The sequence below is a fragment of the Schistocerca gregaria genome, unplaced genomic scaffold, assembly GCF_023897955.1.
Source record: "Schistocerca gregaria isolate iqSchGreg1 unplaced genomic scaffold, iqSchGreg1.2 ptg000553l, whole genome shotgun sequence".
Lineage (NCBI taxonomy): Eukaryota > Metazoa > Arthropoda > Insecta > Orthoptera > Acrididae > Schistocerca > Schistocerca gregaria.
The window spans coordinates 1,157,932-1,230,020 of NW_026061947.1; positions in this window are offsets into that span (position 1 = coordinate 1,157,932).

Below are 72,089 nucleotides of genomic sequence, written 5' to 3' on the forward strand. Positions count from 1 at the left end.
TTTTGCATGACAGGAAGACTAGCAGGCGCGTTGCGTGGGAGAATGTTAAAGTGTTCATATGTAGTAAAAACCTGTGAAATCCGTCCGTTTTCGTAATTTGTTATCGAATTGACTGAAAGCCACATCGTCACATTGGCCGCTCTTCTCTCTGAAACGGTTGTACTTACCGTCTGCAAATTTATGTAGCGTGCTGCGGTATGCGGAGACACGAAAAGCACCATAGTAGAACACAGATGAAGCTTCTAAGTTGTTGTAATAGCCAGTAAGAAGTAGTACAATTCAAGTTTTAGGTATCGATTATTGACTTTTTTACCCTTCTTCGGTGCCTTGGAAATGAGCTAGGAACTTAAGATTTTGCATGAAAGGAGGACTAACAGCCGAGTTGCACGGGAGAATGTGAAAAGTGTTCATATGTAGTAAAAACCTGTGAAATCCGTCCGTTTTCGTCATTTGTTATCGAATCGACTTAAAGCCAACTCGTCACATTGGCCGCTTTTCTCTCTGAAACGGTTGTACTTATCGTCTGCAAAACTATGTAGAGTTCTGCGGTATGCGGAAACACTGAAAGCACCATAGTAGAACGCAGACGAAGCTTCTAAGTTGATGTAATAGCCAGTAAATAGTAGTACAGTTCAAGTTTTAGGTATCGATTATTGACTTTTTACCCTTCTTTGGTGCCTTGGACATGAGCGAGGACCTTAAGATTTTCCATGAAAGGAGGACTCGCAGCCGCGTTGCATGGCAGAATGTGAAAAGGGTTCATATGTAGTAAAAACCTGAGAAATCCGTTCCTTATCGTCATTTGTTATCGAATCGACTTTAAAACAGATCGTCACATTGGCCGCTCTTCTCTCTGAAACAGTTGTACTTATCGTCTGCAAAGCTATGTCGCGTGTTGCGGAATGAGGAGACACTAAAAGCACCATAGTAAAACACGGATGAAGCTTCTAAGTTGATGTAATAGCCAGTAAGAAGTAGTACAATTCAAGTTTTAGTTATCGATTATTGACTTTTTAGCTGGCTTTGGTGCTTTTGACATGAGCTAGGAAATTAAGATTTTGCATGAAAGGAGGACTAGCAGCCGCGTTGCACGGGAGAATGTGAAAAGTGTTCATATGTAGTAAAAACCTGAGAAGTCCGTCCTTTTTCGTCATTTGTTATCGAATCGACTTAAAGCCAGATCTTCACAATGGCCGCTCTTCTCCCTGAAACGGTTGTACTTATAGTCTGCAAAGCTATGTCGCGTTCTGCGGTTTGCGGAGACACTAAAAGCACCATAGTAGAATACAGATAAAGCTTCTAAGTTGATGTAATAGACGGTAAGAAGTAGTACAATTCAAGTTCTAGGTATCGATTATTGACTTTTTACCCTTCTTTGGTGAATTGGACATGAGCTAGGAACTTAAGATTTTGCATGAAAGGAGGACTAGCAGCCGCGTTGCAAGGGAGAATGTGAAAAGTGTTCATATGTACTAAAAACCTGAGAAATCCGTCCGTTTTCGTCATTTGTTATCGAATCGACTTAAAGCCAGATCTTCACATTGGCCGCTCTTCTCTCTGAAACGGTTGTACTTATCGTCTGCAAAGCTATGTCGCGTTCTGCGGTTTGTGGAGACACTAAAAGCACCATAGTAGAATACAGATAAAGCTTGCAAGTTGATGTAATAGCCAGTAAGAAGTAGTACAATTAAAGTTTTAGGTATCGATTATTGACTTTTTACCCTTCATTGGTGCCTTGCACATGAACTAGGAATTTAAGATTTTCCATGAAAGGAGGACTCGCAGCCGCGTTGCATGGCAGAATGTGAAAAGTGTTCATATGTAGTAAAAACCTGAGAAATCCGTTCGTTATCGTCATTTGTTATCGAATCGACTTTAAAACAGATCGTCACATTGGCCGCTCTTCTCTCTGAAACGGTTGTACTTATCGTCTGCAAAACTTCGTCGCGTGCTGTGGTATAGGGAGACACTATAAGCACCATAGTAGAACACAGATGAAGCTTCTAAGTTGATGTAATAGACAGTAAGAAGTAGTACAATTCAAGTTCTAGGTATCGATTATTGACTTTTTACCCTTCTTTGGTGAATTGGACATGAGCTAGGAACTTAAGATTTTGCATGAAAGGAGGACTAGCAGCCGCGTTGCATGGGAGAATGTGAAAAGTGTTCATATGCAGTAAAAACCTGAGAAATCCATCCGTTTTCGTCATTTGTTATCAAATCGACTTAAAGCCAGATCGTCACATTGGCCGCTCTTCTGTCTGAAACAGTTACATTTATCGTGTGCAAAGCTATGTCGCGTGCTGTGGTATGCGGACACACTAAAAGCACAATTGTAGAACACAAACGAAGCTTTTAAGTGGATGTAATAGCCAGTAAGAAATAGTACAAATCAAGTTTTAGGTATGGATTACTGACTTTTTACCCTTCTCTTGTGCCTTGGACATGAGCTAGGAACTTAATATTTTGCATGAAAAAAGGACTAGCAGCCGCGTTGCGCGGGAGAAATTGAAAAGTGTTCATATGTAGTAAACACCTGAGAAGTCCGTCCTTTTTCGTCATTTGTTATCGAATCGACTTAAAGCCAGATCTACACATTGGCCGCTCTTCTCTCTGAAACGGTTGTACTTATAGTCTGCAAAGCTATGTCGCGTTCTGCGGTTTGCGGAGACACTAAAAGCACCATAGTAGAATACAGATAAAGCTTCTATGTTGATGTAATAGACGGTAAGAAGTAGTACAATTCAAGTTCTAGGTATCGATTATTGACTTGTTACCCTTCTTTGGTGAATTGGACATGAGCTAGGAACTTAAGATTTTGCATGAAAGGAGGACTAGCAGCCGCGTTGCATGGGAGAATGTGAAAAGTTTTCATATGTGTTAAAAACATGAGAAATCCGCCCCTTTTCATCGTTTGTTATCGAATCGACTTAAAGCCAGATCGTCACATTAGAATCACTTCTGACTGAAACGGTTACATTTATTGTCTGCAAAGCTATGTCGCGTGCTGCAGTATGCGGAGTCAGCAAATACACCATTGTAATACACAGATGAAGCTTCTAAGTTGATGTAATAGCCAGTAAGAAGTAGTACAATTCAAGTTTTAGTTATCGATTATTGACTTTTTAGCTGGCTTTGGTGCCTTGGACATGAGCTAGGACCTTAAGATTCTGCATGAAAGGAGGACTAGCAGCCGCGTTGCAAGGGAGAATGTGAAAAGTGTTCATATGTACTAAAAACCTGAGAAATCCGTCAGTTTTCGTCATTTGTTATCGAATCGACTTAAAGCCAGATCTTCACATTGGCCGCTCTTCTCTCTGAAACGGTTGTACTTATCGTCTGCAAAGCTATGTCGCGTGTTGCGGAATGCGGAGACACTAAAAGCACCATAGCAAAACACGGATGAAGCTTCTAAGTTGATGTAATAGCCAGTAAGAAGTAGTACAATTCAAGTTTTAGTTATCGATTATTGAATTTTTAGCTGGCTTTGGTGCCTTTGACATGAGCTAGGAACTTAAGATTTTGCATGAAAGGAGGACTAGCCGCCGCGTTGCACGGGAGGATGTGAAAAGTTTCCATATGTAGTAAAATCCAGAGAAATCCGTCCTTTTTCGTCATATGTTATCGAATCGGCTTAAAGCCAGATCGTCACATTGGCCGCTCTTCTCTCTGAAACGGTTACATTTATCGTCTGCAGAGCTATGTCGCGTGCTGCGCTATACGGGACACTAAAAGCACAATAGTAGAATACAGATGAAGCTTGTAAGTTGGTGTATTAGCCAGGTATCGATTATTGACTTTTTACCCTTCTTTGGTGCCTTGGACATGAGCTAGGAACTAAAGATTTTGCATGACAGGAAGACTAGCAGCCGCGTTGCATGGCAGAATGTGAAAAGTGTTCATATGTAGTAAAAACCTGAGAAATCCGTTCGTTATCGTCATTTGTTATCGAATCGACTTTAAAACAGATCGTCACATTGGCCGCTCTTCTCTCTGAAACGGTTGTACTTATCGTCTGCAAAACTTCGTCGCGTGCTGTGGTATAGGGAGACACTATAAGCACCATAGTAGAACACAGATGAAGCTTCTAAGTTGATGTAATAGACAGTAAGAAGTAGTACAATTCAAGTTCTAGGTATCGATTATTGACTTTTTACCCTTCTTTGGTGAATTGGACATGAGCTAGGAACTTAAGATTTTGCATGAAAGGAGGACTAGCAGCCGCGTTGCATGGGAGAATGTGAAAAGTGTTCATATGCAGTAAAAACCTGAGAAATCCATCCGTTTTCGTCATTTGTTATCAAATCGACTTAAAGCCAGATCGTCACATTGGCCGCTCTTCTGTCTGAAACAGTTACATTTATCGTGTGCAAAGCTATGTCGCGTGCTGTGGTATGCGGACACACTAAAAGCACAATTGTAGAACACAAACGAAGCTTTTAAGTGGATGTAATAGCCAGTAAGAAATAGTACAAATCAAGTTTTAGGTATGGATTACTGACTTTTTACCCTTCTCTTGTGCCTTGGACATGAGCTAGGAACTTAATATTTTGCATGAAAAAAGGACTAGCAGCCGCGTTGCGCGGGAGAAATTGAAAAGTGTTCATATGTAGTAAACACCTGAGAAGTCCGTCCTTTTTCGTCATTTGTTATCGAATCGACTTAAAGCCAGATCTACACATTGGCCGCTCTTCTCTCTGAAACGGTTGTACTTATAGTCTGCAAAGCTATGTCGCGTTCTGCGGTTTGCGGAGACACTAAAAGCACCATAGTAGAATACAGATAAAGCTTCTAAGTTGATGTAATAGACGGTAAGAAGTAGTACAATTCAAGTTCTAGGTATCGATTATTGACTTTTTACCCTTCTTTGGTGAATTGGACATGAGCTAGGAACTTAAGATTTTGCATGAAAGGAGGACTAGCAGCCGCGTTGCAAGGGAGAATGTGAAAAGTGTTCATATGTACTAAAAACCTGAGAAATCCGTCCGTTTTCGTCATTTGTTATCGAATCGACTTAAAGCCTGATCTTCACATTGGCCGCTCTTCTCTCTGAAACGGTTGTACTTATCGTCTGCAAAGCTATGTCGCGTTCTGCGGTTTGTGGAGACACTAAAAGCACCATAGTAGAATACAGATAAAGCTTGCAAGTTGATGTAATAGCCAGTAAGAAGTAGTACAATTAAAGTTTTAGGTATCGATTATTGACTTTTTACCCTTCATTGGTGCCTTGCACATGAACTAGGAATTTAAGATTTTCCATGAAAGGAGGACTCGCAGCCGCGTTGCATGGCAGAATGTGAAAAGTGTTCATATGTAGTAAAAACCTGAGAAATCCGTTCGTTATCGTCATTTGTTATCGAATCGACTTTAAAACAGATCGTCACATTGGCCGCTCTTCTCTCTGAAACGGTTGTACTTATCGTCTGCAAAACTTCGTCGCGTGCTGTGGTATAGGGAGACACTATAAGCACCATAGTAGAACACAGATGAAGCTTCTAAGTTGATGTAATAGACAGTAAGAAGTAGTACAATTCAAGTTCTAGGTATCGATTATTGACTTTTTACCCTTCTTTGGTGAATTGGACATGAGCTAGGAACTTAAGATTTTGCATGAAAGGAGGACTAGCAGCCGCGTTGCATGGGAGAATGTGAAAAGTGTTCATATGCAGTAAAAACCTGAGAAATCCATCCGTTTTCGTCATTTGTTATCAAATCGACTTAAAGCCAGATCGTCACATTGGCCGCTCTTCTGTCTGAAACAGTTACATTTATCGTGTGCAAAGCTATGTCGCGTGCTGTGGTATGCAGACACACTAAAAGCACAATTGTAGAACACAAACGAAGCTTTTAAGTGGATGTAATAGCCAGTAAGAAATAGTACAAATCAAGTTTTAGGTATGGATTACTGACTTTTTACCCTTCTCTTGTGCCTTGGACATGAGCTAGGAACTTAATATTTTGCATGAAAAAAGGACTAGCAGCCGCGTTGCGCGGGAGAAATTGAAAAGTGTTCATATGTAGTAAACACCTGAGAAGTCCGTCCTTTTTCGTCATTTGTTATCGAATCGACTTAAAGCCAGATCTACACATTGGCCGCTCTTCTCTCTGAAACGGTTGTACTTATAGTCTGCAAAGCTATGTCGCGTTCTGCGGTTTGCGGAGACACTAAAAGCACCATAGTAGAATACAGATAAAGCTTCTATGTTGATGTAATAGACGGTAAGAAGTAGTACAATTCAAGTTCTAGGTATCGATTATTGACTTGTTACCATTCTTTGGTGAATTGGACATGAGCTAGGAACTTAAGATTTTGCATGAAAGGAGGACTAGCAGCCGCGTTGCATGGGAGAATGTGAAAAGTTTTCATATGTGTTAAAAACATGAGAAATCCGCCCCTTTTCATCGTTTGTTATCGAATCGACTTAAAGCCAGATCGTCACATTAGAATCACTTCTGACTGAAACGGTTACATTAATTGTCTGCAAAGCTATGTCGCGTGCTGCAGTATGCGGAGTCAGCAAATGCACCATTGTAATACACAGATGAAGCTTCTAAGTTGATGTAATAGCCAGTAAGAAGTAGTACAATTCAAGTTTTAGTTATCGATTATTGACTTTTTAGCTGGCTTTGGTGCCTTGGACATGAGCTAGGACCTTAAGATTCTGCATGAAAGGAGGACTAGCAGCCGCGTTGCAAGGGAGAATGTGAAAAGTGTTCATATGTACTAAAAACCTGAGAAATCCGTCAGTTTTCGTCATTTGTTATCGAATCGACTTAAAGCCAGATCTTCACATTGGCCGATCTTCTCTCTGAAACGGTTGTACTTATCGTCTGCAAAGCTATGTCGCGTGTTGCGGAATGCGGAGACACTAAAAGCACCATAGCAAAACACGGATGAAGCTTCTAAGTTGATGTAATAGCCAGTAAGAAGTAGTACAATTCAAGTTTTAGTTATCGATTATTGAATTTTTAGCTGGCTTTGGTGCCTTTGACATGAGCTAGGAACTTAAGATTTTGCATGAAAGGAGGACTAGCCGCCGCGTTGCACGGGAGGATGTGAAAAGTTTCCATATGTAGTAAAATCCAGAGAAATCCGTCCGTTTTCGTCATATGTTATCGAATCGGCTTAAAGCCAGATCGTCACATTGGCCGCTCTTCTCTCTGAAACGGTTACATTTATCGTCTGCAGAGCTATGTCGCGTGCTGCGCTATACGGGACACTAAAAGCACAATAGTAGAATACAGATGAAGCTTGTAAGTTGGTGTATTAGCCAGGTATCGATTATTGACTTTTTACCCTTCTTTGGTGCCTTGGACATGAGCTAGGAACTAAAGATTTTGCATGACAGGAAGACTAGCAGCCGCGTTGCATGGCAGAATGTGAAAAGTGTTCATATGTAGTAAAAACCTGAGAAATCCGTTCGTTATCGTCATTTGTTATCGAATCGACTTTAAAACAGATCGTCACATTGGCCGCTCTTCTCTCTGAAACGGTTGTACTTATCGTCTGCAAAACTTCGTCGCGTGCTGTGGTATAGGGAGACACTATAAGCACCATAGTAGAACACAGATGAAGCTTCTAAGTTGATGTAATAGACAGTAAGAAGTAGTACAATTCAAGTTCTAGGTATCGATTATTGACTTTTTACCCTTCTTTGGTGAATTGGACATGAGCTAGGAACTTAAGATTTTGCATGAAAGGAGGACTAGCAGCCGCGTTGCATGGGAGAATGTGAAAAGTGTTCATATGCAGTAAAAACCTGAGAAATCCATCCGTTTTCGTCATTTGTTATCAAATCGACTTAAAGCCAGATCGTCACATTGGCCGCTCTTCTGTCTGAAACAGTTACATTTATCGTGTGCAAAGCTATGTCGCGTGCTGTGGTATGCGGACACACTAAAAGCACAATTGTAGAACACAAACGAAGCTTTTAAGTGGATGTAATAGCCAGTAAGAAATAGTACAAATCAAGTTTTAGGTATGGATTACTGACTTTTTACCCTTCTCTTGTGCCTTGGACATGAGCTAGGAACTTAATATTTTGCATGAAAAAAGGACTAGCAGCCGCGTTGCGCGGGAGAAATTGAAAAGTGTTCATATGTAGTAAACACCTGAGAAGTCCGTCCTTTTTCGTCATTTGTTATCGAATCGACTTAAAGCCAGATCTACACATTGGCCGCTCTTCTCTCTGAAACGGTTGTACTTATAGTCTGCAAAGCTATGTCGCGTTCTGCGGTTTGCGGAGACACTAAAAGCACCATAGTAGAATACAGATAAAGCTTCTAAGTTGATGTAATAGACGGTAAGAAGTAGTACAATTCAAGTTCTAGGTATCGATTATTGACTTTTTACCCTTCTTTGGTGAATTGGACATGAGCTAGGAACTTAAGATTTTGCATGAAAGGAGGACTAGCAGCCGCGTTGCAAGGGAGAATGTGAAAAGTGTTCATATGTACTAAAAACCTGAGAAATCCGTCCGTTTTCGTCATTTGTTATCGAATCGACTTAAAGCCTGATCTTCACATTGGCCGCTCTTCTCTCTGAAACGGTTGTACTTATCGTCTGCAAAGCTATGTCGCGTTCTGCGGTTTGTGGAGACACTAAAAGCACCATAGTAGAATACAGATAAAGCTTGCAAGTTGATGTAATAGCCAGTAAGAAGTAGTACAATTAAAGTTTTAGGTATCGATTATTGACTTTTTACCCTTCATTGGTGCCTTGCACATGAACTAGGAATTTAAGATTTTCCATGAAAGGAGGACTCGCAGCCGCGTTGCATGGCAGAATGTGAAAAGTGTTCATATGTAGTAAAAACCTGAGAAATCCGTTCGTTATCGTCATTTGTTATCGAATCGACTTTAAAACAGATCGTCACATTGGCCGCTCTTCTCTCTGAAACGGTTGTACTTATCGTCTGCAAAACTTCGTCGCGTGCTGTGGTATAGGGAGACACTATAAGCACCATAGTAGAACACAGATGAAGCTTCTAAGTTGATGTAATAGACAGTAAGAAGTAGTACAATTCAAGTTCTAGGTATCGATTATTGACTTTTTACCCTTCTTTGGTGAATTGGACATGAGCTAGGAACTTAAGATTTTGCATGAAAGGAGGACTAGCAGCCGCGTTGCATGGGAGAATGTGAAAAGTGTTCATATGCAGTAAAAACCTGAGAAATCCATCCGTTTTCGTCATTTGTTATCAAATCGACTTAAAGCCAGATCGTCACATTGGCCGCTCTTCTGTCTGAAACAGTTACATTTATCGTGTGCAAAGCTATGTCGCGTGCTGTGGTATGCAGACACACTAAAAGCACAATTGTAGAACACAAACGAAGCTTTTAAGTGGATGTAATAGCCAGTAAGAAATAGTACAAATCAAGTTTTAGGTATGGATTACTGACTTTTTACCCTTCTCTTGTGCCTTGGACATGAGCTAGGAACTTAATATTTTGCATGAAAAAAGGACTAGCAGCCGCGTTGCGCGGGAGAAATTGAAAAGTGTTCATATGTAGTAAACACCTGAGAAGTCCGTCCTTTTTCGTCATTTGTTATCGAATCGACTTAAAGCCAGATCTACACATTGGCCGCTCTTCTCTCTGAAACGGTTGTACTTATAGTCTGCAAAGCTATGTCGCGTTCTGCGGTTTGCGGAGACACTAAAAGCACCATAGTAGAATACAGATAAAGCTTCTATGTTGATGTAATAGACGGTAAGAAGTAGTACAATTCAAGTTCTAGGTATCGATTATTGACTTGTTACCATTCTTTGGTGAATTGGACATGAGCTAGGAACTTAAGATTTTGCATGAAAGGAGGACTAGCAGCCGCGTTGCATGGGAGAATGTGAAAAGTTTTCATATGTGTTAAAAACATGAGAAATCCGCCCCTTTTCATCGTTTGTTATCGAATCGACTTAAAGCCAGATCGTCACATTAGAATCACTTCTGACTGAAACGGTTACATTAATTGTCTGCAAAGCTATGTCGCGTGCTGCAGTATGCGGAGTCAGCAAATGCACCATTGTAATACACAGATGAAGCTTCTAAGTTGATGTAATAGCCAGTAAGAAGTAGTACAATTCAAGTTTTAGTTATCGATTATTGACTTTTTAGCTGGCTTTGGTGCCTTGGACATGAGCTAGGACCTTAAGATTCTGCATGAAAGGAGGACTAGCAGCCGCGTTGCAAGGGAGAATGTGAAAAGTGTTCATATGTACTAAAAACCTGAGAAATCCGTCAGTTTTCGTCATTTGTTATCGAATCGACTTAAAGCCAGATCTTCACATTGGCCGATCTTCTCTCTGAAACGGTTGTACTTATCGTCTGCAAAGCTATGTCGCGTGTTGCGGAATGCGGAGACACTAAAAGCACCATAGCAAAACACGGATGAAGCTTCTAAGTTGATGTAATAGCCAGTAAGAAGTAGTACAATTCAAGTTTTAGTTATCGATTATTGAATTTTTAGCTGGCTTTGGTGCCTTTGACATGAGCTAGGAACTTAAGATTTTGCATGAAAGGAGGACTAGCCGCCGCGTTGCACGGGAGGATGTGAAAAGTTTCCATATGTAGTAAAATCCAGAGAAATCCGTCCGTTTTCGTCATATGTTATCGAATCGGCTTAAAGCCAGATCGTCACATTGGCCGCTCTTCTCTCTGAAACGGTTACATTTATCGTCTGCAGAGCTATGTCGCGTGCTGCGCTATACGGGACACTAAAAGCACAATAGTAGAATACAGATGAAGCTTGTAAGTTGGTGTATTAGCCAGGTATCGATTATTGACTTTTTACCCTTCTTTGGTGCCTTGGACATGAGCTAGGAACTAAAGATTTTGCATGACAGGAAGACTAGCAGCCGCGTTGCATGGCAGAATGTGAAAAGTGTTCATATGTAGTAAAAACCTGAGAAATCCGTTCGTTATCGTCATTTGTTATCGAATCGACTTTAAAACAGATCGTCACATTGGCCGCTCTTCTCTCTGAAACGGTTGTACTTATCGTCTGCAAAACTTCGTCGCGTGCTGTGGTATAGGGAGACACTATAAGCACCATAGTAGAACACAGATGAAGCTTCTAAGTTGATGTAATAGACAGTAAGAAGTAGTACAATTCAAGTTCTAGGTATCGATTATTGACTTTTTACCCTTCTTTGGTGAATTGGACATGAGCTAGGAACTTAAGATTTTGCATGAAAGGAGGACTAGCAGCCGCGTTGCATGGGAGAATGTGAAAAGTGTTCATATGCAGTAAAAACCTGAGAAATCCATCCGTTTTCGTCATTTGTTATCAAATCGACTTAAAGCCAGATCGTCACATTGGCCGCTCTTCTGTCTGAAACAGTTACATTTATCGTGTGCAAAGCTATGTCGCGTGCTGTGGTATGCGGACACACTAAAAGCACAATTGTAGAACACAAACGAAGCTTTTAAGTGGATGTAATAGCCAGTAAGAAATAGTACAAATCAAGTTTTAGGTATGGATTACTGACTTTTTACCCTTCTCTTGTGCCTTGGACATGAGCTAGGAACTTAATATTTTGCATGAAAAAAGGACTAGCAGCCGCGTTGCGCGGGAGAAATTGAAAAGTGTTCATATGTAGTAAACACCTGAGAAGTCCGTCCTTTTTCGTCATTTGTTATCGAATCGACTTAAAGCCAGATCTACACATTGGCCGCTCTTCTCTCTGAAACGGTTGTACTTATAGTCTGCAAAGCTATGTCGCGTTCTGCGGTTTGCGGAGACACTAAAAGCACCATAGTAGAATACAGATAAAGCTTCTATGTTGATGTAATAGACGGTAAGAAGTAGTACAATTCAAGTTCTAGGTATCGATTATTGACTTGTTACCCTTCTTTGGTAAATTGGACATGAGCTAGGAACTTAAGATTTTGCATGAAAGGAGGACTAGCAGCCGCGTTGCATGGGAGAATGTGAAAAGTTTTCATATGTGTTAAAAACATGAGAAATCCGCCCCTTTTCATCGTTTGTTATCGAATCGACTTAAAGCCAGATCGTCACATTAGAATCACTTCTGACTGAAACGGTTACATTTATTGTCTGCAAAGCTATGTCGCGTGCTGCAGTATGCGGAGTCAGCAAATGCACCATTGTAATACACAGATGAAGCTTCTAAGTTGATGTAATAGCCAGTAAGAAGTAGTACAATTCAAGTTTTAGTTATCGATTATTGACTTTTTAGCTGGCTTTGGTGCCTTGGACATGAGCTAGGACCTTAAGATTCTGCATGAAAGGAGGACTAGCAGCCGCGTTGCAAGGGAGAATGTGAAAAGTGTTCATATGTACTAAAAACCTGAGAAATCCGTCAGTTTTCGTCATTTGTTATCGAATCGACTTAAAGCCAGATCTTCACATTGGCCGCTCTTCTCTCTGAAACGGTTGTACTTATCGTCTGCAAAGCTATGTCGCGTGTTGCGGAATGCGGAGACACTAAAAGCACCATAGCAAAACACGGATGAAGCTTCTAAGTTGATGTAATAGCCAGTAAGAAGTAGTACAATTCAAGTTTTAGTTATCGATTATTGAATTTTTAGCTGGCTTTGGTGCCTTTGACATGAGCTAGGAACTTAAGATTTTGCATGAAAGGAGGACTAGCCGCCGCGTTGCACGGGAGGATGTGAAAAGTTTCCATATGTAGTAAAATCCAGAGAAATCCGTCCGTTTTCGTCATATGTTATCGAATCGGCTTAAAGCCAGATCGTCACATTGGCCGCTCTTCTCTCTGAAACGGTTACATTTATCGTCTGCAGAGCTATGTCGCGTGCTGCGCTATACGGGACACTAAAAGCACAATAGTAGAATACAGATGAAGCTTGTAAGTTGGTGTATTAGCCAGGTATCGATTATTGACTTTTTACCCTTCTTTGGTGCCTTGGACATGAGCTAGGAACTAAAGATTTTGCATGACAGGAAGACTAGCAGGCGCGTTGCGTGGGAGAATGTTAAAGTGTTCATATGTAGTAAAAACCTGTGAAATCCGTCCGTTTTCGTAATTTGTTATCGAATTGACTGAAAGCCACATCGTCACATTGGCCGCTCTTCTCTCTGAAACGGTTGTACTTACCGTCTGCAAATTTATGTAGCGTGCTGCGGTATGCGGAGACACGAATAGCACCATAGTAGAACACAGATGAAGCTTCTAAGTTGTTGTAATAGCCAGTAAGAAGTAGTACAATTCAAGTTTTAGGTATCGATTATTGACTTTTTTACCCTTCTTCGGTGCCTTGGAAATGAGCTAGGAACTTAAGATTTTGCATGAAAGGAGGACTAACAGCCGAGTTGCACGGGAGAATGTGAAAAGTGTTCATATGTAGTAAAAACCTGTGAAATTCGTCCGTTTTCGTCATTTGTTATCGAATCGACTTAAAGCCAACTCGTCACATTGGCCGCTTTTCTCTCTGAAACGGTTGTACTTATCGTCTGCAAAACTATGTAGAGTTCTGCGGTATGCGGAAACACTGAAAGCACCATAGTAGAACGCAGACGAAGCTTCTAAGTTGATGTAATAGCCAGTATATAGTAGTACAGTTCAAGTTTTAGGTATCGATTATTGACTTTTTACCCTTCTTTGGTGCCTTGGACATGAGCGAGGACCTTAAGATTTTCCATGAAAGGAGGACTCGCAGCCGCGTTGCATGGCAGAATGTGAAAAGGGTTCATATGTAGTAAAAACCTGAGAAATCCGTTCCTTATCGTCATTTGTTATCGAATCGACTTTAAAACAGATCGTCACATTGGCCGCTCTTCTCTCTGAAACCGTTGTACTTATCGTCTGCAAAGCTATGTCGCGTGTTGCGGAATGAGGAGACACTAAAAGCACCATAGTAAAACACGGATGAAGCTTCTAAGTTGATGTAATAGCCAGTAAGAAGTAGTACAATTCAAGTTTTAGTTATCGATTATTGACTTTTTAGCTGGCTTTGGTGCTTTTGACATGAGCTAGGAAATTAAGATTTTGCATGAAAGGAGGACTAGCAGCCGCGTTGCACGGGAGAATGTGAAAAGTGTTCATATGTAGTAAAAACCTGAGAAGTCCGTCCTTTTTCGTCATTTGTTATCGAATCGACTTAAAGCCAGATCTTCACAATGGCCGCTCTTCTCCCTGAAACGGTTGTACTTATAGTCTGCAAAGCTATGTCGCGTTCTGCGGTTTGCGGAGACACTAAAAGCACCATCGTAGAACACAGATGAAGCTTCTAAGTTTATGTAATAGCCAGTTAGAGGTAGTAGAATTCAAGTTTTAGGTATCGATTATTGACTTTTTAGCTGGCTTTGGTGCCTTGGACATGAGCTAGGACCTTAAGATTCTCCGTGAAAGGAGGACTAGAAGCCGAGTTGCAAGGGAGAATGTGAAAAGTGTTCATTTGTAGTAAAAACCTGAGATATCCGTCCGTTTTCGTCATTTGTTATCGAATCGACTTAGCCAGATCGTCACATTGGACGCTCTTCTGTCTGAAACAGTTACATATATCGTGTGCAAAGCTATTTTTCGCGCTGTGGTATGCGGAGACACGAAAAGCACCATAGTAGAACACAGATGAAGCTTCTAAGTTGGTGTAATAGCAGTAAGAAGTAGTACAATTAAAATTTTAGGTATCGATTATTGCCTTTTTACCCTTCATTGGTGCCTTGAACATGAGCTAGGAACTTAAGATTTTGCATGAAAGGAGGACTAGCATCAGCGTTGCTTGGGAGAAAGTAAAAAGTGTTCATATGTAGTAAAAACCTGATAAATCCGTCCGTTTTCGTCATTTGTTATCGAATCGACTTAAAGCCAGATCTTCACAATGGCCGCTCTTCTCCCTGAAACGGTTGTACTTATAGTCTGCAAAGCTATGTCGCGTTCTGCGGTTTGCGGAGACACTAAAAGCACCATAGTAGAATACAGATAAAGCTTGCAAGTTGATGTAATAGCCAGTAAGATGTAGTACAATTCAAGTTTTAGGTATCGATTATTGACTTTTTACCCTTCATTAGTGCATTGGACATGAGCTAGGAACTTAAGATTTTGCATGAAAGGAGGACTCGCAGCCGCGTTGCATGGCAGAATGTGAAAAGGGTTCATATGTAGTAAAAACCTGAGAAATCCGTTCGTTATCGTCATTTGTTATCGAATCGACTTTAAAACAGATCGTCACATTGGCCGCTCTTCTCTCTGAAACGGTTACATTTATCGTGTTCAAAGCTATGTCACGTTCTGCGGTATGCGGAGACACTAAAAGCACATTAACAGAACACAGATGAAGCTTCTAAGTTGATGTGATAGCCTGTACGAAGCAGTACAATTCAAGTTTTAGTTATCGATTATTGAATTTTTAGACTATTTTGGTGCATTGGACATGAGGTAGGACCTTACGACCTTGCATGAAGGGAGGTCTAGCAGCCGCGTTGCACGGGGGAATGTGAAAAGTGTTCATATGTAGTGAAAACCTGAGAGATCCGCCCGTTTTGTCATTTGCTATCGAATCGACTTTTGCCTGATGGTCATATAGGCCGCCCTTCTCTCTGAAACGCTTACACTTACCGTGTGCAAAGCAAGGTCTCGTGCTGCGGTATGCGGAGACACTAAACGCACCATAATGGATCACAGAAGAAGCTTCTCAGTTAATGTGATAGACAGTACGAAGCAGTACAGTTAAAGTTTTAGGTATCGATTATTGACTTTTTAGACTGTTTTGGTGCCTTGGACATGAGCTAGGACCTCACGATTTTGAATGAAGGGAGGTCTAGCAGCCGCGTTGCACGGGAGAATGTGAAAAGTGCTCATGTGTGGTGAAAACCTGAGAAATCCGCACGTTTTCGTCATTTGCTATCGAATCGAGTTAATGCCAGATCGTCATATTGGCCGCTCTTCTCTCTGAAACGGTTACACTTATCGTGTGCAAAGCTATGTCGCGTGCTGCGGTATGCGGAGACACTAAAAGCACCATAACAGAACACAGAAGAAGCTTCTATGATGACATGATAGCCAGTGCGAAGCCGTACAATTCAAGTTTCAGTTATCGATTACTGACTTTTTAGACGGCTTTGGTTCCTTTGACATAAGCTTCGACCTTAAGATATTGCATGAAGGGAGATCTAGGAGCTGCGTTGCATGGGGGAATGTGAAATGTGTTCATATGTAGTGAAAACCTGAGAAATCCACCCGTTTTCGTCATTTGTTATCTAATCGACTTAATGCCAGATCGTCATATAGGCCGCTATTCACTCTGAAACCGTTACATTTATCGTGTGCAAAGCTATGTCGCGTGCTGCGGTATGTGGAGACACTAAAAGGTCCATAACAGAACACAGATGAAGCTTCTAAGTTGATGTGATAGCCAGTACGATGCAGTACAATTCAGGTTCTAGTTATCGATAATTGATTTTTTAGACTGCTTTGGTGCCTTGTACATGAGCTAGGACCTTAAGATTTTCCATGAATGGAGATCTAGCAACCGCGTTGCACGGGGGAATGTGGAAAGTGTTCATATGTAGTTAAAACCTGAGAAATCCGTCCGTTTTCGTCATTTGCTATCGAATCGACTTTTGCCAGATGGTCATATTGGCCGCTCTTCTCTCTGAAACGGTTACATTTATCGTTTTCAAAGTTATGTCGCGTGCTGCGGTATGCGGAGACACTAAAAGCACATTAACAGAACACAGATGAAGCTTCTAAGTTGATGTGATAGCCTGTACGAAGCAGTACAATTCAAGTTTTAGTTATCGATTATTGAATTTTTAGACTATTTTGGTGCCTTCGACATGAGGTAGGACCTTACGACCTAGCATGAAGGGAGGTCTAGCAGCCGCGTTGCACGGGGGAATGTGAAAAATGTTCATATGTAGTGAAAACCTGAGAGATCCGCCCGTTTTCGTCATTTGCTATCGAATCGACTTAATGCCAGATCGTCATATTGGCCGCTCTTCTCTCTGAAACGGTTACATTTATCGTGTGCAAAGCTAGGTCTCGTACTGCAGAATGCGGAGACACAAAAAGCAGCATAATGGATCACAGAAGAAGCCTCTAAGTTGAAGTGATAGCCTGTACGAAGCAGTACATTTCAAGTTTTAGTTATCGATTATTGAATTTTTAGACTATTTTGGTGCCTTGGACATGAGGTAGGACCTTACGACCTCGCATGAAGGGAGGTCTAGCAGCCGCGTTGCACGGGGGAATGTGAAAAGTGTTCATATGTAGTGAAAACCTGAGAGATCTGCCCGATTTCGTCATTTGCTATCGAATCGACTTTTGCCTGATGGTCATATAGGCCGCCCTTCTCTCTGAAACGGTTACATTTACCGTGTGCAAAGCAAGGTCTCGTGCTGCGGTATGCGGAGACACTAAACGCACCATAATGGATCACAGAAGAAGCTTCTCAGTTAATGTGATAGACAGTACGAAGCAGTACAGTTAAAGTTTTAGGTATCGATTATTGACTTTTTAGACTGTTTTCGTGCCTTGGACATGAGCTAGGACCTTACGATTTTAAATGAAGGGAGGTCTAGCAGCCGCGTTGCACGGGAGAATGTGAAAAGTGTTCATGTGTGGTGAAAACCTGAGAAATCCGCCCGATTTCGTCATTTGCTATCGAATCGACTTAATGCCAGATCGTCATATTGGCCGCTCTTCTCTCTGAAACGGTTACACTTATCGTGTGCAAAGCTATGTCGCGTGCTGCGGTATGCGGAGACACTAAAAGCACCATAACAGAACACAGAAGAAGCTTCTATGATGACATGATAGCCAGTGCGAAGCCGTAAAATTCAAGTTTCAGTTATCGATTACTGACTTTTTAGACGGCTTTGGTTCCCTTGACATAAGCTTCGACCTTAAGATATTGCATGAAGGGAGATCTAGGAGCTGCGTTGCATGGGGGAATGTGAAATGTGTTCATATGTAGTGAAAACCTGAGAAATCCACCCGTTTTCGTCATTTGTTATCTAATCGACTTAATGCCAGATCGTCATATAGGCCGCTATTCACTCTGAAACCGTTACATTTATCGTGTGCAAAGCTATGTCGCGTGCTAAGGTATGCGGAGACACTAAAAGCACCATAACAGAACACAGATGAAGCTTCTAAGTTGATGTGATAGCCAGTACGATGCAGTACAATTCAGGTTTTAGTTATCGATTATTGATTTTTTAGACTGCTTTGGTGGCTTGTACATGAGCTAGGACCTTAAGGTTTTCCATGAATGGAGATCTAGCAGCAGCGTTGCACGGGGGAATGTGGAAAGTGTTCATATGTAGTGAAAACCTGAGAAATCCGTCCGTTTTCGTCATTTGCTATCGAATCGACTTTTGCCAGATGGTCATATTGGACGCTCTTCTCTCTGAAACGGTTACATTTATCGTGTTCAAAGCTATGTCGCGTGCTGCGGTATGCGGAGACACTAAAAGCACCATAACAGAACACAGATGATGCTTCTAAGTTGATGTGATAGCCTGTACGAAGCAGTACAATTCAAGTTTTAGTTATCGATTATTGAATTTTTAGACTATTTTGGTGCCTTCGACATGAGGTAGGACCTTACGACCTTGCATGAAGGGAGGTCTAGCAGCCGCGTTGCACGGGGGAATGTGAAAAATGTTCATATGTAGTGAAAACCTGAGAGATCCGCCCGTTTTCGTCATTTGCTATCGAATCGACTTAATGCCAGATCGTCATATTGGCCGCTCTTCTAACTGAAACGGTTACATTTATCGTGTGCAAAGCTGGGTCTCGTGCTGCAGTATGCGGAGACACTAAAAGCACCATAATACAACACTGATGAAGTTTCTAAGCTGTTGTGATAACCAGTAAGAAGCAGTACAATTCAAGTTTTAGTTATCGATTATTGACTTTTTAGACGGTTTTGGTGCCTTGGACATGAGCTAGGACCTTAAGATTTTGCATGAGGGAGTTCTAGCAGCCGTGTTTTACGGGGGAATGTGAAAAGTGTTCATATGTAGTGAAAACCTGAGAAACCCTCCCGTTTTCGTCATTTGCTATCGATTCGACTTAATGCGAGATCGTCATATTGGCCGCTCTTCTCTCTGAAAAGGATACATTTATCGTGTGCAAAGCTATGTCGCGTGCTGTGGTATGCGGAGACACTAGAAGCACCATAATAGAACACAGAAGAAGCTTCTAGGTCGATGTTATAGCCAGTACGAAGCAGTACAATTCAAGATTTAGTTATCGATTACTGACTTTTTAGACGATTTTGGTGCCATGGAAATGCGCTAGGACTTACGACCTTGCATGAAAGGAGAATAGGAGCCGCGTTGCACGGGGGAGTGTGAAAAGTGATCGTATGTAGTGAATACCTAAGAAATCCGCTCGTTTTCGTCATTTGCTATCGAATCGACTTAATGCCAGATCGTCATATTGGCCACTCTTGTCTCTGAAATGGTTACATTTATCGTGTGCAAAGCTATGTCGCGTGCTGCGGTACGCGGAGACACTAAAAGCTCCATAATAGAACACAGAAGAAACTTCTAAGTTGATGTGATAGCCAGTACGAAGCAGTACAATTCAAGTTTCAGTTACCTGTTATTGACTTTTTTGCCGGCTTTGGTGCCTTGGACATGAGCTAAGAACTGAAAGTTTTGCATGAAGGGAGATCTGGTAGCAGCGTTGCACGGGGGAATGTCAAAAGTGTTCTTATGTAGTGAAAACCTGAGAAATCCGCCCGTTTTCGTCATTTGCTATCGAATCGACTTTTGCCAGATCGTCATATTGGCCGGTATTCTCCCTGAAAAGGTTATATTTATCGTGAGGAAAGGGATGTCGCGTGCTGCGGTATGCGGAGATACTAAAAGCACCATAATAGAACACAGAAGAATCTTCTAAGTTGATGTGATAGCTAGTACGAAGCAGTACAATTCAAATTTTAGATATCGATTATTGAATATTTAGACGGTTTTATTGCCTTGGACATGAGCTAGGACATTACGATTTTGCATGAAGAGAGGTCTAACAACCGCGTTGCACAGGTGAATGTGAAAAGTGTTCATATGTTGTGAAAACCTGATAAACCCGCCCGTTATGGTCATTTGCTATCGAATCGACTTAATGCCAGATCGTCATATTGGCCGTACTTCTCTCTGAAACGGTTACACTTATCGTCTGCAAAGCTATGTCGCGTGCTGCGGTATGCCGAAACACTAAAAGCACCATAGTAGAACACAGAAGAAGCTTCTAAGTTGATGTGATAGCCAATACGCAGCAGTACAATTCAGGTTTCAGTTGTCGATTATTGACTTTTTAGACGGCTTTGGTTCCTTTGACATGAGCTAGGACCTTAAGATATTGCATAAAGGGATGTCTAAGAGAAGCGATGCACGGGCGAATGTGAAAATTGTTCATATGTAGAGAAAACCTGAGATAACCGAGCGTTTTCGTCATTTGCTATCGAATCGACTTAATTACAGATTGTCATATTGCCCGCAATTCTCTCTGAAACCATTACATTTAGCGTGTGCCAAGCTATGTCGCGTGCTGCGGTATGAAGAGACACTAAAAGCACCATAATAGATCACAGAAGATGCTTCTAAGTTGATGTGATAGCCAGTAAGAAACAGTGCAATTCAGGTTTTAGTTATCGATTATTGACTTCTTAGACGGCTTTGTTGCCTTGGACATGACCTAGGACCTTAAGATTTTGCATGAAGGGAGGTCTAGCAGCCGCGTTGCACGGGGGAATGTGAAAAGTGTTCATATGTTGTGAAAACCTGAGAAATCCGTCCGTTTTCGTCATTTGCTATCGAATCGACTTTTGCCAGATCGTCATATTGGCCACTCTTTTCTCTGAAACGGTTACATTTATCGTGTGCAAAGCTTCGTCGAGTGCTGCGGTATGCGGAGACACTAAAAGCACGATAATAGAAAGCAGAAGAAGCTTCTAAGTTGGTGTGATAGCCAAAACGAAGCAGTACAATTCAAGTTTTAGTTATCGATTGTTGACCTTTTTGACGGCTTTGGTGCATTGGACATGAGCTAGGACCTTAAGATTTTCCATGAAGGGAGGTCTAGCAGCCGCGTTGCACGGAGGAATGTGAAAAGTGTTCATATGTAGTGGAAGTCGGAGAAATCCGCCCGTTTTCGTCATTTGCTATAGAATCGAATTAATGCCAGATCTTCATATTGGCCGCTCATCAATCTGAAACTGTTACATTTATCGTGTGCAAAGCCATATGGCGTGCTGCGGTATGTGGAGGCACTAAAAGCACCATAATAGAACACAGATGAAGCTTCTAAGTTAATGTGATAGTCAGTACGATGCAGTACAATTCAAGTTTTAGTTATCGATTATTAACTTTTTAGACGGCTTCGGTGTCTTGGACCTGATCCAGGCACTTAAGATTTTGCATGAACCGAGGTCTAGCAGCCACGTTGCACTCGAGATTGTGAGAAGTGTTCATATGTAGTGAAATACTGAGAAATCCGCTCTTTTTCGTCATTTTCTATCAAGTCGAATTAATGCCAGATCGTTATAATGGCCGCTCTTATCTCAGAAACGGTTACATTTTTCGTGTGCAAAGCTATGTCGCGTGCTGCGGAATGCCTAGACGTTAAAAGCTCCATTATATAACACAGAAGAAGCTTCTAAGTTGATGTGATAGTTAGTACGAAACAGTACAATTCAAGTCTTAGTTATCGATTATTGAATTTTTAGACGGATTCGGTGTCTTGGACATGAGCTAGTACATTACGATTTTGCATGAAGGGAGTTCTAGCGACCGCGTTGCACGGGGGAATGTGAAAGGTGTTCTTATGTAGTGAAAACCTGAGAAATCCGCCCGTTTTCGTCATTTGCTATCGAATCGACTTAATGCCAGATCGTCATATTGGCCGGTATTCTCCCTGAGAAGGTTACATTTATCGTGAGGAAAGCTATGTCACGTGCTGCAGTATGCGGAGTCACTAAAAGCACCATAATAGATCAAAGAAGAAGCTTCTAAGTTGATGTGATATCCGTTTCGAAGCAGTCCAATTCAAGTTTTAACTATCGCTTATTGACTTTTTAGACGGCTTTCGTGGATGGACATGAGGTAGGTCCTTAAGATTTTGCATGAGGGAGGTCTAGCAGCCGCATTTGACGGGGGAATGTGAGAGGTGTTCATATATAGTGAAAACCTGGGAAATCCGAACGTTCTCCTCATTTGCTATCGAATCGACATTTGCCAGATCGTCATATTGGCGGCTCTTCTCTCTGAAACGGTTACATTTATCGTGTGCAAAGCTATGTCACGTGCTGCGGTATGCGGAGACACTAAAAGCACCACAATAAAACACAGAAGAAGCTTCTAAGTTGATGTGATAGCCAAAACGAAGCAGTACAATTCAAGTTTTAGCTATCGATTATTGACTTTTTAGACGGCTTTGGTGTCTTGGACATGAGCTAGGACATTAAAATTTTGCATGAAGGGAGATCTAGCAGCCGCGTTGCACGGGGGAATGTGAAAAGTGTTCATATGTAGTGAAAACCTGATAAACCCGCCCGTTTTCTTCATTTGCTATCGAATCGACTTAATGCCAGATCGTCATATTGGCCGTACTTCTCTCTGAAACGGTTACATTTATCATGTGCAAAGCTATGTCGCGTGCTGCGGTATGCGGAGACACTAAAAGCACCATAATGGATCACAGAAGAAGCATCTAAGTTGATGTGATAGCTAGTACGTAGCAGTACAATTCAAGTTTTAGATATCGATTATTGAATTATTAGACGGTTTTGGTGCCTTCGACATGAGCTAGGACATTACGATTTTGCATGAAGGGAGGTCTAGGAGCTGTGTTGCACTGGGGAATGTGAAAAGTGTTCATATGTAGTGAAAACCTGAGAAATCCGCCCGTTTTCGTCATTTGCTATCGTATCAGCTTAATGCCAGATCGTCATATTGGCCGCTTTTCTCTCTGAAACCGTTAGATTTATCGTGTTCAAAGCTATGTCGCGTGCTTCGGTATGCGGAGACACTAAAATCACCATAGTAGAACACAGAAGAAGCTTCTAAGTTGATGTGATAGCCAGTACGAAGCAGTACAATTTAAGTTTAGCTATCGATTATTGATTTTGTAGACGGCTTTGTTGCGTTGGGCATGAGCTAGGACCTTCAGATTTTGCATGAAGGGAGCTCTAGTAGCCGCATTGCTCGGGGGAATGTGCAAAAGTGTTCATATGTAGTGATAACCTGAGAAACCTGCCAGTTTTTGTCATTTGCTATCGAATCGACTTAATGCCAGATCGTCAGATTAGACGCTCTTCTCTCTGATACGGTTAAATTTATCGTCTGCAAAGCTATGGCGCGTGCTGCGTATGCGGAGATACTAAAAGCACCATAGTAGAACTCAGATGAAGCTTCTAAGTTGATGTAATAGCTAGTAAGAAGTAGTACAACACAAGTTTTAGATATCGATTATTGTCTTTTTAGGCTTTGGTGCCTTTGACATGAGCTAGGACCTTACGATTTTGCATGATGGGAGGTCTAGCAGCCGCGTTGCACGAGAGAGTGTGAAAAGTGTTCATTCGTCGTAAAAACCAGAGAAATCAGTCCGTTTTCGTCATTTGTTATCGAATCGGCTTTTAGCTAGATCGTCACATTGGCCGGTCTTCTCTCTGAAACGGTTACATTTATCGACTGCAAATCTATGTCGCGTGCTGCGGTATGCGTAGACACTAAAAGCAGCATAGCAGAACACATAAGAGGCTTCTAAGTTGATGTAATAGGCAGTAAGAAGCAGTACAATTCAAGTTTTAGTTATCGATTATTGACTTTTTAGCCTTCTTTGGTGCCTAGGACTTGAGCTAGGACCTTAAAATTTTGCACGAAAGAAGAACTAGCACAAGGGAGAATGTGAAAAGTGTTCAAAAGTAGTAAAAACCTGTGAAATCCGTCCGTTTTCGTCATTTGTTATCAAATCGTCTTAAAGTGAGATCGTCACATTGGCCACTCTTCACTCTGAAACGGTTACATTTATCGTCTGCAAAGCTAAGTCGCGTGCTGCGGTATACGGAGACAATAAAAGCACCATAGTAGAACACAGAAGAAGACTCTCAGAAGATGCAATCTTCTAGTACGAAGCATTACATTTCACATTTTACTTATCTATTATTGACTTATTAACCGGCTTTGGTTATTTGGAGATGAGCTATGACCTTGAGATTGTTCATGAAACGAGGTCTGTCTGCCACGTTGCGCCTGAGAATGTGAAAAGTGTTCATATGTAGTAAAAACCTGAGAAATCCTCCCGTTTTCGTCATTTTCTATTTAATCGATTTACTGCCAGATCGTCATATTGGCCGCTTTTCTCTCTGAAACTGTTACATATATCGTCTGCAAGCTTATGTCGCGTGCTGCGTTATGCGGAGACAGTCAAAGCATCACAGTAGAACACAGATGAAGCTTCTCTGTTGGTGTAATCAGCGAGAAAGAACAAGTAATAAGCAGTACAATTAAAATTTTAGTTATCATTTATTGACTTATTAGCCTGCTTTGGTACCTTGGACATGAGCTAGGGCCTTAAGATTTTGCATGAAACGCGGTCTGGACGCCACGTTGCACGGGATGATGGGAAAAGTGTCCATTTGTAGTAAAAACCTAAGAAATCCGACCGTTTTCTTCATTTGCTGTCGAATCGACTTATTGGCAGATCGTCACATCGGCCGCTTTACGCTCTGAGACGGTTAAATTTATAGTCTGCAAACTTATGTCGCCTGCTGCGGTTTGCGGAGACACTAAAAGCACCACAGTAGAAGACAGAAGAAGGTGTTAAGAAGATGTATTTGGCCAGTAAGAAGCAGTACAATTCAAGTTTTAGTTATCGATTACTGACTTATTAGCCGGCTTTGGTGCCTTGGACATGATCGAGGACCTCAAGCTTTTGCATCAAACGAGGTCTGAACGCCACGTTGCACGGGGAAATGTGAAACGTGTTAATATGTAGTAAAACCCTAAGAAACCCTTTCGCATTTATTTAAGTTCCGTTAGTACAATAAGAATCTGTTAAAAAACTGACTACAATAATCATAATCTTGCTGTACAAGGGAAGTAGCTACTATTATTAACAGTATTTATTAACAGCAAATAAAACAAAAGGTAAAACAGAAAGATTATCAAACGTCTAATGGCACAGTAACGAAACTGAAAACAGTTCGCGACAATTTCTTCTGAAATTATTTCACCAGGAAACAACAAGAACAGCGATTGAAGACTACTAAAGTTCCAAAATAAACCACTATACACAAACAACTAATTAGTACTTAGCTTTGGATGTCCCGCTACAGCTGCAACTGGTCAGCGCGGAATGTAAACACAGGTAAGAAGTTAAGTTGCTCGATACGAAACACTCGCAAATATCAGGTCACAACCCAAGAAAGGCGGAGGTGAATGAAGAAACCACTAATAAGTATCTTATATAGTAAATATTATCACAAAAACCGTTAAAATATGTATCTGAAACCTATAAATGTATGAAAACTTAGAGAGCGATTTCACACGCACTCACGCGCCTAATCGTAATGCCAGATCGTCGCAGTGGCAGCTTTGCTCACGGAACTGTTTACATATACATCTGGAAACTTACGTCATGTGCTGTGGTATGCGGTCGCACCACAAACAACAAAATAGGTGCTTCTCATTTGATGCAATCGGCAGGTAAGAAGTAGTACTACTCAAGTTTTAGGTATCGAAAATTCAACTGTAGGCCGGTTCTGGTGTCTTGCAGTTGATAGAGGACCTTGGAACATGTCTGTCTTTTTACCCCCCTCCGCCCTCGTAAGATGACTGTCTACGTACACCCGCCACCCCCCCCCTCGTAATATGTCTGTCTACCTACTCACGCCTTCTGAAAATGTGTGTCTACCCACTTCCCCCTCAGAAGATGACTCTCTACTTATCCCCCCAACCGGAAAACGTCAGTTTTCCCACCCCCTCCCCCCCCTCAGAAGATGACTGTCTACCTACACACCCTCGGAAGATACCTGTCTACCTAACCCCCCCCCCCCCCCCCTCGTTTGGAACATGTCTGCCTACCTACCAGCCTCTCAAAATATGTCTTTCTATCTACATCCCCCACCACCCTCAGAAGATCACTCACTACCTACTCCGCACGTGGATGATGTCTGTCTCCCTAACCCACCCTTCAGAAGATGTTTGCCTACCTACTACTCCATGGAAGATGTCTCTATACATACCACCTATCGGGTGATGTTTGTCTACTCGCCCCCCCCCCCCCCACCCCATAAGATGCCAATCTAAAATCCCCCCCTGTGAAGATGCCTATCTATCGCCTAGCTCGGAAGCTACCCCAACTCAGAAGATTCCTATCTACCTGCACTTGGAAGATGACTATCTCTCCATCACCTTCAGAAGACTCTTATCTACCCCCTCAGAAGATGGCTGTCTACATACCCCACCCTCAGAATATGACTCTCTCTGATCTCCCACCCTATCTGTCTGTCTACCATTCTCACACATCGAGAGAGGTGGTACAGTGGTTAGCACACTGGACTCGCATTCGGGAGGACAACGGTTCAATCCCGTCTCCGGCCATACTGATTTAGGTTTTCCGTGATTACCCTAAATCGTTTCAGGCAAATGCCGGGATGGTTCCTTTGAAAGGGCATGGCCAATTTCTTTCCCAATCCTTCCCTAACCCGAGCTTGCGCTCCGTCTCTAATGACCTCGTTGTCGACGGGACGTTAAACACTAACCACCACCACCACCATTCTCACAATCAGAAACTGTCTGTCTACCTACCTCCCCCCCCCCCCGAAGATGTTTGCCTATCTGCCTAGGTACCGCCATTTAGATGGTGTCTGCCTACCTACACCCACTTCAAAAGATGTGTAACTGACTACCCCACCTCCGAAGATCTCTGTCAAACCCTCCTCCCATCCCTGGAGGATGTATGTGTGCAGACCCCCCTCTTGGAAGACATTTGACAACCGAAAAAACCGCTTTGGAAGATGTATGACTTCCTACCACTACCCTCGGAAGGTGTATGTCTAGCTAGCACACCCTCGAAGATGCCTGTCTATCTACCGAACCGCGGTATATGCCTGCCTCACCCTGTCAGAATATGTCTGTCTACATACCCCACATGGAAGATGTCTGTCTACTTACCCCCCCCCCCCCCCTTGGAAGATGTTTGTCTACCTAGCCCCTCTTGGAAGATGTCTGCCCACATAAACACACACTCGGAATATGTATGACTAGCCACCACTCCCCTCGGAACATGTGTGTCTACCTACCCCACTTCCGGACATGTCTCTCTACCTATGCCCCCACTCATAAGTTGTGTGTCTACCAACCCGCCATTTGAAGATGTCTGTCAACCTGGCCCTCCCTCAGAAAATGTCTGTCTACCTGCCCACCTTGGAATATTTATGTCTACCAAAACCCGGAGGATGTCTGTCTACCCAACACTCCCCTCAGAAGATGATTGTCTACCTACCCCCGGAAGATTTCAGTCTACCTGCACCCCCTCACTTCTGAAAGATGCCTGTCAATCAACCCCTCCAACAGAAAATGTCTGTCTACCTACTGCCCCTCGAAAGTTGTATGTCTATCACCCCTCCTCGGGAGATGTCTGTCTACCTACCCCCCTTCAGAAGATGTCTATCTACCTACCCTCCACCCCCTCGGTAAATGCCTGTCTACCCAACCCCCTCTCGGGAAAAGTATGTCTATCTATCCCCACTCGGAAGATGGCTGTCTACCTACCACCTCCCTCGGAATATGTCTGTATATCTAACCCGACCTCGGAATATGATTTTCCACCTACTGCATGGGAGATGTCAGTCCACCTGCACCCCACTTTGTAAAATGCCTGTCTACTTTCCACCCCTTTGGAAGATGTCTATCATCCCACCTCGGAAGATGTCTGTCTACCTACACCCCTCTGAACATGATTGCCTACTGAACCACAACTCAGAAGATGATTGTCTACTGACCACCCAGAAGATGGAAGCCTACCTGCCCCCTCCCACTACAACAGAAGATGACCATACATCTAACCCCCTTGGTGGATGTCTGTTAATCTCCCCCCCCCCTTGGAGGACTTTGTCTTCCTACCCCCTCGGAAGATGTATGTATTCCATTCGCCCCTCAGAAGATGTCTATCTTCCAACCCCCCTCAGACGATTTTTGTCTACCTACCCTGCCTTGGTATATGTATGTCTTCCTACACCCCCTCATATGATGTCTGCATACCTACCCCCCTCGGAAGAAGTTTATCATCCCTCTGTTGGAGGTTTTCTGTCTACCTTGCCCCCCCCCCCCTCGGAAGATATATGTCTTCATATCCTCTACCCTTGGTGCCTACATACTCAACCTCAGAAGATGTCTACCAACCTACCCCACCTTATAAGAAATCTTTCTACCTACCCCCCCCCCTCGTAATATCTGTGTCTACCCCTCGTAAAATGTCTATCTTTCCCAGTTGGAAAGATGTCTATCATCCCACTCTTAGAAGGTGTCTGTCTACCTATCCTCCCACTCTGAAGATGTCTGTGTACCTACCCTCCCTCAGGAGATATCGGTCTAATTGCCCACCGGGACTATGTCTATCTATATACTCTCAGCCTTGGAAAATACGTGCCTACTTACTCACCCCCTGTAAGATATCTGTCTACCTACAACCTGCCCTCGGAAACTGTCTGTCTACATACACCCTCTAATAAGATGTCTGTCTACCTACCCCACACTGTCTGTCTTCCTACCACAACCATCCTCGGAAGATGTATGTCTACCTACCCCTCCTTGGAAAATGCCTGTCTACCTAAATCTCGCTTGGAAAATATCTGTCTGCCTACCCCCCATCCTTGGAAGGTGTCTGTCCACCAACTCTCCTGTCGGAAGATGTATGGCTACCTAACCCCCCTCAGAAGATGTCTGTCCATCTATCTGCCTGTGGGATGTGTATGTCTACCTAACTACCTTAGACAATGTCAGTCTACATACCCCCCTCGGAAGATACCTGTCTACCAATACTCCTCTACATGCCAAAACTAATAATAAGATAGCTGCCAACCTAACCCACCTCAGAAGGTCTCTGTTTATGCACCCAAACTGAACATGTATGTCTATCTACCCCCCAGAAGTTGTCTGTCTACCTGCCCCCTCAGAAAATGTCAGTCGACCTACCCCCCCTTGGAAGATTTCTGTCTACCTATAACACCTCACGGAAAATATCTGTCTACCAGCCCCCTCTCAGAAGATGTCTCTCTACCTACCACCCCCCTCAGAAGTAGTATATCTATCTACCCTACCCTTGAAACATGTCTGTCTACCTACCCCCCCCCCCCCCAGTCAGCAGATGTCTGTCTACCACCTACATAAGTTGTCTATCTACACCCGCTCGGAAGATGTCTGTCCAATACACCACCCTCAGAAGATATCTGTCCTACCCCTCTCGAAAATGTTAGTCTACCTACACCCCAGATAATGAATGTCTACCAACCCCACCTCGGAAGATGATTGTCTACCTACCCCATAGAAGATGTGTTTACCTACCACCACTCGTAGTATGTGTGTTTACCTACCCCCATTGGAAAATATCGGTCTACCAACCGCCCTTGAAGATGTATGCCTACATACCCAACACCCTCGGAAGACGTCTGGCTACCTAGCTCCCCCTACGAAGATATCTGCCTTCATACCCACTTCTATTGGAAGATGTCTGTCAACATACCCAAATTCAGAAAACGACTGCCTACCTACCCCACCTCAGAAGATGTCTGCCTACCAACCACCCCTCGGAATATGTATGTCTACCTACACTCATTCGGAATATTGCTTTCTACCACCCCTCCCTCTGAACATGTCTATCTCCCTCCCTCCCTCAGAACATGTCTATCTACCAGCATCCCCCACCTCCTATGAAGTCTCTCTCACTACCCCCACCCCCTCCCCCCTTCGAAAGTGACACCCTACCTACCATCCTCAGGAAATGTCAGTCTTCCTACTCCCCATACCTCAGAAGGTGTGTCTAACTATCCCCATGGACAATGTCTGTCTACATACCCCTAGCCTCAGAAAATACTTGTCTAACTACACCCCCTCAGATTATTTCTGTCTACCTACAACCCAGCCTCGGATAATGTCTGTCTACCTACCCCCTCACTAATTGTCTCTCTACCTACGCTACCTTAGAAGATGTCTGTCTACATATCCCTCATCCTCTGAAGCTGTATGTCTACTACCCCTGCTCAGAAGATATCTGTCTACTTAAAAAAAACCCTCAGAACATGTCTGTCTAACAACCCCCCCCCCCCCCTCAGTTGTCTGTCTACCTACCCCCTTGAAGATGTCTGTCTACCTACCCCCAGTAAAACATCTCTGTACCCATCTTCCCCTCAGAAAATGATTGTCTACCTACCCCTGTATGTAAGATGTCTCACTACCTACCCCACCCCTTCGGGAAATGTCTATCTATCTACCCCATCCACTCATGGAAGATGCTTATCTAATCACCTTGGAAGATGCCTTTCTACCCCAGCTCAGAAATTGTTTATCTACCCCCTCCTCAGAAGATGTCGGCCAGTGTACCACCCCTTCAGAAAATGTCTATCTACCACCCTTGGAAGATGTATGTCTGTCTACCCCTTCAAAGATATATGTCTACCTGCCCAACTCGGAAAATGTCCGTCAATGTGCCCCCCTTTGGAAAATGTCTAACATCACCAAACTCAGTAGATGTGTGTCTATCTGTCCCACACCCTCGGAAGATGTCTGTATTTCCAGCCCATCTCAGAAGAAGTATGTTTACCAACTTTACATCAGGAGAAGTCTGTCCAACTACCCCCTAGGAAGGTCTCTGTCTCCCTACCCCCTCTTGGAAGATACCTCTCTACCTACAAAACCCCTCAGAAAATGTCTGTCTACCTACCCCCTCAGAAGGTTTCTGTCTACCTACACCTCCTCAGATGATGTCTATCTACCTACCCCCCCCCCCTCATCCTCAGCAGACGTATGTCTACCTACCATCCTCAGAAGATGTCTGTCTACCTAACCACCCCCCCAGAAGATTTCTGTCTATCTACTGCCTCCCTTAGAAGAAGTCTGTTACCAACACACCCATCAGAAGATGTCAGTCTACCAATCCCCACCTCAGAAGATGTCAGTCTTACCCCCCCCCCCCCCCACTTGGAAAAAGTCTATCAACCTCCCTCATCAGATGTCCATCTACCACCCCATCAGAAGATGTCTGTCAACATACCCCCAGAAGATGGCACTTTTCCCAACCACAATCAGAAGATGTTTGTCTACCTGCCCTTCTGCTATAGGAAGATTACCTATCAGCCCTCAGAATGTCTGTCTACCTAAATTCCCTCAGAAGATGTCTTACTACCAACCATCCCCCCTAAGGAAAAGTCTGTCTATCTACCCCCCCCCCCCTCGGAGGAATTTCTATCTAACCCCTAACTAGAAGTCTGTGTACCTATACCCCCTATCTAAGGTGTCTGTCTACATACCCAACCTCCAAAGATGACTGTCTACCTCCCGCCCTCGAAAACGTTGGTGTACCCATCTTCCCCCTCAGAAGATGATTGTCTACCTACTCCCATGTGCTAGATGTCCCTCTACCTGCCTCCCTTTGGAAGATGTCTGTCTAACTGCCCGCTCCACCCACAAAGATGCCTTTCTAATACTGGCAGAACATGTCTATCAACCCCCCCTCAGATGATGTCTGTCTACCCACCCCCGGAAGAGGTCTGTGTACCCATCCCCCTCAGAAGATGATTGTCTACCTACCCCCGTACAGAAGATGCCAGTCTACTTACACCCCTTTCCGAAAATGTCTGTCTACCTACCCCATCCACGCACGGAAGATTCCTATCTACCCATCTTGGACGATGCCTTTCTACCCCAACTCAGAAATGTCTATCTACCACCATCTCAGAAGATGTCTGTCTACCTACCCCCCATTGAATATATCTGCCTACCCAACCCATCTTTGGAAGATGATTGGCTACCTACCCCATGGAAGATGTCAGGCAACCTGCCCGCTCACTTAGGAAGATGCCTACCTCCCCCTTGGAAGTGGTCTATTTTCCACCACTCAGAAGATGTCTGTCTAACTACCCCCTCTGAATGTATATCTCTGTCAACTATGTCTGTTTACCTACTCCCATAAGATGTCTATCATCCCCCTCAGAAGGTATCTTCCTATATACTCCCTCCCCTTGGAAGATGTCTGTCTACATACCCAAACTAAGATGACGTCTGCCAACCTACTCCCCCACAGAAGATGTCTGTCTACCTACCACCCTTGGAACATCTATGTCTTTCTACTCCCCGGAAGATGTCTGTCAGTCTGCCCAACTTGGAACATGTCTGTCTACGTGCCCTCCTTCGGAAGATGTCTATCATCCCCAGCCTCAGAAGAATTATGTCTATTTGTCCCGCACCAACAGTAGACGTCTGTGTACCTACCCCCTTAAGAAGAAGTCTGTTTACCAACCCCCCATCAGGAGATTCTCAAACCACCCACCAGGAAAGTCTCTGTCTACCTATCCCCCCCCCCCCCCTTTGGGAGATATCTGTCTACCTACAACACAACTCGGTAAATGTCTGTCTACCTACCTCTCAGAAGATGTCTGTTTATCCACACCTCCACAGATGATGTCTATCTACCTACCCCCCTGCCCCCATCCTCCGAGGATGTCTGTCTACCTACACCCTCCGAAGATTTCTGTCTACCTACCCCCCTTGGAAGATGTTGGTCTACTTACCCCTCTAGATGATGTCTGTCTAAGTACACCCATCAGAAGATGGCTGTGTACCAACCCACCAATGGGAGATGTCTGTCAACAAACCCCCTCGAAAGGTGCCTTTCTGCCTACCCCCTCAGAAGATTGTCTACCTACGAACACTCAGAAAATGTATGTATACCTACCCCCCCCCTCGGAAGAAGTCTGTCTAATTATTCCCCACCCCTTGGTAATTTCTGTCTACATACCACTCCCTTGCAAGATGTCTGTCTACCTACTCCCTCTTGAAAGATATCTGTTTACCTACATCTTCTGTGGGGAGGTAGGAAGACACACATCTTCCACGAGGGGTAGGTAGACAGACATATTCCAAAGCAGGGTACATGGTCAGACATCTTCTGAATGGTGGTAGGTAGACAGACATCTTCCAAGAGGGGGGAGAGACAGCTTCTGTGGTGATAATGGTAGACAAACAATTCCAAGGAGGGGTAGTAAGACAGACATCTTCTGAGGGGTTGTTTCTTAGTCATACGTCTTCAAGGGGGAGGCTTGGTAGACCGACATTTTCCAAGGGGGGAGACATTTTTCGATTGGGGCCAGATAGGGGAGGTAGACATTTTCCGGGGGGGGGGAGATATTTTCGAGGGGGAGAGTAGATTGACATCTTCTGGGAGGGGGGAGATAGTATTCTTCCATGGGGGAAGGTGAGTAGTCAGACATCTTCAAAGGTTGGGGGGGGGGGGGGGTCAGTAGACAGACATCTTCCAAGAAATGTCGGTAAGTAGACAGACATCTTCTGTGGGGAGTGATGGTATGTACACTTACGTCTTCTGATGGGTTCGGGTAGATAAACAGGCATCTTTCATGAAGGGGGGATAGAGCTCCTTGAAGATGGGGTGTAGATATCTTTGGCAAGGAGGGTAGATAGACATAATCAGAGAGGGGTTTAGACATATTTCTTCCATAGTGGGGATAGATAGACTTGTCCGGAGTTTGTGAGGTAGACAGACATACAGACATCTTCCTAGAATTTGGAGGTAGACAAACATATACAGAATGGGCAGTAGACACATTCCAAATGAAGGAAGGCTGTAGAACTCTTCTGAGTCTAGGATAAATGTTCTCTGAGAGGAGGGGCTAGATGGAAATCTTAACAGGGGTGGGGTAGGTAGACATACATATTCTGAGAGGAGGGGGTTGATAGACAGGCATCTTTCATGAGGTGAGTTATAGACATCCGCGTGGGGGATAGACATCTTCTGAGGTGGGGGTAGATACACCTCTTCCGAGGAAGGTATGGATAGATAATCTTATGAGGTGGGTGTTGGTAGGCATCAGCTGAAGGGAGCTAGATTGGCATCTTCCGATGTGGAAGGGTTTAGGTAGGCATTTTTAGAGGGAGGGATTTCATCCCAGGGGTTTAGATAGGCATCTTCCAAGTGGGTGTAGAATGACATCTCAGAGAGGGGGTAGACAAAATCTTCCGAGAGGGGGTAGGTAGAAAGACATCTTTGGATGGGAGAGTAGGTAAGCAGACATCTTTTGAGTGGGGTTGGTAAACTGACATCTTCCAAAGGGGCAAGGTAGACAGATAGTTTCTGAGGGTGGGGCATAGGTAGACTGACACTTTCCGATGTGTGGTAAGTAGAATTACATCTTCTGAAGTGATGGGGTAGGTAGACAGACATTTTCCGAAGGGGTGTAGGTTTACAGACATATACCTAGGGGGAAGGTAGACAGACATGTCCCGAGTGGTGGTAGGTAGACAGCCATCTTCCAGTTGGGTAGGTACACAGACATCATCCAAGGGGGTTAGAAGGACAGACATTTTCCATGTGGGGGTTGGTAGACATAAATCATCTGAGGGGGGAGAGACATCTTTTGAGGGGAGGGTACATAGACGGACATCTTCAGAGAGGAGGTAGTCATCCTCCGAGAGGGAGATAGTCATCCTCCGAGAGGGGGAGTAGATGTCTTCCAAGATGGGAGGCAGTTGTACATCTTCCACTGGTCTTAGCTAGGCAGACATCTTCTGAGGGAGGGTATGTAGACAGACATCTTCTGAGGGGGATAACGTCGACAGTCATCTTCTGATCGGGGTGGGTGGGTAGACAGACATCTTCCGAGTGGTGGTAGGTATGGAGGCATCTTCTGAGGCTGGATTCGGTAGACAGGCATCTTCCAAGGGGGGGGGGGGTGTTGGAAGACAGATATCTTTCAAGGGGTGGGAAACATCTTCTAAAGGATGCAGTTTGGTAGACAGTATCCTCCGAGAGGGGCCTAGACATTCTGTGAGGGAGATAACGTCGACAGTCATCTTCTGATGGGGGTGGGTAGGTAGAAAGACATCTTCCGAGGAGTGTTAGGTATGGAGACATCTTCTGAGCCTGGGTGCGGTAGAAAGACATCTTCCAAGGGGGGGAAGAGGGGTGTTGGAAGACAGACATCTTCCAAGGGGTGGGAAGCACCTTCTAAAGGATGCAGTTTGGTAGACAGACATCCTACGAGAGAGGATGTAGACATTCTCAGATGGGGAGTGTATATCTTCTGAGAGGAGTGGTAGATTGACATATTCCGAGAGGGGGGAGATACTTTTCTTCCATGGCGGCAATAGATACATATCTTCCCAGAGGAGTACATAGATAGACATGTTTAAATGTGTGGTGAATGTAGACAGACAACTTTCGAGAAAGGGGGGGGTAGGTATACAGACATCCTCAGAGGGGGTGGGTTGGGAGACAGACATCTTCCGAGATAGGGATAAGATAGAGACAAATCATTCAAGGTGTGGTAGATAAATATACAGATTCTGAGGGGTTTAGGTAAACATTCATATTATGACGGGTTGTGGGTGTAGGTAGACAGAAACCATCCGAGGAGGGGTATTTAGGCAGATAACGTCTGAGAGGGGTTATGAAGACTGACATCTTCTGAGGGGTTGTAGGAGGACAGACGTCTTCCAAGTGGAGGGTTGGTAGACAGACATCTTCAGATGTGGGGTGGGGTAGGTAGCCAGACATCTTCCAATAGGAGGTTGGTAGGCAGACATATCATGTGAGGGGATGGTTGTAGACAGCCTTCTTCTGATGGGTGGGTGGGTAGACTGACATCTTCCATGATGGGGCGTAGGCAGAGAGACATTGTCCGAGGCAGGGTGACTATAGACATTTTTTGAGAGGGGGGGAGTTAGACAGACTTCTTCTGGGGGGTTGTAGGTAAACTGACCTCTTCAGAGGGGTGGTGTAGAATGACATTTGCCAAGAGCGGTAGGTAGAGAGACATTTTCAAATGGTGGAAAGTAGACAACATCTTCTGATGAGTGTAGGTAGACAGACATCTTCTGAGGGGGATGTGTAGATGGACATACATCTTCCGATGGTTGGTGGGTACATAGACAGACATATTCCAATGGGTGCGGTAGGTAGACAAACATCTTCCAAGTGCAGGCGTCATAGATAGATTTCATACAAAAGTTCATGTAGGTAGACACACAACTTCTGAGGGGGTGTAGGGAGACAGACATTTTCCGAGGGGTGTACATAGACATACATTTTCCAAGTGGGGTCTAGGTAGACAGACATCTTCAGATGAGGGGGTAATTAGACAATCATCTTCTGGGGTAGGTAGACAGACATATTCAGAAGTATGGGTTGGCAGACAATACTTTATGACTGGAGGGATGTAGAGAGACATCTTCCAAGGGGTGTAAGTAGGTAGACAGACCTCTTCCGAAGCAGAGGTGTTGGTAAACAGACAATTATCATGGACAGGGTTAGGTAGGCAGACATCTTCCCAGTGAAGTTTTGTAGACAGGCATCTTCCGACGAAGGGTTAGGTAAACTGACACCTTCTGAGGCAGGGTAGGTAGATAGTCATCTTCAGAGGGGTGTTTGGTATACAGACATCTTCCGAATGGGTGTAGGTATACAGACATATACCTAAGGGGGAGGTAGACAGACATCATGGGAGTGGGGGTACATAGACAGACAGGTGGGTAGGTATACTGACATCTTCCGAGGGGGATTAGGAGGACAGACATTTTCCATTTGAGGGTTGATAGACTTACATCATCTGAGGGAGGAGAAATATCTTTCGAGAGGAGGGTATGTAGACAGACATCTTCAGAGAGAGGGTAGATAGACATCATCCGAGAGGGAGGTAGTCATCCTCCAAGACAGGGGTAGATATCTTCCTAGAGGGGTGTAAATAAATATCTTCCAAGATGCGAGGTAGATGGACCTCTTCCGAGGGTTTTAGGTAGGCAGACATGTTCCGAGGCGTGGCATGTAGACATACACCTTCTGAGGGGAATAAGGTCATCTTCTTATGGGAAATGGATAGGTAGACAGACATATTCCAAGGGAGGGGGGGGGGGGTAGGTTAGGAGGAGATATATTCTGAGGGTGAGTTCAGTACACAGACATCTTCTGCGGGGTGTTCATTGTAGACAGACATCTTTCAAAGGGGGTGAGACATCTTCCAAAGTATGCATTTTGGTATACAGACATCCTCCAAGAGGGGTGTGGACATTCTCTGATGTGGGAGTAGATATCTTCCCAGAGGAGTGGTAGTTTAACAACTTCCGGGAGGGGGGGGGTAGGCAGACAGATATCCTCAGAGGTAGGGGTAGGGAGACAGATATCTCCCACAGGAGGGATAAAATCGAATCATTTGAAGGGGGTAGATAGGCATACATCTTCTGAGGGGTTTAGGTAGACATTCATCTTATGACAGGGGAAGGGGGTAGGTAGACAGATCATGCGGGGGGGGGGGGATATGTAGACAGATATCTTACGAGAGGGGGGTAGGTAGGCAGACATATTCTGAAGAGTTGTAGGAGGACGGACATATTCCAAGGGGGTAGGTAGACAGGCATCTACAGAGGGGGGTTAGGTAGACAGTCGTCATCAGAGGTGTATAGGTAGACAGACATCTTCTAAGGGGTTTGGTAACCGACATTTCCTAAGGAGTGGCAGGTAGACAAACTTTTTCCGAGTGTGGGTGGGTATGTAGACAGACACCTGTAAGGAATTGTAGGCTGACAGACAACCTTTGTGATAGATGGTAGGTAGGCAGAAATATTCTGAAGGGAGGGTTGGAAAACATATATCTTCCAATGGGAGGGGTAGGTAGTCATACATCTTCTGAGGGCTGGGTTTAGGTATACAGAGATCTTTCCAAGGGGGGGTAGGTAAGTAGACAGACATATACTCAGGGTAGGGGGATGAGAGACAGACATTTTCCGAGGGGGAGGGGTAGGTAGACAGACATCTTCTGATGGTTGGGTAGGTAGACAGACATCTTCCGGGATGGATAGCTAATCGGACATGGTTTGAGGGAGCTTAGGTAGACAGACATTTCCGATGGGGAGTGTAGGTAGACAGACATATTCCAAGGGTGGGGAGATGAGAGACAGACATTTTCTGATGTGGAGATAGGTAGACAGACGTCTTCTGAGGGGTTGTAGGTAGACAGACATCTTCCAAGCGGGAGCTGTAGGTAGACAGACATCTTCAGAAGGAGATTGTAGGTTGATGGACATATTTTGTGCAGGTAATGATAGATAAACAAATTCCAAGGGGTGGTAGTTTAACAGATATCTTCCCAGGGGGGCTGAGTAGATAGACAGACATCATCCAACGTGGGTAGACAGACATATTCCAGGTGGAGTAGACATCCTCCAAGGGGTAGACATCTTCGAATGGTGGTGAGGGTAGGTAGACAGACATCCTATGAGAGTGGGGTTAGAGATTCTCTGAGAGGGGGGTGTAGATAGCTACCGAGAGTGGAGGTAGATAGACATATTCCAAGTGGGGGGGGGGGGGTTGGATAGAAATCTTCCGGGGGTTGAAATTTGGCAGTTGGTAGACTGGGCTCTTCTGAGACTGTGTTTGGAAGACATTTTCCGAGGTGGGAGGTAGACAGATATATTCCGAGGCAGTTGGTAGGTAGACAGACTAATTCCAGGGTGGTTGGTATGCTGACAGACATCTTCTGAGGGGGGGGGGGGGTAGACAGACATCGCCTGAGGGGCTGGAAGACACCTTCCAAAGTTTGGGGGTCGCTAGACATCTTCCGAGACAGGGGTAAACAACTTCCGAGTGGGGGGGGCTGAGTAGGGGTTGGGATAGGTCGACAGACAAATTCCGAGAGGGCAGGTAGGTAGATAGACATCTCCTTAGTGTGGGGGGGGGGGGTTGAGAGACATCTTTCAGGGTGATAGACATCTTACGAGGTGGCGAGAGAGTTTTTGTGGGGGTGTAGATAGACATCTTCACAGGGTGAGGTAGGTGGACAAACATCTTCCTTAGGGGGGTGACGTAGGCAGACATCTGCCGAGGGGGTAGGTAGATAGACATCTCCTGTGGAGAGTTACGTAGACTGACATTTTCTAACGAGGCAAGTAGGTAGAATTACATATTAGGTGGTGGGGCGATGAGAGACAGACAGCTTTCGATGGGGTAGAGGTAGTATGAAATCTTCCGATGTGGGAGGTGTAGGTAGATATCTTCTGGTAGGGGTGGGTACACAGACATCTCCCGAGGGGTGGGGTAGGTAGACATTCATATTCTGTGGGGAGGGGTAGGTAGTCATACATATTCTAAGGGGAGGGGGTTTAGGTAGACAGACATATTCCAAGGGTGTGGGTAGGTATACAGACATCATCTGAGGGGGGAGGGGAGGTGCAGGTTGACAGAGATCTTCCATGGATGGGTAGCTCGGTAGATATCTTCTGAGGGGGATAGATAGGCATATTTCGAAGGTGGGGTAGATAGGCACCTTCCCAAGGGGGGGGGGGGGCAGATCATCATGTGTGTGACGTCACGTGAGCTGCACTGCTGTTGAAATAGCTTGTTAATGTTTTATAAATTTTAGACTTCATTTACGTATTTTAAAGTTTTTTTGTGTTATTATTTTTGCCGTAAAAGCAAATTATTTGTGGATATTCATTTATCTCAGTCTTTCTTCCTGTGGTATTGACTCGAGTGGTCTATTATTTGTGAGTGTGCTTTCATGGTTCGTCTAAGCCTCGCGCCTCATCAGTGTGTTTACATTTTGCGGCGTGCACTGCCTCTGTAGCGGTTATAAGTTAAGTACTGACGAACTTGTTTGTGCTCTGTAATACAGTTATTAAACTGAATAGATTGCAGTGGTGTTGCTTGCCATTTTTGGCGAAATAATGACTTAATAAACTCTTGTAATCGTTCGCTCGCTGTGTTTTATAGAGTTTTCAGTGTGTTGAAGTCGTTTAGTAAATTTCGTGCTTTAGTTTTCAACTGGCGTTTAGTTTAAATTTTTTGGTTTTAGCCAATAATTTTGTGAAGTTTTGCTGGTATTGGTATCGGCTGTGTTGTAGTAGTGTTAATACAAGAAGCTGCTTTCTTAGTAGACAGAGAATTTCGAGACCATAGTTGTTAGTTCTTAAATAGTGCTGCTTTTGTAACTGAACTTTGGTAACGTAGACGTATAGTTTTTTTTAGTAACTGTAAAATTTTATCGTGAGTGAGAAGTGATGGCTATGTCGTAGGTTTGTGAGTAGTGGATTACGCTGTGGGATTTGTTCAAAGTATTTTCATTGGGGGGAATGCAGTGGGGAAGCCAGTGGTCATTTGAGGGTGATCCTGTCCTGGGAATGTAGAATCTGTAGTAGAAACAAGTTAATAGAGGAGCAGGAGCGTAAGATCTGTGCCCTTCAGATGCAGTTACAATGCGCAAAGGAGGAACTAGATAAGTTGAGGAGGGTGAAGGGTGCTGGGGAATGGGAACTGGCAGGTGACAAGAAGATAGATAGGAAAAGGAGGTAGTCAGACAGTTTTACTTTGCATACATGCAATAGATACGACAAACTGTCAAAGTTGAGCGGAGAGGAGCCTCGTGTAGCTGTATATGGAGGTAACTTGCAGCCGTCCTCAGCAATTAGGAGGCCTAGGTTCTGCTGCTAGGTAGTTACCGGGTAGAGGTGTGGGCCAGCATTTGCAAGAAGTTTTGTGGAGTGAGTACCAGGTCACAAGCATTGTGAAGCCTAATGCAGGGTTGGCTCAGGTGGCTGAAAGCATAGGGGAGTTATGTAAGAATTTTACAAAGGAGGATCAGGTAGTGATAGTGGGTGGTGCTGGGAGCAGTCACAATAGGGACAGGGGGTATGATGTCAGTGGTGACTTGGTTAAGATAGCTACTCAAACTGGTGGCACTAATGTGCTTTTCGTGCAACTGTTTCAGCATAATGATCGGGCACACCTTAATGCGGCTGTTGGGCGCGTAATTGTGGGGCTGGGGAGTGCACTGATGGGAGAGGGCATGGATCACATCTCAGTGGTGCCAGTTGGGTCTATCAGTAGATGGGGTTTCACTAGGCATGGCCTTCCCCTCAATAGGTATGCGAAGGAGAGGCTACCTAAGCTTATAGGTGACAGTGTAGTGGGTGGTGGTGGCGGTAGTGGTGTCACTCATGGAAAAATTCCTGTAGTAGTTGGTGTTAGAGCTGCACCTTTTTAATACTGAAGTCAGCTGATTGGTATACCTGCTTAAAGGAAGTGCTTCTAAGTTTCAAAAATGGTTCTAATGGCTCTGAGCACTATGCAAATTAACATATGGGGTCATCAGTCGCCTAGAACTTAGAACTAATTAAACCTAACTAACCTAAGGACATCACACACATCCATGCCCGAGGCAGGATTCGAACGTGCGACCGTAGCAGTCGCGCGGTTCCGAACTGAGCGCCTAGAACCGCAAGACCACCGCGGCCGGCGTGCCTCTAAGGGCTCTCCTCCAGAGGATGTAATGTTTCCAAGTAGAGAAGGAATTGGCATATTTCATCAGAATATAAGAGTTATTAGGGATAAAGTTAGTGAACTGCTAACAGATGTTAACGCTGAAATTATTTGTATATCAGAGCACCACTTCAATAAATTGATAATTTATAGGCTTCCTTTACCAGGCTACATATTAGCTGGCTGTTTCTCAAGGAGTTTCTTGCGGGGTGGGGAGGTGTCACCGTACATAAAAAACAGTACGTTATTTGAGTCCATAGACTTATCACGACACTGCACTGAACAGATATTTGAAAGTTGTGCAGCATTTGTTGAATTTAGTGAAACTCAACTTCTAATTGCTTGTGTTTATAGGGCCTCTAACTCCAACTTCAGAGCATTTTTGCTTAAGCTAGAGAGGGTTCTTGATTCACTTTGTAGGAAGTACCAGCAAGTAGTTATATGTGGGGGACTTCAATATTAATTTTGTATATGATTGTGCAAGAAAAAGGGGGGTTGGGTTGTTTGGGGAAGGAGACCAGACAGCGATGTCATTGGTCTCATCGGATTAGGGAAGGATGGGGAAGGAAGTCGGCCATGCCCTTTGAGAGGAACTAACCCAGAATTTGCCGGGAGTGATTTAGGGAAATCACGGAAAACCTGAATCAATATGGCTGAACGCGGGACTGAACCGTCGTCCTCCCGAATGTGAGTCCAGTGCCTTAACCACTGCGCCACCTCGCTCGGTCCCAAGAAAAATGATGTTGGTAGATCACCTAAATTCATATGATCTGATGCCAACTGTGTTTTTTTTTCAAACTAGGGTGCAGGCGAATAGTAGCACGGTCATAGACAATATTTTTATTCGTTCCTCAATACTAGATGGGCATCCTGTTAGTAAAAGTGTGAATGGCCTTTCAGACCATAATGCACACATTTTAACACTAAAAGGTTTTTGTACTCAACTCAATGTCATATTTAGTTACAAAGAACGTAGGAAAGTCAATCCAACAGCAATAGAGTGTTTTTTAAAACTTGTCAAGGAACAAGAGTGGCAAGATGTTTATAGTGCCAATAATACAGATGATAAATACAATGCTTTCCATGGCACATTTCTCATGCTCTTTGAGAGTTGTTTTCCATTAAAACATTCTGAATGGGGTACTAGCAGTAATAGACAGCACAGTTGGCTGACTAGTGGGATAATGATTTCATGTAAAACATAGGGCGAATTATATCAAAATGTTCGAAGTAGTCACAATCAAGCTAAATAAAAATTTAGTTCCAACAGGAAATCATACAAATTTTTTAGCAAATACCTTTCTGAGATTGACGTCTGAAATACTCCTCTGTGATACAAACAAGAGAGAGATTGAGTCAATAACTATATCACTGAAGACTAAGGACTCTCATGGATATGATGGAGTGCCTAGCAGCATGTTAAAGTACTGTGCTGCACATGTTAGCCCTGTATTTAGCCATATTTGCAATTTTTCCTTTAGAACTGGTCAGTTTCCTGACCGATTAAAGTACTCATCAGTAAAGCCGCTTTATGAAAAGGGAGAAAGGGATAATGTAGCTAATTTTAGACCTACTTCTATGCCATCAGTGTTTGCAAAAGTTACCGAAAAGGCTGTGCATGTAAGGTTAATTGATCATTTGATATCACACAATTTGCTGTCAAATGAACAGTTCGGTTTTAGAAGCCGTTTGACAACTGAAAATGATGTATTCTGGCGTACAGACGTACTTTTATGCAAAATCGTAAGGTCCTAGCTCTTGTCCAATGCACCAAAGCCGACAAATAAGGGAATAACCGATAACTAAAACTTGAATAGTACTGCTTCTTACTGGCTATTACATCTTCTTAGAAGATATTTCTGTGTTCTAATAGAATGTTTTCATTTTTTTCCGCATACCGCAACACGCGACATAATTTTGCAGACGATAAATGTAACCGTTTCAGAGAGAAAAGCGGCCAATGTGAAGATGTGGCAATAAAGTCGATTCGATAGCAAATGACGAAAGCGGGCGGATTTCTGAAGTTTTTACTACGTATGAACAGTTTCACATTCTCCCGTGCAACGTGGTTTCCAGACGTCGTTTCATGCTGAATCTTTAGGTCGTCGGTCATGTCCAATGTACCAAAGCCGGCAAATAAGTGAATAACCGATAACTAAAACTTGACTACTACTGCTTGTTACTAGCCGATAACATCTTCTTAGAAGCTTCTTCTGTGACTACTATAGTGCTTTTAGTGACTGCGCATACCGCGGCAAGCGACATAACTTTGTATACGATGAATGTAACCGTTTCAGAGAGAAAAGCCACCAGTGTGACGATCTGTCATTAAGTCGATTCTTATGCAAATGACGAAAACGGGCGGATTTCTCATGGTGTTACTACATATGAAAGCTTTTCTCATTCTCCCGTACAACGTGGCGTACAGACGTACTTACATGCAAAATCTTAAGATCTTAGCTCATGTCCAATGTACCGTTTCAGAGAGAAAAGCGGCCAATATGACGGTCTGACATTAAGTCGATTCGATGGAAAATGTCGAAAACGGGCGGATTTCTCATGTTGTTACTACATATGAACATTTTTTATATTCTCCCGTGCAACGTGGCGTACAGACGTACTCTCATGCATAATCTTAAGGTCCTAGCTCATGTCCAATGCACCAAGGCGGCAAATAAGTGAATAACCGATAACTAAAGCATGTATATTACTGCTTCCTACTTTCGATTATATCTTCTTTGAAGCTTTTTCTGTCTTCTAATATAATGTTTTCAGTTTTTTCCGCACACCCCAACACGCGACATAACTTTACAAACGATAAATGTAACCGTTTCAGAGAGAAAAGTAACCAATATGACGATCTGGCAATAAGTCGATTCAATGGCAAATGTCGAAAACGGGCGGATTTCTCATGTTGTTAGTACATATGAACACTTTTCACATTCTCCCGTGCAACGTGGCGTACAGACGTACTTTCATGCAAAATCTTAAGGTCCTAGCTCATGTCCAACCGTGCGACTGCTAAGGTCGCAGGTTCGAATCCTGAATGGGGCATGGATGTGTGTCATCTCCTTGGGTGAGTTAGGTTTAAGTAGTTCTAAGTTCTAGGGGACTAACGACCTCAGCAGTTGAGTCCCATTGTGCTCAGAGCCATTTGAACTGATGTTCAATGCACCAAAGCCGGCAAATAAGTCAATAGTTTAGTTCTGCTTGCTGCTTTCGATTACATCTTCTTAGAAGCTTTTTTTGTGTTCTAATATGATGTTTTCAGTTTCTTCCGCATATTGCAATACGCGACATACATTTCCAGACGATAAATGTAACTGTTTCAGAGAGAAAAGCGGCCAGTGTGACGATCTGGCATCAAGTCGATTCGATGGCAAATGACGAAAGCGGGTGGATCTCTCAAATTTTTACTACATATGAACAGTTTTCACATTCCCCCGCGCAATGTGATTTCCAGACGTCGTTTCATGCGAAATCTATAGGTCGTCGGTCATGTCCAATATACCAAAGCCGGCAAATAAGTGAATTACCGATAGCTAAATCTTGAATAGTACTGCTTCTTATTGGCGATTACATCTTCTTCGAAGCTTTTTCTGTGTTCTAATATAATGTTTTCAGTTTTTTTCCATACCGCAACACGCGACATAATTTTTTCGACGATGGATGTAACCTGTTCAGAGAGAAAAGCGGCCAATGGGACGATCTGGCAATACATTCGACTCGATAGCAAATGACGAAAGCGATCGGGTTTCTCAGGTTTTTACTACATATGAACACTTTCCACATTCTCCCGTGCAACGTTTCGTACAGACGTACTCTCTTGCAAAATCCTAAGGTCCTAGCTCATGTCCAATGCACAAAAGCCGGAAAATAAGTGAATAAACCGATAACTGAAACTTGAATAGTACTGCTTCTTACTGGCAAATACATCTTTTTTGAAGCTTTTTCTGTATTCTAATATAATGTTTTCAGTTTTTTCCGCATACCGCTACACGCGACATAATTTTGCATACGATAAATGTAACCGTTTCAGAGAGAAAAGCGGCCAATGTTACGATCTGGCATTAAGTCGATTCGAACGCAAATGACGAAAACTGGCGGATTTCTCATGTTGTTACTATTATGTACACCTTTCTCATTCTCCCGTGCAACGTGGCGTACAGACGTACTTTCATGCAAAATCTTAATGTTATAGCTCACGTCCAATGCACCAAAGCTTGCAAATAAGTGAATAACCGATAGCAAAAACTTGAATAGTACTGCTTCCTACTTTCGATTACGTCTTCTTAGAAGCTTTTTTGTGTTCTGATATGATGTTTTCAGTTTTTTCCGCATATTGCAATACGCGACATAAATTTCCAGACGATAAATGTAACTGTTTCAAAGAGAAAAGCGGCCAATGTGAAGATTTGGCAATACATTCGATTCGATAGCAAATGACGAAAGCGATCGGATTTCTCAGGTTTTTACTACATATGAACACTTTCTACATTCTCCCGTGCAACGTGGCGTACAGACGTAATTTCATGCAAAATCCTAAGGTCCTAGCTCATGTCCAATGCAACAAAGCCGCAAATAAGTGAATAACCGATCGCTTAAACTTGAATAGTACTGCTTCCTACTTTCGATTACATCTTCTTGGAAGCTTTTTCTGTGTTCTATTATGATGTTTTTAGTTTTTTCCACATATTGCAAACACGTGACACAAATTTCCAGACGATAAATGTAACCGTTTCAGAGAGAAAAGCGGCCAATATGAAGATCTGGCAAATAAGTCGATTCGATAGCAAATGACGAAAGCGGGCGGATTTCTGAGGTTTTTAATACATATGAACACTTTCCACATTCTCCCGTGCAACGTGGCGTACGGACGTACTTTTATGCAAAATCTTAAGGTCCTAGATCATGTCCAATGCACCAAAGCCGGCAAATTAGTAAATAACCAATAGCTAAAACGTGAATAGCACTGCTTCCTACTTTCGATTACATCTTCTTAGAAGCTTTTTCTGTGTTCTATCATGATGTTTTCAGATTTTTCCGCATATTGCAAACACGTGGCAAAAATTTCCAGACGATAAATGTTACCGTTTTAGAAAGAAAAGCGGCCAATGTGAAAATCTGGCAATTAATTAGATTCGATAGCAAATGACGAAAGCGGGCGGATTTCTGAGGTTTTTACTACATATGAACACTTTCGACATTCTCGCGTGCAACGATGCGTACGGACGTAATATTATGAAAAATCTTAAGGTCCTAGCTCATGCCCATTGCACCAAAGCCGGCAAATAAGTCAATAGAATATTTCTGCTTGGTACTTTCGATTACATCTTCTTAGAAGCTTTTTTGTGATCTAATATGATTTTTTCAGTTTTTTCCTCATATTGCAATACGCGACATAAATTTTCAGACGATAAATGTAATTGTGTCAGAGATAAAAGCGGCCAATGTGAAGATCTGGCAATAAAATAGATTCGGTAGCAAATGACGAAAGCTGGCGGTTTTCTGTAGTTTTTACTACATATGAACAGTTTCCACACTCCCCCGTGCAAAGTGGTTTCCAGACGTCGTTTCATGCAAAACTTTAGGTCGTCGGACATGTCCAATGTACCAAAGGCGGAAAATAAGTGAATAACCGACTACTAAATCTTGAATAGTACTGCTTCTTATTGGCGATTACATCTTCCTAGAATGTGCTTCTGTATTATACTATGTTGCTTTTGTGTCGCCACATACCGCGGCAAGCGACCTATCTTTGCAGACGATGAATGTAACCGTTTCAGAGAGAAGAGCGGCCAATGTGGCGATCTGCCATTAAGTCGATTCGATAGCAAATGACGCAAACGGGGGTATTTCTCAGGTTTTTACTACATATGAACACTTTTCACATTTTCATATGCAACGCGTCTGCTAGACCTCCCCTCATGCAAAATCTTAAGGTACTAACTCATGTACAAGGCACCAAAGTCGGCAAAAAATTCAATTATCGGTAATTAAAACTTGAATTGTATTGCTTCTTGCTGGCTACTACATCAACTTAGAAGCTTCTTCTGTGTTCTACTATGGTGCCTTTAGTGTCTCCGCATACCTCAGAACGCGACATAGCTTTGCACACGATAAATGTAACCGTTTCAGAGAGAAGAGCAGCCAATGTGACGATCTGGCATAAAGTAGATTCGATAGCAAATGACGAAAACGAACGGATTTCTCTGGTTTTTACTACATATGAACACTTTCCACATTGTCCAGTGCAACGCGGCTGCTAGACCTCCTTTCATGCAAAATCTTAACGTCCCAGCTCATGGACAAGGCACCAAAACTAGCTAATAAGTCAATAATCGATAACTAAAACTTGAATTGTACTGCATCTTACTGGCTAATACATCAACTTAGAAGCTTCTTCTGTGTTCTACTATGGTGCTTTTAGTGTCTCCTTTCACCGCAGCACGCGGCACAGCTTTGCACACGCTAAATGTAACCGTTTCAGTGAGAAGAGCGGCCAATGAGACGATCTGACATTAAGTCGATTCGATAACAAATAACGAAAACGGGAGGATTTCTCAGGTTTTTACTACATATGAAAACTTTTCACATTCTCCCGTGCAACGCGGCTGCTAGACCTAATTTCATGCAAAATCTTAAATTACGAACTCATGACCAAGTCACCAAACCAGGCTAGTGAGTCAATAAACGGTAACTAAAACTAGAATTGTAGTACTCCTTACTACCCGACTATATCAACTTAGAAGCTTTTTCTGTGTTCGACTATGAAGCTTTTAGTGTCACCGCATACTTCAAAACGCTACATAGTTTGGAAGACGATAAATGAAACCGTTTCAGAGATATAAGCCTCCAATGATTCGATCGTTCAATAAGTCGATTCGATAGCAAATGACGAAAACGGGAGGATTTCTGAGGGTTTTACTACATATGAAGACATTTTGCATTCACCCGTGCAACGCGGCTGCTAGTCCTCCCTTCATGCAAAATCTTAAGGTCTTAGCTCATTTCCAAGGCACCGACGAAGGGAAAAACGTCAGTAATCGATAACTAAAACTTGAATTTTACTGCTTCTTACTGGCTATTACATCAACTTAGAAGCTTCTTCTGTGTTCTACTATGGTGCTTTTAGTGTCTCCGCATTCCGCACCGCGCGACATAGCTTTGCACGCGATAAATGTAACCGTTTCAGGAGAAGAGCGGTCAACGTGACCATATGACACTGAGTCGATTCGATTGCAGATGACGAAAACAGGCGGATTTCTTAGGTTTTTACTACATATGAACACTTTTTATATTTTCACGTGCAACGTGGCAGCTAGGCGTCCCTTCATGCAAAATCTTAAGGTCCTAGCTCATGTCCATGGCACCAAAGGCAGCTCAAAAGTCAAAAATCGATAACTAAACTTGAATTGTACTGCTTCTTACTGGCATTTACATGAAATTAGAAACTTCTTCTGTGTTCTTTTATGGGGATTTTAGTGTCTCCGCATCCGCAGCAGGCGACATAGCTTTGCACATGATAAATGTCACTGTTCTACATCTACATCTACATCTACATGACTACTCTGCAATTCACATTTAAGTGCTTGGCAGAGGGTTCATCGAACAACAATCATACTATCTCTCTACTATTCCACTCTCGAACAGCGAGCGGGAAAAACGAACACCTAAACCTTTCTGTTCGAGCTCTGATTTCTCTTATTTTATTTTGATGATCATTCCTACCTATGTAGGTTGGGCTCAACAAAATATTTTCGCATTCGGAAGAGTAAGTTGGTGACTGAAATTTCGTAAAAAGGTCTCGCCGCGACGAAAAACGTCTATGCTGTAATGACTTCCATCCCAACTCGTGTATCATATCTGCCACACTCTCTCCCCTATAACGCGATAATACAAAACGAGCTGCCTTTCTTTGCACCCTCACGATGTCCTCCGTCAATCCCACCTGGTAAGGATCCCACACCGCGCAGCAATATTCTAACAGAGGACGAACGAGTGTAGTGTAAGCTGTCTCTTTAGTGGACTTGTTGCATCTTCTAAGTGTCCTGCCAATGAAACGCAACCTTTGGCTCGCCTTCCCGACAATATTATCTATGTGGTCCTTCCAACTGAAGTTGTTCGTAATTTTAATACCCAGGTACTTAGTTGAATTGACAGCCTTGAGAATTGTACCATTTATCGAGTAATCGAATTCCAACGGATTTCTTTTGGAACTTAAGTGGATCATCTCACACTTTTTTTACTTAGCGTCAACTGCCACCTGACACACCATACAGCAATCTTTTCTAAATCGCTTTGCAGCTGATACTGGTCTTCGGATGACCCTACTAGACGGTAAATTACAGCATCATCTGCGAACAGTCCAAGAGAACTGCTCAGATTGTCACCTAGGTCATTTATATAGATCAGGAACAGTAGAGGTCCCAGGACGCTTCCCTGGGGAACACCTGATATCACTTCAGTTTTACTCGATGATTTGCCGTCTATTACTACGAACTGCGACCTTCCTGACAGGAAATCACGAATCCAGTCGCACAACTGAGACGATACCCCATAGCTCCGCAGCTTGATTAGAAGTCGCTTGTGAGGAACGGTGTCAAAAGCTTTCCGGAAATCTAGAAATACGGAATCAACTTGAGATCCCCTGTCGATAGCGGCAATTACTTCGTGCGAATAAAGAGCTAGCTGCGTTGCACAAGAGCGATGTTTTCTGAAGCCATACTGATTACGTGTCAATAGATCGTTCCCTTCGAGGTGATTCATAATGTTTGAATACAGTATATGCTCCAACACCCTACTGCAAACCGACGTCAATGGTATAGGTCTGTAGTTAAATGGATTACTCCTACTACTCTTCTTGAACACTGGTGCGACCTGCGCAATTTTCCAATCTGTAGGTACAGATCTATCGGTGAGCGAGCGGTTGTATATGAGTGCTAAGTAGGGAGCTATAGTATCAGCGTAATCTGAAAGGAACCTAATCGGTATATAATCTGGACCTGAAGACTTGCCCGCATCAAGCGATTTGAGTTGCTTCGCAACCCCTAAGGTATCTACTTCTAAGAAACTCATGCTAGCAGATGTTCGTGTTTCAAATTCTGGAATATTCCATTCGTCTTCCCTGCTGATGGAATTTCGGAAAACTGCGTTCAATAACTCCGCTTTACCGGCACAGTCGTCGATAACAGTACCATCGGCACTGCGCAGCGAAGGTATTGACTGCGTCTTGCCGCTTGTGTACTTTACATACGACCAGAATTTCTTCGGATTTTCTACCAAATTTCGAGACAATGTTTCGTTGTGGAACCTATTAAAGGCATCTCGCATCGAAGTACGTGCCAAATTTCGCGCGTCTGTAAATTTTAGCCCATCTTCAGGATTTCGCGTTCTTCTGAACTTCGCATGCTTTTTCCGTTGCCTCTTCAACAGCGTTCGGACCTTTTTTTGAGTACCACGGGGGATCCGTTCCATCTCTTACCAATTTATGAGGTATGAATATCTCAATTGCTGTTGCTACTATATCTTTGAATTTGAGCCACATGTCGTCTACATTCGCATAGTCAGTTCGGAAGAAATGGAAATTGTCTTTTAGGAAGGCTTCTAGTGGCACTTTATCCGCTTTTTTAAATAAAATTATTTTGCGTTTGTTTCTGGTGGATTTGGAAGAAATGGTATTGAGCCTAGCTACAATGACCTTGTGATCACTAATTCCTGTATCAGTCATGATGCTCTCTATCAGCTCTGGATTGTTTGTGGCCAAGAGGTCAAGTGTGTTTTCGCAACCATTTACAATTCGCGTGGGTTCGTGGACTAACTGCTCGAAATAATTTTCGGAGAATGCATTTAGGACAATCTCGGAAGACGTTTTCTGCCTACCACCGGTTTTGAACAAGTATTTTTGCCAACATACCGAGGGTAGGTTGAGTCCCCACCAACTATAACTGTATGAGTGGGGTATTTATTTGTTACGAGACTCAAACTTTCTCTGAACTGTTCCGCAACTATATCATCGGAGTCTGGGGGTCGGTAGAAGGAGCCAATTATTAACTTAATTCGGCTGTTAAGTATAACCTCCACCCACACCAATTCGCACGGAGTATCTACTTCGACTTCACTACAAGATAAACCACTACTGACAGACACAAACACTCCACCACCAATTCTGCCTAATCTATCTTTCCTGAACACCGTCTGAGACTTCGTAAAAATTTCTGCAGAACTTATTTCAGGCTTTAGCCAGCTTTCTGTACCTATAACTATATCTGCTTCTGTGCTTTCTATTAGCGCTTGAAGCTCAGGGACTTTTCCAGCGCAACTACAACAATTTACAACTAAAATTCCGACTGTTCCTTGATCCAAGCACGTCCTGTAATTGCCAAGCACCCTTTGACATTTCAGCCCATCCCGCACTTTCCCGAGGCCTTCTAACCTAAAAAACAGCCCAGTCCACGCCACACAGCCTCCGCTACCCGTGTAGCCGCCAGCTGAGTGTAGTGAACTCCCGACCTATTCAGCGGAACCCGAAACCCAACCACCCTATGGCGCAAGTCTAGGAATCTGCAGCCAATACAGTCGCAAAACCGTCTGAGCCTCTGATTCAGACCCTCCACCCGGCTCTGCACCAAAGATCTGCAGTCGGTTCTGTCAACGATGCTGAAGATGGTGAGCTCTGCCTTCATCTCGTAAGCATGACCGGCAGCCTTCACCAAATCAGATAGCCGCTGGAATCCAGAGAGAATTTCCTCAGATCCAAAGCGACTCAATTCATTAGTGCCGACATGTGCCACCACCTGCAGCAGGCTGCACCCTGTGCTCTCCATAGCATCCGGAAGGACCCTTTCCACATCAGGAATGACTCCTCCCGGAATGCACACGGAGTGCACACTGGATTTCTTCCCCTCCTTAGCCGCCGTATCCCTAAGGGGCCCCATTACGCGCCTAACATTGGAGCTCCCAACTACCAGTAAGCCCACCCTCTGCGATTGCCTGGACCTTGAAGGCTGAGAATGATCCTCTGAAACAGGGCAGGCAGCAGCATCTGGCTCAGCCAGAGACAGTGCGTGAAACCGGTTTGTCAGACGCACCAGGGAGGCTTTCTGTTCAGCCTCCGGGGACGCCTTTCGCTGCCTGCCACGCCTTGGAACGACCTCCCAATCAACCACAGGCGAGGGCTCAGCCCCATTGCGGGCAGAAACCGGGGCAACCACAGCGGCAGACCGATCTGGGGACAGACGGGACGAGGTTGACATCCCCGTGATACCCGAGTCCGGCTCCCCACAGTGGTGCCCATTGGCAACAGCCTCAAGCTGCGCGACCGAAGTCAGCGCCGATTGCAGCTGTGAGGGAAGGGATGCCAAGTCAGCCCTCATCCGAACACAGCAATCGCAGTCCCTGTCCATTCTAATCGATGTTTAACAACACAAGTCCTTGCCTAGATAACGCAAGCGGAACACGCAAAGAATGTATCAACTAACCTGTACAAATGCCTAACGACTGCGCTACAATCTGCTGATTTTACGATTACAGTAACTAAAACTCGAAATTGCACCTCCTATACGAAACTCACACGCAATTTAAATAAGAATCTACGAAGTAAACACAGGGAAGAGCGGCCAATGTGACGATCTGACATTAAGTCGATTCGATAGCAAATGACGAAAACGGGCGGATTTCTTAGGTTTTTTTTACATATGAACACTTTTCACATTCTCCCGTGCAACGTGGCTGCTAGTCCTCCCTTCATGCAAAATCGTAAGGACCTAGCTCAAGTCCAAGGCACCGAAGCCGGCTAAAAAGTCAAAAATAGATAACTATACTTGAATTGTACTGCTGGTTACTGGCTATTACATCAACATAGAAGCTTCTTCTGTGTTCTACTGTGGTGCTTTTAGTGCCTCCGCATATCGCAGCACGCAACATAGCTTTGCACACCATAAATGTAACCGTTTCAGAGAGAAGAGCGGCCAATGTGACGATCTGACATTAAGAAAATTCGACAGCAAATGACGAAAACGGACGAATTTCTCAGGTTTTTACTACATATGTACACTTTTCACATTCTCCCGTGAGAGGTGGCTGCCAGTCCTACCTTCATGCAAAATTGTAAGGTCCTAGCTCAGTCCGATGCACCAAAGCCGTCTAAAAATTCAAAATTCGATAACTAAAACTTGAATTGCTATGCTTCTTACTGTTTATTACTTCAACTTAGAAGCTACTTCTGTGTTCTACTATGGTACTTTTAGTGTCTGCGCATTTCGCAGCACGCCACATAGTTTTGCACACGAAAAATGTACCAGTTTCATTGAGAAGAGCGGCCAATGCGACGATCTGACATTAAGTCGATTCGATAGCAAATGACGAAAACGAGCGGATTTCTTAGGTTTTTACTACATTCGATCACTTTACACATTCTCCCGTGCTACGTGGCTGCTAGTCCTTCCTTCATGCAAAATCTTAAGGTCCTAGCTCATGTCCAAGGCACCAAAGCCGTATAAAAAGTCAAAGATTAATAACTATAACTTGAATTGTACTGCTTCTTACTGGTTATTACATCAACTTAGAAGCTCCTTCTGTGTTCTACTATGGTGATTTTTGAGTCTCCGAATTTTGCAGCACGCAACATAGCTTTGCACACGATAAATGTAACCGTTTCAGAGAGAAGAGCGGCCAATGTGACGATATGACATAAAGTCGATTCGATAGCAAAGGAAGAAAACAGGCGGATTTCCTACGTTTTTACGACATATGAACACTTTTCACATTCTCCCGTGCAACGTGGCTGCTAGGCGTCCCTTCATGCAAAATCGTAAGGTCCTAGGTCATGTCCAAGGCACCAAAGCCAGCTAAGAAGTTTACAATCGATAGCTAAAATTATTGTTTTACTGCTTCATACTGGCTATTCCATCAACTTAGAAGCTTCATCTGTGTTCTACTATGGTGCTTTTAGTGTTTCCCCATATCGCAGCACGTGACATAGCTTTGCACACGACAAATGTAACCGTTTCAGAGAGAAGAGCGGCCAATGTGACGATCTGACATAAAGTCGATTCGACAGCAAATGACGAAAACAGGCGGATTCCTAGGTTTTTACTACATATGAACTCTTTTCACATTCCCCGTGCAACGTGGCTGCTAGTCCTTACTTCTTGCAAAATCTTAAGGTCCTTGCAAAATGTCCAAAGCAATAAAGCCGGCTAAAAAGTCAAAAATCGATAACTAAACTTGAATTGTAGTGCTTCTTACTGGCTATTACATCAACTTAGTAACTTCTTCTGTGTTCTTTATGAAGCTTTTTGTTTCTCCGCATTACGCAGCACGCGACATAGCTTTGCACACGATAAATGTAACCGTTTCAGAGAGAAGAGCGGACAGCGTGACCGTATGACATTGAGTCGATTCGATAACAGATGACGAAAACAGGCGGATTTCTTAGGTTTTTACTACATATGAAAACTTTTTACATTCTCCGGTGCAACGTGGCAGCTAGTCCTCCCTTCATGCAAAATCTTAAGATCCTAGCTCATTTCCAAGGCACCAAAGCCAGCTCAAAAGTCAAAAATCGATAACTAAACTTAAATTGTACTGCTTCTTACTGACATTTACATCAAATTAGAAACTTCTTCTGTGGTCTACTATGGTGCTTTTAGTGTCTCCGCATTCCGCAGCACGCAACATAGCTTTGCACACGATAAATGTAACCGTTTCAGAGATAAGAGCGGCCTACGTGGCCATCTGACATTAAGTCGATTCGATAGCAAGTGACGAAAACGCTTGGATTTCTTAGGTTTTTGATACATATGAACACTTTTCACATTATTCCGTGCAATGTAGCTAATAGTCCTCCCTTCATGCAAAATCTTAAGGTCCTAGCTCAGTCCAGGGCACCAAAGCCGGCTAAAAAGTCAAAAATCGATAACTAAACTTGAATTGTACAGCTGGTTACTGGCTATTACATCACTTTAGAAACTTCTTCTGTGTTCTACTATGGTGCCTTTAGTGTCTCCGCATATCGCAGCACGCGACATAGCTTTGCACACCATAAATGTAACCGTTCCAGAGAGAAGAGCGGCCAATGTGACGATCTGACATTAAGTCGATTCGATAGCAAGTGACGAAAACGCTCGGATTTCTTTGGTTTTTACTACATTTGAACAAATTTTACATTCTCCCGTGCAACGTGGCTGCTAGTCCTCCCTTCATACAAATTCTTAAGGTCCTAGCTCAGTCCAAGGCACCAAAGCCGTCTGAAAAGTCAATAATCGATAACTAAAACTTGAATTGTTATGCCTCTTAGTGTTTTTTACATCAACTTAGAAGCTACTCCTGTGTTCTACTATGGTACTTTTAGTGTCTGCGCATTCCGCTGTACGCCACATAGTTTTGCACACGATAAATGTAACCGTTTCAGAGAGAAGAACGGCCAATGTGACGATTTGATATTAAGTCAATTCGACAGCAAATGACGAAAACTAGCGGATTTCTTAGATTTTTACTACATTTGAACACATTTCACATTCTCCCGTGCAACGTGGCTGCTAGTCCTCCCTTCATACAAATTCTTAAGGTCCTAGCTCAGTCCAAGGCACCAAAGCCGTCTAAAAACTCAAAAATCGATAACTAAAACTTGAATTGTTATGCCTCTTAGTGTTTTTTACAACAACTTAGAAGCTACTTCTGTGTTCTACTATGGTACTTTTAGTGTCTGCGCATTCCGCAGCACGCCACATAGTTTTGCACACGATAAATGTAACCGTTTCATAGAGAAGAGCGGCCAATGTGACGATCTGACATTAAGTCGATTCGATAGCAAATGACGAAAACGAGCGGATTTCTAAGATTTATACTACATTCGATCACTTTTCACATTCTCACGTGCAACGTGGCAGCTAGTCCTCCCTTCATGCAAAATCTTAAGGTCCTAGTTTAGTCCAAGGCACCAAAGCCCGCTAAAAAGTCAAAAATCGATAAATAAACTTGAATTGTACTGCTTCTTACTGGCTATTACATCAACTTAGAAGCTTCTTCTGTGTTCTACTATTGTGCTTTTAGTGTCTCTGCGTTCCGTAGCACGCGACATAGATTTGCACACAATAAATGTAACCGTTTCAGAGAGAATAGCGGCCAATGTGACGATCTGACATTAAGTCGATTCGATAGCAAATGACGAAAGAGGGCGGATTTCTTATGGTTTTCGTACATATGAACACTTTTCACATTCTCCCGTACAACGTGGCTGCTAGTCCTCCCTTCATAGAAATTCGAAAGGGCCTAGCTCATGTCCAAGGCACTACAGCCGGCTAATAAGTTTATAATCGATAGCTAAAACTATTATTTCACTGCTTCATACTGGCTATTCCATCAACTTAGAAGCTTCATCTGTGATCTACTATGGGGCTTTTAGTGTTTCCGCATATAGCAGCACGCGACATAGCTTTGCACACGACAAATGTAACCGTTTCAGAGAGAAGAGCGGCCAATGTGACGATCTGACATTAAGTCGATTCGACATCAAATGACGAAAACGGGCGGATTGGTAGGTTTTTACTACATATGAACACTATTCACATTCTCCCGTGCAACGTGGCTGCTAGTCCTTCCTTCATGCAAATTCTTAAGGTCCTAGCTCAGTCCAAGGCACAAAAGCCGTTTAAAAAGTCAAAAATCGATAGCTAAAACTTGAATTGTTATGCCTCTTAGTGTATTTTTACATCAACTTAGAAGCTACTTCTGTGTTCTACTACGGTACATTTAGTGTCTGCGCATTCCGCAGCACGCCACATAGTTGTACACACGATAAATGTAACCGTTTCATAGAGAAGAGCGGCCAATGTGACGATCTGACATTAATTCGATTCGATAGCAAATGACGAAAACGCTCGGATATCTTAGGTTTTTTTTTTACATATGAACACTTTTCACATTCTCCCGTACAACGTGGCTGCTAGTCCTCCATGCAAAATCGTAAGTTCCCAGCTCATGTCCAAGGCACCAAAGCCGGCTAAAAAGTCAAAAATCGTTAACTATAACTTGAATTGTACTGCTTCTTATTGGCTATTACATCAACTTAGAAGCTTCTTCTGTGTTCTACTATGGTGCTTGTACAGTCTCCGCATTCCGCAGCACGAGACATAGCTTTTCACAAGATAAATTTAACCGTTTCAGACAGAAGAGCGACCAGTGTGACGATCTGACATTAAGTCGATTCGATAGCAAATGACGAAAACGGTCGGATTTCTTAGGTTTTTACTACATATGAACAACTTTCACGTTCTCCCGTGCATCGTGGCTGCTAGTCCTCCCTTCATACAAAATAGTTAGGTACTAGCTCATTTCAAAGGCACCAAAGCCAGCTTAAAAGTCAAAAATAGATAAATAAAACTTGAATTGTACTGTTTCTTACTGGTTATTACATCAACTCAGAAGCTCCTTCTGTGTTCTACTATGGTGCTTTTAGTGTCTCCGAATTCCGCATCACGCGACATTGCTTTGCACACGATAAATGTCACCGTTTCAGAGGGAAGAGCGGCCAATGTGACGATCTGACATTAAGACGATTCGATAGCAAATGACGAAAACGGGCGGATTTCTTAGGTTTTTACTACATATGAACACCTTTCACGTTCTCCCGTGCATCGTGGCTGCTAGTCCTCCCTTCATACAAAATAGTAAGGTACTAGCTCATTTCCAAGGCACCAATGCCAGCTTAACAGTCAAAAATAGATAAATAAAACTTGAATTGTACTGTTTCTTACTGGTTATTACATCAACTTAGAAGCTCCTTCTGTGTTCTACTATGGTGCTTTTAGTGTCTCCGCATTCCACAGCACGCGACATAGCTTTGCACACGTTGAATGTAACAGTTCAGAGAAAAGAGCGGCCAATGTGACCATCTGACATTAAGTCGATTCAATAGCAAATAACCAAAGAGGGGCGGATTTATTAGGTTGTTACTACTTACGAAAACTTTTCACATTCGCCCGTTTAACGTGGCTGCTAGTCCTCGCTTCATAGAAAGTCTTAAGGTCCTAGCTTATGTCCAAGTAACCAAAGGCGGCTAAAAAGTCAATAACCGATAGCTAAAACTATTACTTTACTGCTTCTTACTGCCTATTACATCAACTTAGAAGCTTCTTCTGTTTTCTACTATGGTGCTTTTAGATTCTCCGCATTCCGCAGCACGCTACATATCTTTGCACACGATAAACGTAACCGTTTCAGAGAGAAGAGCGGTCAACGTGACGATATGATATTGAGTCGATTCGATAGCAGATGACGAAAACAGGCAGATATCTTAGGTTTTTACTACATGTGAACACTTTTTACATTTTCCCGTGCAACGTGGCAGGTAGGCGTCCCTTCATGCAAAATCTTAACGTCCTAGCTCATGTCCAAGGCACCAGAGCCAGCTCAAAAGTCAAAAATCGATAACTATACTTAAATTGTACTGCTTCTTACTGGCATTTACATCAAATTAGAAACTTCTTCTCTGTTCTTTTATGGTGCTTTTGTGTCTCTGCATTCCGCAGCACTCAACATAGCTTTGCACATGATAAATTTAACCGTTTCAGACAGAAGAGCGGCCAATGTGACCATCTGAATTTAATTCGATAGGAAATGACGAAAACGGGCGGATTTCTTACGTTTTTGCTACATATGAACAATTTTCACATGCTCCCGTGCAACATGGCTAATAGTCCTCCCTTCATGCAAAATCGTAAGGTCCTAGCTCATGTCCAAGGCACCACAGCCGCCTAAAAAGTCAACAATCGATAACTAAAACTTGTGTTGTACTGCTTCTTACTGGTTATTACATCAACTTAGAAGCTCCTTCTGTGTTCTACTATGGTAATTTTAGTGTCTCCGAATTTCGCAGCACGCAACATAGCTTTGCACACGATAAATGTAACTGTTTCAGAGAGAAGAGTGGCCAGTGTGACGATCTGACATTAAGTCGATTCGATAGCAAATGACGAAAACGAGCGGATTTCTTAGGTTTTTACTACATTCGATCTCTTTTCTCATTCTCAAGTGCAACGTGGCTGTTAGCCCTCCCTTCATGCAAAATATTAAGGTCCTACCTCATGTCCAAGGCACCAAAGCCTGCTAAAAAATCAAAAATCGATAGCTAAATTTGAGTTCTACTGCTTCTTACTGGCTATTACATCAACGTAGAAGCTTCTTCTGTGTTCTACTATGGTGCTTTTAGTGTCTCCACATATCGCAGCACGCAACATAGCTTTGCACACGATAAATGTAACCGTTTCAGAGAGAGGAGCGGCCAATGTGACGATCTGACATTAAGTCGATTCGATAGCAAATGAGGAAAGCGTTCGGATTTCTTAGGTTTTTACTACATATGAACACGTTTCACATTCTCCCGTGCAACGTGGCTGCTAGTCCTCCCTTCATGCAAATTCTTAAGGTCCTAGCTCATGTCCAAGGCACCAAAGCCGGCTAAAAAATCAAAAATCGATAACTAAACTTTAATTGTACTGCTGGTTACTGGCTGTTACATCAACTTAGAAGCTTCTTCTGTGTTCTACTATGGTGCTTGTAGTGTCTCCACATGTCGCAGCACGCGACGTAGCTTTGCACACGATATATGTAACCTTTTCAGATAGACGAGCGGCCAATGTGACGGTCTGACATCAAGTCGAGTCGATAGCAAAAGACGAAAACGGGCGGATTTCTTAGGTTTTTACTACATATGAACACGTTTCATATTCTCCCGTACAACGTCGCTGCTAGTCCTTCCTTCATACAAATTGTTAAGGTCCTAGCTCATATCCAAGGCACCAAAGCCGGCTAAAAAGTGAATAATCGATAGCTAAACTATTATTTTACGTCTTCTTACTGGCTATTACGTCAACTTAGAAGCTTCTTCTGTGTTCTACTATGGTGCTTGTAGTGTCTACGCATTCCGCAGCACGCGACATAGCTTTGCACCCGATAAATGTAACCGTTTCAGACATAAGAGCGGCCAACGTGGCCATCTGACATTAAAACGATTCGATAGCAAGTGACGAAAACGCTAGGATTTCTTAGGTTTTTGCTACATATGAACACTTTTCACATTATCCAGTGCAATGTAGCTAGTAGTCCTCCCTTCATGCAAAATCTTAAGGTCCTAGCTTATGTCCAAGGCAACAAAGCTGACTAAAAAGTCAAAAATCGTTAACTAAAGTTTGAATTGTACTGCTTCTTATTGGCTATTACATCAACTTAGAAGCTTCATCTGTGGTCTAGTATGGTGCTTTTAGTGTCTCCCCGTTCCGCAGCACGTGACATAGCTTTTCACACGTTAAATATAACCGTTTCAGAGAGAAGAGCGGCCAATGTGACGATCTGACATTAAGTCGATTCGATAGCAAATGACGAAAACGGGCGAATTTCCTAGGTTTTTACTACATATGAACACTTTTCACATTCTCCCGTGTAACGTGGATGCTAGTCCTCCCTTCATACAAATTCTTAAGGTCGTAGCTCATGTCCAAGGCGCGAAAGCCGGCTAAGAAGTTTATAATCGATAGCTAAAACTATTATTTTACTGCTTCATACTGGCTATTCCATGAACTTAGAAGCTTCATCTGTGTTCTACTATGGTGCTTTTAGTGTTTACGCATATCGCAGCACGCGACATAGCTTTGCACACGACAAATATAACCGTTTCAGAGAGAAGAGCGGCCAATGTGACGATCTGACATTAAGTCGATTCGACAGCAAATGACGAAAACGGGCGGATTCCTAGGTTTTTACTACATATGAACACTTTTCACATTCTCCCGTGCAACGTGGCTGCTAGTCCTTACTTCTTGCAAAATCTTAAGGTCCTAGCAAAATGTCCAAATCACAAGAAGCCGGCTAAAACGTCAAAAATCGATAACTAAACTTGAATTGTAGTGCTTCTTACTGGCTATTACATCAACTTAGTATCTTCTTCTGTGTTCTACTATGGTACTTTCAGTTTCTGCGCATTCCGCAGCACGCCACATAGTTTTGCACACGATAAATGTCACCGTTTCATAGAGAAGAGCGGCCAATGTGACGATCTGACATTAAAACGATTCGATAGCAAACGACGAAGACGAGCGGATTTCTTAGGTTTTTAATACATTCGATCACTTTTCACATTCTCCCGTGCAACGTGGCTGCTAGTCCTCCCTTCATGCAAAATCGTAAGGTCCTAGCTCATGTCCAAGGCACCAAAGCTGTCTAAAATGTCAAAAATCGATAACTAAACTTGAATTGTACTGCTTCTTACTGGCTATTACATCAACTTAGAAGTTTCATCTGTGTTCTACTGCGGCGCTTTTAGTGTATCCGCATATCGCAGCACGCGACATAGCTTTGCATAGATAAATGTAAACATTTCATAGAGAAGAGCAGCCAATGTGACGATTTGATATTAAGTCAATTCAACAGCAAATGACGAAAACTAGCGGATTTCTTAGATTTTATCTACATTTGAACACATTTCACATTCTCCCGTGCAACGTGGCTGCTAGTCCTCCCTTCATACAAATTCTTAAGGTCCTAGCTCATGTCCAAGGCACCAAAGCCGGCTAAAAAGTCAAAAATCGATAACTAAAACTTGAATTGTTATGCCTCTTAGTGTTTTTTACATCAACTTAGAAGCTACTTCTGTGTTCTACTATGGGACTTTTAGTGTCTCCGCATTCCGCAGTACGGGACATAGTTTTGCACACGATAAATGTAACCGTTTCAGAGAGAAGAGCGGCCAATATGACAATCTGATATAAAGTCGAATCGATAGCAAACGACGAAATCGGGCGGATTTCTTAGGTTTTTACTACATATGAACACATTTCACATTCTCCCGTGCAACGTGGCTGCTAGTCTTCCCTTCATGCAAAATCGTAAGGTCCTAGCTGATGTACAAGGCACCAAAGCCGCCTAAAAATTTAAAAATCTATCACTAAAACTTCAATTGCACTGCTCCTTACTGGCTATTACACCAACTTAGAAGCGTCTTCTGTGTTCTACTATGGGGCTTTTGGCGTCTCCGCATTCCTCAGCACGCGACATAACTTTGCACACTATAAATTTATCCATTACAGAGAGAAGTGCGGCCAACGTGACGACCTGACATTATGTCGATTTGACAGCAAATGACGAAAAAAACGGGCCGGTTTCTTAGGTTTTTACTACATATGAACTCTTTTCACATTCTCCCGTGCAACGTGGCTGATAGTCTTCCCTTCATGTAAAATCGTAAGGTCCTAGCTCATGTCCAAGGCACCAAAGCCGTATAACATGTCAAAAATCGATAACTAAAACTTGAATTGTTATGCCTCTTAGTGTTTTTTACATCAACTTAGAAGCTACTTCTGTGTTCTACTATGGGACTTTTAGTGTCTCCGCATATCGCAGCACGTGACGTAGCTTTGCACACCATAAATGTAAACGTTTCTGAGAGAAGAGCGGCCAATGTGACGATCTGACAATAAGTCAATTCGATAAAAAAAAATGGCGAAAACGGACAAATTTCTCAGGTTTTTGGTACATATGAACACTTTTCACATTCTTCCGTGGAAGGTGGCTGCTAGTCCTCCCTTCATGCAAGATCGTAAGGTCCTAGCTCATGTCCAAGGCACCAAAGCCGCCTATAAAGTCAACAATCGATAACTAAAACTTCTATTGTACTGCTTCTTACTGGATATTACATCAACTTAGAAGCTCCTTCTGTATTCTGCTATGGTGCTTTTAGTGTCTCCGAATTTCACAGCACGCAACATAGCTTTGAACACGATAAATGTAACCGTTTCAGAGAGAAGAGCGGCCAGTGTGACGATCTGACATTAAGTCGGTTCGATAGCAAATGACGAATACGGGCGGGTTTCTTAGGTTTCTACTACATATGAACTCATTTCACATTATCCCGTGCAACGTGGCAGCTAGTCCTCCCTTCATGCAAAATCGTAAGGTCCTAGCTCATGTCCAAGGCACCAAAGCCGTCTAACATGTCAAAAATCGATAAGTAAACTTGAATTGTACTGCTGTTTACTGGCTATTACTTCAACTTAGAAGCTTCTTCTGTGTTCTACTGTGGTGCTTTTAGTGTCTCCGCATATCGCAGCACGCGACATAGCTTTGCACACCATAAATGTAACCGTTTCAGAGAGAAGAGCGGCCAATGTGACGATCTGACAATAAATGAATTCTATAGCAAATGACGAAAACGGACGAATTTCTCAGGTTATTGCTACATATGAACACTTTTAACATTCTTCCGTGCAAGGTGGCTGCTAGTCTTCCCTTCATGCAAGATCGTAAGGTCCTAGCTCATGTCCAAGGCACCAAAGCCGCCTATAAAGTAAACAATCGATAACTAAAACTTGTATTGTATTGCTTCTTACTGGTTATTAGATCAACTTAGAAGCTGCTTTTGTGTTCTACTATGGTGCTTTTAGTGTCTCCAAATTTCGCAGCACGCAACATAGCTTTCCACACGATAAATGTAACTGTTTCAGAGTGAAGAGCGGCCAATGTGACGATCTGATATGAAGTCGAATCGATAGCAAATGACGAAAACGGGGGGATTACTTAGGTTTTTACAACATATGAACACTTTTCACATTCTCCCGTGCAACGTGGCTGCTAGTCCTCCCTTCATGGAAAATCTTAAGGCCCTAGGTCAGTCCAGGGCACCAAAGCCGTCTAAAAAGTCAAAAATCGATAACTAAAACTTGAATTGTTATGCCTCTTAGTGTTTTTTACATCAACTTAGAAGCTACTTCTGTGTTCTACTATGGGACTTTTAGTGTCTCCGCATATCGCAGCACGTGACGTAGCTTTGCACACCATAAATGTAAACGTTTCAGAGAGAAGAGCGGCCAATGTGACGATCTGACAATAAGTCAATTCGATAGCAAATGGCGAAAACGGACAAATTTCTCAGGTTTTTGGTACATATGAACACTTTTCACATTCTTCCGTGGAAGGTGGCTGCTAGTCCTCCCTTCATGCAAAATCGTAAGGTCCTAGCTCATGTCCAAGGCACCAAAGCTGTCTAAAATGTAAAAAATCGATAACTAAACTTGAATTGTACTGCTTCTTACTGGCTATTACATCAACTTAGAAGTTTCATCTGTGTTCTACTGCGGCGCTTTTAGTGTATCCGCATATCGCAGCACGCGACATAGCTTTGCATAGATAAATGTAAACATTTCATAGAGAAGAGCAGCCAATGTGACGATTTGATATTAAGTCAATTCAACAGCAAATGACGAAAACTAGCGGATTTCTTAGATTTTAACTACATTTGAACACATTTCACATTCTCCCGTGCAACGTGGCTGCTAGGCCACCCTTCATGCAAATTCTTAAGGTCCTACCTCATGTCCAAGGCACCAAAGCCGGCTAATAATTCAAAAATCGATAACTAAATTTTAGTTCTACTGCTTCTTACTGGCTGTTGCTTCAAATTAGAAGCTTTTTTCTGTGTTCTACTATGGTGCTTTTAGTGTCTCCGCATATCGCAGCACGCAACATAGCTTTGCACACGATAAATGTAACCGTTTCAGAGAGAAGAACGGCCAATGTGACGATCTGATATAAAGTCGAATCGATACCAAATGACGAAAACGGGGGGATTTCTTAGGTTTTTACTACATATGAACTCTCTTCACATTCTCCCGTTCAACGTGGCTGCTAGTCCTCCCTTCATACAAATTATTAAGGTCCTAGCTCATGTCCAAGGCACCAAAGCCGGCCAAAAAGTCAATAAACGATAGCTAAAACTATTATTTTACGTCTTCTTAATGGTTATTACGTCAACTTAGAAGCTACTTCTGTGTTCTAGTATGGTACTTTTAGTGTCTGCGCATTCCGCAGCACGACACATAGTTTTGCAAACGATAAATGTAACCGTTTCATTGGTAATAACGGCCAATGTGACGATCTGACATTAAGTCGATTCGATAGCAAATGACGAAAACGAGCGGATTTCTTAGGTTTTTTCTACATTCGATCACTTTGCACATTCTCCCGTGCAACGTGGCTGCTAGTCCTCCCTTCATGCATATCTTAAGGTCCTAGCTCGTGTGCAAGGCACCAAATCCAGCTAAAAATTCAAAAATCGATAACTAAACTTGAATTGTACTGCTTCTCACTGGGTATAACATCAACATTGAAGCGGCTTCTGTGTTCTACTGTGGTGCTTTTAGTGTCTCCGCATATCGCAGCACGCAACATAGCTTTGCACACGATAAATGTAACCGTTTCAGAGTGAAGAGCCTCCAATGTGACCATCTGACATTAAGTCGATTCGATAGCAAATGACGAAAACGGGCGGATTTCTTAGGTTTTTACTACATATGAACACTTTTCACATTCTCCCGTGCAACGTGGCTGCTAGTCCTCCCTTCATGCAAAATCGTAAGGTCGTAGCTCATGTCCAAGGCACCAAACCACGCTAAAAAGTCAACAATAGATAACTAAACTTGAATTGTACTGCTTCTTACTGGCTATTGCATCAACATAAAAGCTTCTTCTGTGTTCTACTTTTGTGCATTTAGTGTCTCCGCAGTCCGCAGCACGCGACATAGCATTTCACACGATAAATGTAACCGTTTCAGAGATAAAAGCGGCCAACGTGGCCGTCTGACATTAAGTCGAATCGATAGCAAGTGACGAAAACGGGCGGATTTCTTAGGTTTTTACAACATATGAAAACATTTCACATTCTCTCGTGCAAAGTGGCTGCTAGTCATCCCTTCATGCAAAATCGTAAGGTCCTAGCTCATGTCCAAGGCACCAAAGCCGGCTAAAAAGTCAAAAATCGATAACTAAAACTTGAATGGTAATGCTTCTTACTGGTTATTACATCAACTTAGAAGCTATTTCTGTGTTCTACTATGGTGGTTTGAGTGTCTCCGCATATCGCAGCACGCGACATATCTTTGCAAAGATAAATGTAACCATTTCAGAGAGAAGGGCAGCCAATGTGACGATCTGACATTAAGTCGATTCGATAGCAGATGACGCAAACGGGCGGATTTCTTAGGATTTTACTACATATGAACACTTTTCACATTCTCCCGTGCAACGTTGGTGCTAGTCCTCCCTCATGCAAAATCTTAAGATCCTAGCTCATGTCCAAGGCACCAAAGCAAACTAAAAAGTCAATAATCGATAACTAACCTTGAATTGTACTGCTTCTTACTGACTGTTACATCAACTTAGAAGCTTCATTTGTGTTCTACTTTTGTGAATTTAGTGTCTCCGCATTCCGCAGCACGCGACCGTTTCAGAGATTAGGGTCCAATGTGACCATCTAACATGAAGCAGAATAGATAGCAAATGACGAAAACGGGCTGATTTCTTAGGTTATTACTACATATGCACACCTTTCAAATACTCCCGTGCAACGGGGTTCGCTAGTCCTCCGTTTATGCAATATCTTAAGGTCCTAGCTCATGTCCAAGGCACCGAACCTGGCTAAATATTCTATAACCTGTAACTTAAACTTGAATTGTACTGCTTCTTACTGTCTATTACATTAACTTAGAAGATTCTTCTGTGTTCTACTATGGTGCTTTTACTGTCTCCGCATTTCGCAGCACGCGACATAACTTTGCACACGTTAAATGTAACCGTTTCAGAGAGAAGAGCGGTCAATGTGACGATCTGACATTAAGTCGACTCGATAGCAAATGACGATAACGGGCTGATTTCTTAGGTTTTTACTACATCTGAACTCTTTTCAGATTCTCCCGTGCAACGTGGCTGCTAGTCCTCCCTTCATGCAAAATCTTAAGGCCCTTGCTCAAGTCCAACGCACCAAAGCCGGCTAAAAAGTCAAATATCGGTAAGTAAACTTGAATGGTACTGCTTCTTACTGGCTATTACATCAACTTAGAAGCTTCTTCTGTGTTCTAGTATGGTGCTTTTAGTGTCTCCGCATTCCGAAGCACGCGACAAAGATTTGCACACGATAATTGTAACTGTTTCAGAGAGAAAAGCGGCCATTTTGACGATCTGACATTAAGTCGATTCGATAGCAAATGACGAAAACGGGCAGATTTCTCAGGTTTTTCCTACATATGAACACTTTTCACATTCTGCTGTGCAACGTGGCTGCTAGTCCTCCCTTCATGCAAAATCGTAAGGTCCTAGCTCATGTCCAAGGCACCGAAGCCGGCTAAAAAGTCAAAAATCGAAAACTAAACTTTAATTGTACTGCTTTATACTGGCTATTACTTCAACTTAGAAGCTTCTTCTCTGTTCTACTATGGTTCTTTTAGTGTCTCCGCATTTCGCAGTTCGCGACATAGCTTTGCACAAGATAAATGTAACCGTTTCAGAGCGAAGAGCGGCCAATGTGACTATCTGACTTTAAGTCGATTCGATAGCAAATTTATTTATTTATTTATTTATTTATTTAACCTGACAAGATTAGGGCCATCAGTCCCTCTCTTACATCTAACCAGGCATTCTACTTATTTTACAGTCATATGTTGTAGTAGGCATGTTAAACTACATCTAATACAAAAAGTGAGATAAACAATTAGAAAGGTACACCTCCAAAAATACATTATTGAAGAGAAAGATTTCAGATAGGAGTGCTGGCAGCAGGGAGTGTGGGGGGAAATCATGGTGAAGGGAGGAGAAGAATAGAGGGACATGATGAAACATAATTAAGGAAAATATAAAGGAAAATAAGACTGCGTGGCTAATAGAGATAGATGAAGAAGAAGGCATCTCAGAAGCAAGATAGGAGACGCTAGCTTTGCTATTTGACATATGAGAGGATTGGCCTTGCACATTAATTTTGTGGAGAATTTTATGCGGATGATAGTAGGAAATGCTTCAACTTCTTCTTAAAATCAACAGGAGATTGAATTTTCCTCAAGGTAAGGGGCAGTTTGTTCCAGAGGCGGACAGCGGCAACTGAGAAGGAGTTTGCAAAAGTTTTTGTTTTGTGAGTGGGCACAGCTAGGATACCAGATAAGAGCGACCTCGTGTTTCGATTATGATGGCATTACACGTTTTTAATCTCTGAAGCTAGGTACTGGGGTGCTTGCGCGACGAGGAGTCGGTGAAGTAGACATATAGTGTGGTAGTCACGCAGTTTGTCCGGCGGCAGCCACCCTAGCTCGGAGTATGAAGCACTAACATGATCGTATCGGCGAATGTTGCAGGTGTAACGCACACAGGCATTCATGGTTAGCTCTAGCCGTCTTTTGTTTTCACTACTCATGCCTTGTTGAATCACATCACAATAGTGGAGGTTCGGTAGAACGAGTGCTTGCACGAGCTGGCGTTTCAAGTTCTGTGGGAATATGTTCCGAAACTTTTTGAGAGCATAGAGACAAGCAGACGTCTTTCGGCACACTGCGACTGTATTCTCCGCCCAGTTGAGATGCTCGTCCAAAGTTACACCCAAGTTCTTCACTGTTTTCTGATATGGTATTGGAGTACCTTCGAGCAGAATAGGAGGTAGCCGTTCGCGGAAATCTGAACTTATTAATTTCTGATGGGCTATTAAGATTACTTGCGTCTTTTTTGCGTTTAATTTAAGCCCCTGGTTTTTCGCCCATGTCACTACTGAAGACAGATCATCATTCATCAGAGCGATTGCAGTGTTTACGTCTTCAGGTCTGACGCTTAGGTAGAGCTGGAGGTCGTCGGCATATGTTTACAGGAGGACAAAACCGACGAAATATCGTTGACATATAAAGAAAACAACAGTGGTCCTAAGACTGATCCTTGTGGCACTCCCGAAGAAATATGTTTCAAGGAAGATTTTTCATTTGCGCAGACAACACATTGCTGTCTGTCTTTTAAGTAGCTTTCAAACCATCTCATTGCACTATCAGAGAAATTAAGCTGTTGCATTTTTCTGAGTAATATGTCAAAGTTAACAATGTCAAAAGCTTTGCTAAAGTCCAGTACCGTCAATATTGTTGCCTTTCGATTGTCGATGGCATATTTCAGGTCATCAGTTACTTTAATTAGAGCAGTGTTTGTGCTGTGATGTTTATGGAAACCAGATTGAAATTTGTCATATAGACTGAATTCATGCAAGTGTTCAGTGATTTGGTCATGAACAATATATTCAAGGGCTTTGGAAACAGCTGGCTGTATGCTAATTGGTCGGTAATCACTAGGCAGTTGCGGGTTTTCGATCTTAGGGATGGGTCGAATTATGCTTCTTTTCCATGCAGTGGGGTATATTCCGTTCACGAGGGAAAAATTAAATATGTCAGTTAAGACAGGTACTAAGATATCGGCAACATTCTTAATCATGGTTATACCGATAATGTCGTTGCCTATTGCATCAGAAGAGATTCTCATTATTGCTTTTCTTGCCGTATTTGTTGTTACATGTTTTAGATGGAAGGTATCGTTGTTAGTTATCCTGTTTGGGGATTCTTGTGGACGGTAATTATCAGCCGTGCTGGTAATCAGAGGTGCAGAGAAGAATTCATTTAATTCGTTAGCTGACACATGAAAAGTAGTTTCCGATTTTGCCTTTCCGACCCCCAAGCTACGGACATTCTTCCATAGAGTCGTGGGTGTCAGATCGCTGCATACAAGGGAGCGAGCGTGCCTGATTTTGGCATTGCGAATGCATTGTTTCACTCTGTTCCGTAGCTTTCTATATTCTTCGAAACTCTCGGTTTTCGGATCTGCCTTGAAACGCCTGTGGGCAGCATCCCTATTAGTCATCCTTTGACGTAATTCAGCTGTCAGCGATGGAGCAGGAGATTTTCTTACACGGACTGTGCGCACAGGTGCATGTTTGTCAAAGAGGGCAGTGAGTTTATCACCAAGTTCATTAATTTTGCCGTCGCTTGTAGGTTCTCTGATTATTTGATGCCATGAGATTTCTGAGCAATCGGCTGTTAGAGCGTCAAGGTCAATACGTTTCATGTTCCTACAAGTTATGTAACGCGATTTGATCCTTGGGGGCTGCACAGAGTAGGCCAGGAATATTACATAATGTGCTGAGAGGCCAGGGGCTGCTGATTGACCAACATCTCTTACTTTGTCTGTTTCGTTGCGATCACGTCTATAAGAGTATGACTGTGCGCCATATGGTGTGTAGGTTGTAATGGAAGAATGTTCATGCTATTGCAACTAAACAATCTTCTTAGGTTTATTGCGGAGGAAGTGTCTCTTAGCAGGTCTATGTTCAAATCACCCATTACGATGACATGTTCGTATTGACACTGAAGTGAATGTAATTCCGACTGGAAGGAACTCATTGAGCTTACTTTTGGCGCATTGTACACGACGCCAGTCAAGAATCTCCGATTTTGTATATTTATCTCAATGAACATGAATTCAGCCTCTTTTTCTTCAGCAGGATTTGACGTACTTAAAACTTTCGCTTTGAGATCTGTTCGTATATTTGCGCCGACCCCGCCACCTCGCTTTTTTGATCTGTCTGCCCTAAGAAATTTGTACCCTGGGAGATGGATAGATGCAGAGGATACGTGTGGTTTCAACCACGTTTCGGATAAGAGGATTACGTGGTAGTTTAGTTGGTTGAAGAGGAGGCTAAGTTCTTCGTAATGTGCAGGTAAAGACTGAATGTTGCAGTGAGCTGCTAAAAGCTCGCTGAGCAGCCTGGAGTAGGGTGGCAGACTGGTTGTCCCTTTCTTAGGGACTACCTGCCGCGAGGGGCACTGGCCGGTGTTTCCGCCAATTGACATCATACAGGGGTGTCCGAGATTTTGCGCGCCCTGTTTGTGACTCCGCGAGTGTCAAAAGAAACGCGACTGCAAGAGATTTCCTGAGGTTGCGGGAGTATAGAAAATGGATTAGTGGTATTCGGTGCAGGGAGAATATGACCAAAATGGAGACGGCTGTGTGTCACTGAGTATCCTATGTCGTAAGAGGAGAAATGTAATTAGAGTTGAAACGTCCCCTAGGAACAATTATACAAGACTGTGCTTAAACTGACACACAATATTTTTTAACGCAACGCAATCTGACTTTCAATAATCCCTACAAAAGAATGGCCCTGACTAACATTAACCTATACCTTTCACAAATCACTTACCTCACCAAAAATCTTCGTTACTCGAACTACTGCAATACAGCGAGCACCACTACTGCCAGCTAAATAAAAGATTCAAACTACGGAAGTCACTAACTACTGATAGGCAGGCATAGTTAGCAAATGAAGATTTTAATTGAGAACAAACAATGTATTTACCTTAAGAGTCATTATATATATATATCAGTTCATGACACCAATTCTTACAAATTTCAAAACTCCGCCATCTCTCTCCGCACATCCACCACTGCTGGCGGCTCACCTCCAACTGCACAACGCTACGCGCTGTTAACATCCAGCCGCCCAACACTACAATGGCGAGTATTACAACAATGCCAACCTGCCACTGACTGCACACAGCACAGCCAGTGATTTTTCATACAGAGCGCTATGTGGCGTTACCAATAAAAAAATCTAAACAGCCTACTTACATAGCCCCCATGCTCACCACAAAAAATTTTACAAATTATTTTGGGCAGTGGCCAATACAGATTTGAAAAAAAATTTTCATAATTACAATAACAAAGAAATGAAATGCACACACTTATCACTACAATATTGGTCAAAAGCTAAAATTTTCTCAC